This window comes from Falco cherrug, chromosome 2 (assembly GCF_023634085.1).
Source record: "Falco cherrug isolate bFalChe1 chromosome 2, bFalChe1.pri, whole genome shotgun sequence".
NCBI classification, from domain to species: domain Eukaryota; kingdom Metazoa; phylum Chordata; class Aves; order Falconiformes; family Falconidae; genus Falco; species Falco cherrug.
This window is the reverse complement of record NC_073698.1, coordinates 108365604-108437692: the sequence shown is the minus strand read 5'-3', so window position 1 is coordinate 108437692 and position 72089 is coordinate 108365604.

The window sequence follows — 72089 nt, the reverse complement described above, 5'->3', positions numbered from 1 at the left end:
ACTTTTAGGGTACAAATATGAGTGAGGGGAGGAGAAAACAGTTTCTGGTGAAAAGGGCAGCATGATCACTACTCTGGCTAAGCAGCAAGCTGTATTTGCTTTTATATTCCCAAGGGAGCTACTGAAGTTATGATTGCTCTAGCTTTCATTCATCTTTGTTAGGAGCTTGTATTTCCTTTTCTCGATCCCAGGCAGGCTCTTTTGGGGGTGTTGCTGTTTGGAGTGTGAGGACAGGGTGTATCTCCTCCAGCATGGCTGGTCATGGGCAGCAGTGGCCAGGAACGGTGCGGCACCTGCTGCCTGGCTTATTGCTGCTTCACTGGCTGTCCATACTGGAGTGGGCTCATAAACCAGAGCCCTTACTTACAACCTCACTTGAAATATGTAACAAAAATAAACCTTAAGCTCACAAGAGAGAGGTTTTGCTTAGCTTACTTCATAATCTCTTGATTTTATTTCTGATTAAGTCTTAATTGTTGGTAGGTATTATTAAACTTAATCCGCTCAATTTGCCTTAAGTACAAAAAAGCCATGGCTTCCTTGAATGGTAATTTGCAGCATTTTACTTCAGCTAGTAGAAGCCCCAGAAAGAAATTCATCTTCTTTTTACTGCATGCATAAATATGAATTTCAAAGGAGATGACTTTGGTATTCAATTTAAATTTCTACATAAACTAAAAATTGCTGTTTCTAGGGACTGTCTGTTGAAGAAATAGCTCTTCCACATGCCTTTTTAAAAGGCAAAACAGTACCGAACATTTTTTTTGCATAAAGCACCTTCAAAGGTATACTCAAAAAATGCTTGTTCCAAATAAATCCCCCTAGAAGGATAAAAGGCAGATCCTGCTGGGTTGCTGAGAGATAGAAATGAACATTAGCACCCATTTTTCACTCTTCGTGTCATTGATCATGTTCTTAAATGCAGGCAGAGAATAAAGGAAAACCCAAACCAATCAAAAAAACCCCAAACAGTTGCACATTCTAAATTTTAACTAAAGTTTTTGAAAACAAGATTCATAACTTATAACTCATAACTTACTCTATGAAACAGTACCCTCAGAGATTTGCTTCAAACTACTGAAGACAGAAGTCAGCAAAACAGCAAGTACTGTGCTAATCAAATGAAAAGGGTATTTAACAATAAATAATGGAGAAGAGATTTAATCAGATGCAGAAAGGTTGAACGTTTAAAAGACAGTTCAGTGCACATGAATGTATTATTGTAACTCCATTGAGTTGGTAACACACAGCTCTATGTATCGTAAAATATAAGAAATATAAAAAAACAAGGAAATCAATATTTGCCTGTGTGCCTCACTTATGATTACTAATGAGCACCAAGATGAAAGACAAATTGAGATATATTTGATTATTTTTTTCTTCTGTGTCTATGTATTTTATGGAATATTAGGAATGAGAAAACGCTGCCAAAGGGTCAAAAGAGAAAATGATGAGGAAGTATCTTACGGAATCTAAAGAAAACTTTCTTTTAGGAAAACACCTTAATCATTAGGGGACTGAAAGAACAAAGAAATGAAGAAATGAACCAGGATCCTGTACTGAGAAAACACAAAATGAATTCTGAAAATTAAACTTTAGAGCTGTGTTTCAGATATGTCTGCTACTTGTTCTGGGTCTCATAAGCAGCATTCTGAAGTGGAAAGTAAGCCAAACCTTCAAAATAGAAAATAAGCACTGAGTTTTACAAACCATAAAGTCTGCAGAGTAATGTTGTCACAAAAAATCCTAATGCAATCAAAAAACTTCATGCAGGTGCAAGAAGCCAGTCACATACTCCAGAGCTGAGGGTCTCAATCTCAGAGTTTTAAATTTGTCTTCATAGAATATGTTTTCATGTCTGCATTCATATACACATTGAAGCAAAGACAGCTTCTCTGAAGTTAGGAAATGTTTTAGTCAACGTCTGTATACACATAGCTTTTGTTTTACAATCAAGTACTATATTTTCATGTCACTGGAGAGGATGGATTCCCTGAACATAAATTTGGAATATGTAGCTGTTGCACTGCTCAGCTGGTCTTACACAGTAACTCTTGGAAAAGTTGAGAGATGTCTTAATACATGAAGATGAGGTCCGGGTTTGGAAACACAAACATGAACTTTCTGTACAGAATAGGAAAACACCTGTAATTTTCCCCATCTGGAATTGTGAAAATAGATGACTCAATCTGAGTGGCATAGGTAAACTTTTTTTTTGTTTTCCTCAAAACATAAAAAATAGGTAAGATTTATGCAACCTTATACTTTGAAAAAAAAGTTACATAAAAATAAAGCTGAAATTTTGGAAGGAAACTGGTGTGACAGTGATGCTTTTTTTTTTTTTATATTCCTCCCATGATGCCCAGAGCAACCCAGCATGGAGGACCAGGATGTAACATCGCAATTTTAAGGAGAAGAAAGCAACTCTTGGCAAGGCAGGCTTGCCTCAGTACTCTATCTCTGTCCAAGTGAATGGATGAAGAAGGAAGAGAATGGGTGAATAAAAGAATTTTTAGCAGCCAGCTTGAGCATTTTTTACATCAGAAATTTTGTCCAGAAAAGAGATCCATTTCCCGAGTCCTCTGAATATTGCACTCCTTTGAAGACACATGGAAGAGTGGCCAAAGGCCACAGAAGTACAGCCAGGTATTTGTCATGTTCTGATATGAACTGTGGATTCTAGCACAAGGTTTCTGATGAAAAACAAATGGATATATTTGTAGTTTGTAGGGGAAAACCTATAACTTTGCTAAAGTAGGTATGAGCATTAGTTTTTATAAAAGAAAATGATCAGACAGAAATCTGCTCTGGTTTCACTCCTTCAGGATGAAGAGAAGAAAAGTTACAATTTTCAAAATTACCAAGAAAAACTTGTATCAAAGAAATAAAGACAGTAACCAAAGGTTTTTCAGATGACATTTCAAATAAAAACCGGATTGACAAAACTGATATGATAATTATAGGAGCTAGGGTTGAAGACATGATGTGGAGGGATATTTACCTCAAGGAGGACATTCCTTATTGTGACATAATGACAAATTACACAGAAACTATGAAAACTACAAGAAGGGTCATCTTGGCTAGGCAGAAGGATCAAGGTCATCTCCCTCAGGCTGCTGCTTCCTCCTCCTCCAGATTTTCTGAATGACGGTATGGAAGGGACAGTAGAAATATTCTCCTTAGGTTATTTGCACATGTGCCACCTCAGTCTACAGCACCAGCTTCCAAGAGTGCTCCAGACAACTTGCCCAAGCCTTTGGCCCAGAGGACATTCAGCAGAAGAGTATCTATTAACTGCATGTAACTTTATTCAGCACATCTGCTAAACTTTAGCCTCAATGAGCCTCTGCTGATCAAATTGACATTGTTCAAGCTTTAGCTTATCAAAGGCTGCTGTTATTTTCCCCATGGCACAAGCCGGGATAACACAACAGTGATGTATTTGCAATCAGAGCTAGCCCTTAGTCTGAAGTAACAGACTTCAGCCACTCATGTTACAGCATGTTTCACAGTTGCATCATTGCATAGCATTTGTGAAATTTTAGTTTTCTGATTATTGAAGTATGTTTGATTGAATTCTACCAAACAAATTGCCAAAGGCAGATACTTTAGGAAAGCTTAGCCTGGACATTTAAGCCTTAGTTATGTAAATGTAATTAAAAACATGAGGGGAGACTGTCTCCATTAGTGGCATTCCACAGGATGAACAGAAGTAAAAGATTGATCCCTGTACCCCAGCTGAGAATCACTATCATACTGAAGTAACTGTCACTTTTTTTGTACTGTAACAGGCAGATTTTAAAATCACAGACTCACACAGCCTGGCTGAGGCTAAAGGCACCTCTGGAGACCAGCTACAGCAGGTTGCTCAGGGCCATGTCTCCTTGGGTTTCGAGTGTTCCCAAGAATGGAGACTCCACAGCCTCTGTGGGCCACATATTCCAGTATTAAATCACACTCACAGTAAAAAAGTATTTTCTTAAATTTTAATGGCATTACCTGTATTTCAGTTTGCCCCTGTTGCCTCTTGGCCTGCCAACAGACACCAGGAGGAGGAGCCTGGCTCTGTCTTCTCTGTGCCCTGCCATCAGGGAGCCATCTGTACGCATGGAGCCGCTGCACGCAGCGACAAAGCCAGCAGCAGAGGGCTCAAGTTCAATCAAAGGACATTCTGATCAGATATTATAGATAAGAAATATTCATAATGAGAGTAGAAGATGCTGGGACCAGTATCCAGAGCAGCTGCAGAGTCTCCGTTTACATTTACTTATGAAACCAGTGGAGAAGGCCTTGAGCAAACCTGGCCTTGGCCTGCTTCAAGCAGGGTTCGGACCAGGTGACCTCCAGAGGCCCTGTCCATCCTCATTTATTATGTGATTCTCAATCTATTTTAAGCATAGAAAGTATGAATTTAGAACATATGTCTGAAATATGACAAGTGGACAAGAACAAAGTGACATTTATTTTCTAATATTTCATTTAAGCATAATCCTGTTTCTGGATTATCATGTTAAGATTTGGATTACACTCTTTTGTCAAAATGTTCTAGCTGTCCAGATTTTTTCCTTCTAGAGGACTACTGTAAAAGCCACATGAACTACTAGTTTAGCTAATGTTTCCTTCTTAGTTTTTCTTTCACCCACACACCCTTTTATCTCTCTCTCTTTTTTTTTTTTTTTTTTAAGTAATGATGGCAATGCTTTTGATGATACAATCCTAAAGGTACATTGATTCCCTGGGTGGTCATTTCAGCCATGCAAAGAATTTTAACTAGACTAATTTATCACAGGATAACATGGTCTCTTATCCTTTGTTCCTCATTGTGTGTGACTGGGCCTCTCTTCAAAAATTGTTTATCAGGCACAAAGTAGATAATTGTTCCAGTGAATCAGAACTGTCTGTATTTTGATGTTTTGACAAGCTGTTTTAATGTTACTGTCATACATGTCTTGTATAATTACAAGATCTTTTCAAAGCAAGGATATTTATGTATTGATTATTTCACTCTTGTGTGCCACTGTCAATTTCTGTAATTTATTGTGGCATATGTGTTTCTGTTACTCACTTACATGGACCTCAAAATATCTGGGGGCAGGCAAAACATGGAAACATTTCTGTGAAAATAATATTCTGGTTTTATTCTAACTCACTCCTATTTCATACAACTTCACAATGGTACAATACTTTCTTTCAGCGCTTAAGGAAAATTTCCAAGAATGACTCATTGACTAAAATGCCACAGCAAAGAACCCTAGTCATCAAATCTGAATATAAAATATTAACTTCTGTGTCCCTAAGGCAAAAAATTTAAAAATGATCCTGAAAAGCAGAACTCTGTACTACATACAGCCACAAATCAACACAGACCATTACTGTGTCTGAATTCTCTTCATCATTTTACCCACTTGTGGCATTTAATCTATCCAGTCCTGGTTAGGAGGAAATGCAGCGAGCTCTGCAATTCCATGAAGAACAGGAAAGACATGGCAGCTGCATGAGGAATCTTCATTCCTGTCTCGCAAGTCTGCAAATGTTTTTATATTTTACTAGCCATTAATTAGGACAAGCCTTCACTTCAGATGAGTCCACTAGCCTGACTTTGCATGTGGTAAAGAAATGGGACAGAAGTGTCCCTTGTGATTACTTCTTGCTCTCCAAGCTGCCAACAGAAACAGACCATGGGGCAGTGAGCATGGCTAGTTACTTGAAAAATAACAGTAAAGAGAGTTAGTGAGCAACTGCACACTTTTGTATTCACCTGGCTAAGTAAACCAGTATTAACTTTTATTGTTTACTAAGTATTTTTGTCTGGTTTCCTATAAGCAAACAAGATGCACGTATCTCCACTGCATCTCAAAATCACCTGTCCATCTGACTCAGCAAAATTTGAGAAAGGAATAGGAAGTTCAGAAGACAGCCACTAAAATTAGCAGCTGGTTAGAGGCACTATCAAAGGCAAGGAGACTTCAGTCCTCGTGTATTTCCTTTGGTTTTGAAAAAGACATTTCATATTATTGAAAAAATAACCACGGCAGCGCCCATAGACAGTAGGGCAGTATTTATATTTCATAATGGGGTGAGAATGCTAAATAATATTAGTAACCTGTAATACTCACCATTCATGATGAGAAGCCTGTGGCTAAGTATATCTGATTTTGACTAAAGTGAACAAGGGATAGAGAATGTTTCATGTCTAAGTCATCGTCCATGTTTAGAAAAGAACATTCTCAACTTATTCTCCCATTAATACGCAAATTCCCCAGAATTTGCATATTAATGGAGAGAGACATTATTCTGGTGACTGTATGGTAAATAATAACATGCATTTTATAACACATCTATCTCTGAGGATCCTAAAGCAATTTAAAAGCATCTTCAGACTCAACTTATTGCTATGCAAAAAGAACAAAAAATTATGTTGACCCATGGACATCCTCCTGCTCTCAGTTTCTTAGTCCTGTTTTTCCTCATAGTAGCATTATACTTTATCCAGTGTACTTCAGTGTTTTATTCCTTAAAATTATATAAGACCCTACTCAGCTTAGTAATACTGAGTCTGAGCTTTATAAATTAGGAAATAAGTTGCTCAGATCTGATTGAAGATCAGCAGGCTTCTGTGGGATTTACTAAACTGGGAATCGGTACTGGAAGAAACTGATCAGAGAGGAATGTGGGTGAGCCTCCAGGTAGACACTGAGCATGGCGGCAGGGAAAGCTGGTAGAATAAATTCAGAAACAATCAAACAACTATTTGGAAACAAACAGGATGAAGAATGCTAGGACCACATATGTATCTGCCAAAGATGGAGGGGAAGTGGTGGTGAATGGGATCAGGACACTTGAAAAAGCGATGTTCTGAAAAAAGCCAAGACAAATAACTTTCTCAGCTCTGCGTGTGTGTGTAAGAGTCAAAGTGGTTGCAGCTAATTCTGAAGACCCGTACTGGAAAAAAAGAAAATTAATGCAAATATCTAAAATCTGGTCTGTGTCTGTAAGCCTGAGCTTGAGAACGGCATGAGTCTAAATTTGTAACTTTATTATGAACAGAAGATAGAAGGACAAAATTGGATTACTCTTTTAAAGTATATTGAAGTACAAGGAATTACATCTCGTACATTCTGAGAGACACTCTTCAGTTACCTCATTTATTCATTCTTGCTAGTTCATGACATCCCCCTTCCTGCTTGGCTATCTGGGGACCTGTTCAGATTTCACATTGAAGGATCAATTCACACAGCAATGAAATACCACTGCCTCTTGGGGGGAGGACAACATCTGTTAATAAGCACCCAGAAACACTACACAACAGTTTATAGCATCAAATGCAGAACAATTATGAATTTAATTAGAATCAGAGTGGGATTTTAATGAGAAAGAATGCAATTATGCATGATGAAAATGTAGGGCTAGATTCCTTTATATTCACTCTGAGTTCCCTTACTACCTAAGTATTTCCAAGAATTTTACTACCAGCAAGGGGGTATAACCTGTCCCTGAACAGTTAAGGACCCAGCTCTCCTTTACCAGTAAAGAACTGTGTCCTCAGCTTCTTTGTGCTACCAGCATGTTACAGAGGTAGTTCATTAAGCAGCTGCAAAATCAAACACCATCAGCTGAACTGATCTTTCACATTTGTTTTCATCTAATCTTGAAAATACCTATTCTTCACATGTTCAGTTGAATAGGCTACATCTCATCAGCAAAATGGTACATGGGTTTGGATCCAAAATAATACATGGCTTTGGCCTGGAACCTAACTAACAGTCTGAACTGACATAGATTGGCAAGACCTTGAAGCGCTTATGTCACAGGTCTACAGAAGAGAGAGGTTTAATGCCTGTACACAAAGTAATAATAACTGGCTGGAAGAGAGGGGGATAAATAAATTGTTGTTTTCTTCTACAGTAATATTCTACAGTTCTTCTACAGTTCTTCAATAGCCTGCTTAACCGCTTGTGAATAATTATCAACCACTGTAATATGACAATTATTTTTAAAGTTGATAAAAGAGAAATTATAGTATTGTTGTATTGATATATATTTATTTTTTTCATTGCAAGTTGGCATTAAAGTCTAATTGGAAATGTGTGACTGAGATATTTTTATATCAGCCACTGTACAAGGACATAAAAGAGAAAAAGTCTATGATACTTTAATGGCATTTTCCCACAGGGAGAAGGTCTCTGTCCTACCAGATGCTAAATCTTGGGGAACCTGAGTTACTTTCCTCCTTCAGAAATGCACCTTCAATGTATAGGATCTACTTGTTAGAATAAACCTCCCAGCATGAGGAAGAGTAGTAGGAAAATATAATATATTGAACTTGAAAAAAACCTGTAAAGTCAATTATTGTTTTTTAAAAAATTATTAAAGGCAAAGCTAAGTAACAAGGCTAATAAAATTATATTGCATCACAGTGGCCGTTTTCTCTCCTTAATGTTTTTTGAGGCACAAACTCACAATAACCAATGTGTTTCCATGTAGGACAAAAAAAGGCTGTTAAATGTTTGAAACAGTGTATTGGCATACATATCCCAGAAGCTGAGAGGCAACTGCATAACCGTTGCCTCTAGCTGCAGGAACGTATGCCAATTACAAAAGAGAATTGATGATTACTACTTCTCCTCCCCCTTGGAAAAAAGGATGAACTAGCCAAAGGGCAACAATAGGAATATTTTAAAGCAACACTTTCCTCTCACACCGGTAATTTAATCTGTACTACTCCAACACACCAATGTAACACTAAAATATAATTTTGTGGCAGTGGAAATGGCTAAATGCACTTTAATGCACATTTTTTCATAGTTGTCATAGATTCTATGTTAAAATTCATACTGGGTATTTGGAAAAAATCATAAACTGTAAAAAAATGAGCACAGACAACTGTTCATCACTATAATATTTGCCTGTCACTGGGCAAAAGTGAAATTTGCATAATGGTATCCACAGTTTTCTCTATGATGTTAAGCTTTTCAGTTTTTCTTTCCCAGGCTATAAGAAGCTTTGCCTGGAATGAGATTTTCCTTGTTTTTTCTTAAATTCATTCTGGCTATGGTCAAGGGGCAAATTCAATATTATCACTGTCTCATACACAATTGCTGTAAGAGTTCATGTAAAAAACGTTAAACAATAAAAAAAGACAATAAAGACTGTCAGCCTTTTCAACTACTGGGTGTTTTGATCCTTATTGCGATAACAAATATATATAAACAAATGTAGATTGTCTTTTCACATTTTCACAAATGGTTGCAGAGTTATTTCATCATGTCCCAGAAATCTGATCATGTTTGGCTGAGTCCTCTGGAGTTAAGTCAAATTTTCTATTTAGTATCATATAAAAATAGACATATGTCCAAGCAATCTGATGATAAGATATATGTTTGATAAAAAAGTGAATAAAATGTGCGAGGAAGTCTCTTCTAGCTCTTAGGTAAAGCTGGACTGTACAGTGTGATTTTTGTTGCTTTGCTGGTATACCTGTCAAACTAAATTTTGTTTCTATCTGATGTTTCCCAAAATCTCTCACAGCATATTGATCTAGCTGCTTCTCCTCTACCTAAAAGATATAGAATACTCATACTAACTTACACAAAAGCTAGTAATGCCTTGACCCTATCCAGCGTAAGCAGAAATATGAGATATTCATTTGTGATGTTGAGCAATATAGACCTTACCTAGCTGCTGTGCTTTTTCTTTTTTTTTAACACTCACTGATAAAGATACAGATACATTCTTACTGAGTAATTAATACTTTTTTTTAGATCACTAAATGTAATATTGCAAAACAAAACCCACAAACCTACATGGGTTTTTTTCTGAAGGAAAAAACCAACAAAACCACATTTTAAAGAATTTAGCATCAAGTAGTTTCTGGCAAAAGATGAATTAATGTTAGACCAATTTGGCAGACTGCAGACATTAATTTTCTGTGTTAGCTTATCCACATGGCTTCAATTTTTGTCCTGTCTACATGTAAGCTGGGATGGATAAAATAAGATCATTCACCTCATTCAAATCAGTTCTCACTTTATACATGTGAGAAAGCCAATGATTATAGCTTTTGTTGAGATTCAATCTAAATTCTCCTAGTCCTACACTGTTCCTTTGAATTTTAGGGTAGTCATCAAGGTCTGGAAGATACAATGCAGGATCTCCTCTTCTTCCTTCCTAAGTGGGGCTAGGAAAAGCAGCTCCAGAATGCTCATACCTAAATGTCGCCTCCTGAGATTTCCAGGACAATTTTACAGATTCAGTAAATTGAGGAAATTGACTGATGACCTTAGGTATACACAAGCTTTCAGACTTTCAAGATTTTTTCATCACAGGTCTCAAAGGATCCTTGCCTGGAGAGAGCACAGGCAGGGTAGTCAACCTTAAAAAGTAAGGGGAGAGCAAGGGAGAATTATTTGCGATGCTGAAGAAATACTCTTTGGAATGCTAGGGAAGGCTACTGAAACCTCCAATATATTATTACAGTAAGATGAGGGTGATGAAAGAGAGGGATAAAATGTCTTTAGAATAGAAAATAACTACAGTGATTTCAAACATGTAAAATACTACTTTTGGTGGTAAGGAAAAAATAACAAAAGAACCTGTACACTGTACATTGGCAAGCTCCCTAAAGTCACTTGCTTCTGAACATTCAAACACTATGCTTATTCACAATACCAGATAGCAATCATCAAAAAATAAAGACTAAGGAAAAACAAAAGGAAAGAATGTTGGCACTAAGATGCTCTCCAAGTGTGAGAGCTGCAGCTAATAAAATGGAGCACTTGGATTAAGTTTTTTTATTAAGGCCTCTGTTGCTGCTTTTGAAAATGAAGTGAAATCAAAGCCAGAAGATTTGTTATGGGTCAGCAAGAAGGAAGGAAAGGAGGTGGGAGTAGGGCTAAGTGCCAAGAACATCTTTAAATGCACGATTCTCTTTCTAAGAACATGGGATATTAACACAAGAGAAAGAAAGCATGGCTTAAACAACATAACATTCTTAGAGGAAATCCTACAAACACATATAATTATATATTTGATTTAGTTCTCCAAGCTGCAATTTTAGTAGTTTTATTATTGTAAAGCACAATACATCATCAGATACTTTCCACGTTATAGTCATGTAATGTCTCCAAATTATAGTCTGCAAGCCAGAACTGGGGATTTGGTCTAAGTAACAGAGTGGTAACGGCAGGAAGTGTTGTGATGGATGTCAAGTGTTACAAGGTTCATTTTGCTGAACTAGACAGCATAAAGAGAAATGTTGTTACAGTTCTAAAACTTTCATCTGTCTACCTCCTACTGTTTGGATGTGAACAACCCTTTGAATTTTATGATAATAATAGGATCTAAATTTTTTCTTTCTTCCTTTGCTTTCCTCCCTTCCTCTCCCCCCTCTCTATTTTTTTCTTTAATTGTAACAAAGCCTGGGTACCAGCTGGCTGGCAGGTTGCCTTTCTAAGAAATGAGGAAAAGTTGGCCAAAGATTCAAAAGACCTGGTGGGATGCTTTAATAAGCTGAGCTTGGGTCTCCAGTTACCTTTCAGACTCCTTAGGCTCAAAAATGACTAGACATGGAAGATAAGGAAGTGCTCTTGATGTTGCCAGTGAAGCCATGGCAAGTACCTAGGTCTTTGCCAGTGAACAAAGAGGTTCTAAAATTGAAAGGGTCAAATCCTTACTAGATTTGTTCTGCAAGTCAGAGGAGTTATCTGGGAGAAAAATTAGCTCCAGATGGTTTTCTTTATTAAAGAAAAAAGTCCTCAGCTGCACTGGATACTCAAGCAAATGTAAGGCTCAGAAGTTATAGGATGCCAAGTAAAACCAAAGAAAAACAAAATGCTTGTTTAAGAGAGGAGATAATATTTCTAATTGTTATTATAGCTCTGTGTCTTTTATTAGTAGTTTCTGACTATGTCATACTACTCTTAAAGTTAGTATTTGGCTGCAGGCTGATTCAAGAACACACCTCAGTCTCCCTAAATAACGTACAAACCATGTATTAATAACTCTGAAATGTAACCATGTTTATAAGAGGAGAGCAGGAGACACAGGATTACTTGACTGAGAACAAGTTGCCTTTGATAATGGCCAAGGACAGAGATATAAGCTACCACATGCTCACCCAGGAAGTCATGAGACCTTTAGAGAAAAGGTAATGAGCTAGTGTCATTTCTCTCACGTCACAGAGATCTCTTACGCAGAAGTAGTAAATGAGCACAAATATATAAGAAAAAGCTTCTCTTCAAAATCATATCATGGCTTCTGAGGACAAAAGTAATGTAGGAAGGAGAAGCTTGCTTTGGCCAGAAGCAGGAGGCTGCAACTACGGATGAGATTTCTACTAACCCATTTAGATGTTGTGTTTCCCTTCTCCCTCTTTCATAAAAATTAGGTACCAATCTAAAATGTTTCCGACTCAAATGCAGAAACAGAATTCTTCCATACCCACTCACCCTCCACACCCCCCAAACTGCTGAATCCAGCAAAGTGGCAGCTGAAGAAAGATATTGAATGAGACACCTGGAAAAGAAAGATGAAGAAAACTGCCCTGGAAATAGAATCCCAGTTTTAACATATTAAGTAAAGACAAACAACTTGAGTCCTTTCTGCTCACTGCAGCAGGAATATCACACCAGGCACTAATGATTGCGTTGCAGTGTAAGGGAATGTCTCTGGGATCTGGCGTTTCAAGTGTCAGCTACGGCACCACAGACATTTGGGCTTTGACCTCAAAACATAAAATTAGTAGTACAAGTGCTGTATTTGAAATGTTCCCTGTGAAACAAAGCAAAAGGCAAACATTTATATACATGACTTTTCACCAGTTAATATCCCATCATATAATTTCCTTTCTCAACATTGGCCTGAAAAGGTATGAACTAACTTCGATATGTTACCAGTGGAAGGTTGAGAGTAAGATCAGCGACGAGTTCAGAACCTCTAGGCGCATCAGGCTAGGAAGGATGAGGAATATACATTCTGTAGCAGCTTCTCACAAGTGAAATATGTTGGGTGCAGCTGTGAGGTTTTGGCAGCAGGGAGGTTGCAGGGGTGACCTCTGTGGGAAGGGGTGAGGGATTGCCCCGTGCCAGACACAGATGGTTCCAGCCAGCTCTGCAACAGGCTCACAGGACACAGCTGAGATCATCAGCAGTGCTGCTGGCACCTCCAGGAAAAAGTATTTAAGAAAGGGTGGCAAAAGTAGAGGAGGAAACAGAGGGACTAGCCAGGTAGAGGGTTAGGAGGTGTCCCCTATCCCTGAAGGCTGGCAAATAAGCCATACTGAAGCGGGTAGTTCCCTGTAGGAACTGTGACTTTTGGATGAGAGCATGCTAGAGCAGGCATACCCCATAGGGACTGCAGTCTGCCAAGGGTCCATACCAGGTCACAGGAAAAGAGTGAGAAATGAGGAGTGGTGGAGGGGAAATCCTTGCATGCTGATCTGGATCTCCTGGACTGCTTGTAACCCCACTGGAGCGGCTGAGAGTGATCAGTGGTGTTAAGGAGGTGAAGCAGACAGAGGTGCCTGGAGTGAAGTGGAGACGGGAAAGGAATTTAGAGTGAAGTTGAGCCTGTGGAAGTGGGAGAAAGGTGTTTGTTGGTTTTGTTTCCCAATACCTGAATCAGTAAGTAAATACTTATGGCAAAAAAATTTAAGTTAAGCTCCCCAAGTGAAGTCAGTTTTGCCTGCTGCAGTACTTCATAGATGATTTCCCAGCCTTTATTTTGACCCATGAGTTTTCTTGCTCTCATTTCTCCTATTTTTTCCCATCTCCCACTGGGAAGGGAGGGACTGGTTGTGTGGGTGCTTAGCTGCTAGCTGGGGCATGCCCACACACCCAAAATAACTGATGTAGTTGTGCTGCAGGCCAAAATATCAGCTGATTGACTCATCCGTAAGTTGAATTGAACTGACTTAATTTTTCTTGTAAGAAGGCATCTTAACTGCTCTAGCAACTTGCCCTTACAGGAGGAGAAAGCAGAAATGTATTTAATAGTAAGGGAGTTTTTCACGTAGTTACATTAAGTCTTTGTTGTCACCTATTAATTCAGTGCCATTATTTTCAAAAATCTTCTTATACTACTCCACACAGAAATCCCAGCTAGCTTGCTTTATCCTTTTGCTGTCATTGTGAGAGACTGAGTTTGAATAATATGGCTTTTTCATTACAATCAAGCATTTCATTTGGTTTCATCCTGCTGAAAAGCTAAACACCTGTGTTTCTGGCCATTAAAATGACTGCCACAGATTCAGCACTTCAAAACTGCGAAGTGGAATTCAAGCAGAGATAAAGAGGAAGACAAGGAATAAGCACTGTTCAAACCACAGTCATCTTCAAAAGCTTGCAAGTATGGGGGGAAAAAACATGTCAGTAACTTCAAACCTAGCTTGACAGTCTGTAAATTTTAGAAAGGAGTATGTAAAAAGGAAAGAGCCATGGGTAAAGTGTGAACTGAACAAAGCAATTGAAGTGGCAATAACTGATTTTAGTCTTGGGGGTGGGTATCACTAAATGGGTCTTTCAGATTCTTTGCCAGTCTACAAACTCCCAAGGAAGTCAATCTCCTGGCAAAAAGCGTCTTCAAATCTTCTTCTTGTATCGCTGGGTGGAAATCTGGGTAAACATACTCATTTTTTAAAAGCAGTACTTTGTTCAATGAGAACAAGAGAAATGAAAACAGCTGTTTTGAGAATATCTGCCGCGTTCTGATGGATTAAGCTATGCAGGAAAATATTATGATCTGCTTAAATGTTTTCTGGAATTTCTGACCTCGTTACAGACAGCAAACTCGCCAATCACACTGAAAATTTTCTGTGTTGAATTTACAGTCTTTTGATTTTAGTACATATTGTTGTAGCCTGTGCGGTTTGAATAATATTTTACATTCTTCCTATTTGGTGCTCTATCACAAGTTCTGCTCTTAGGACACCAACTAATCTTATTATGCACAGTTTGTTGACATCAAATGGAGTCAGTTTCACTGGGTTCCCAGACAGCAGTAATTCAATGAAAATACATGACGCCTCTTCAAATTACAAATCCAACCCCAGAGTGTTCAGAACAAAGAAGATAAATAATGAGGATCCAAACAGCTTATGATTGTCCATTTCAAATTGTTATTCACGAGTAGGAGAGATTAGAAGACAGTCTGCCTATATATGGGGAAAACCAGGAGAATGCCAGGTAGATGCCAGAAGCGTGGAGGCTTCCCGTCCTGTGCTGCACTCGGGGATTCTGGATACCTCTGTGTGTAGTTGATGGTCAGTAGCCTCACTGCTGAGGGTGAGGGTTGTTCGTGGGTCACAAATTATGTAAGAAAAAAGAAATCTGAGTACCTTTGACCAAAAAAGGACTATAAAAAGAGCTGACAGAGGGAACTGCAAAAAAGAGAGAAAAGTCAACAGGGGCCTGGAATGTGATGCAATATTCTTACTTAAATTAGCGGTTTGTGGTCCAGTGTCCCAACAGAACTACATCCACCAAACCAATCCTTTTATTTGCCATGTTTGCTTGTTTGAGAAAGAGATACAAATACCTATCCCTCAACACTCAGCCCCCTATGCGCCACATAGCAGAATCAAATGAAAATTTCAAGAAAGAAAGAAAAAGGGCAGGGCTGGCTCAGATCATTTACACCACACTGCTGGAGAAGAATGCCTAAAATTTTGGAGGACTGCGTGGGAAGCTGCTTTTAAAACCAGTTCAAGAATGTCCAAGTTCCCAAGAAGTAAATTTCTTTTGCAGCTTTAGCACAGTTAAGTGTTTGTCACTACGTGTTTGGGTGAGATCTGAATTGTCCAACCTAAAAGTTAAAAGATCTATATCCCAACACTAATATCATGGGCTTTGCAGACTAAGAGCTCAATCTGTTTGACATAGCAGTGAAAATATTCATCAAACTAGCTCAGATTACAGTCTGTCAAGTTTTCTAAACCAAGAAACTGCATTTGTGCTCCATTACTAAACACATCTATTTTTATTAAACCTGAAATCCTGTAGGCACTGGCAGCAGTGGTATATGAAGTTTTAAAAGCAGCTCAGAGATTATGTCTTATCAGGGAAGCAACACTCAAAAACCCAGGGAATTTTAACTTAGAATGCCACAATTTTATTCTAACAACACAGCTGAGACACCAAACCTTCATTTTATATACAAAAATCATGTTACTAAGTTCCATATTTTTCATTTTCAAGGATAAATTATAAAAATATATGAATTTAGAACCAAAACCATATTTTGAGAAGATTTTCCATTATTTTATTGGAAAACAAAGGAAATTCAACTGAGACTCCACAAATATCTGTCCAGCTTTATTCTATCTTTTCCTTTACTGTTGAGAGATTTGTGATTATCCCTAGGTCACAAGCACTCTGGATAACTGAAATCAATAAAGTGGAATTCAGTAATAGCAAATGAACCAAATACTACTTTTAGGAAAGACAAAGTTAAATGCACAAATGCAAAGGATGTTGAATGGGAGCAGAGAGCATTTTTGCAGAAAAAAAGTCTGGACAAATAGCAGATCTACTAGGAATCCACAATGTAATGTTTTTGGGGAAAAAAATACAGATCTTGTGTCAGGACATATTGATAGGAATGGTTTTGGGAAGAGGCACAGGTAGTGATTCCATTGGTGAGACCTCAGTAAGAGAACTGTGTTCAGTTTCCACAGTTACCCTAGGCAAACTGGGCGTAGTCCAGAGAACAGCAATAAAAATGATAAAATGTTTCAAAAACATGACGTACAAAGAAGCTGAAAGATTCGATTTTATTACTCTAGGAAACAGTATATTTTGAGGGAAAATATAACAGTCTTGAATCCACTAAGATTTTTCTCCATATTCACCAGGGTATTGGAAGCAATTGGCTTGGTCTACAGCACAAGTAAGAAAATTTCTTAGCTGTAAAAGACAATTATGTCCATGAAAGGTGTGTCAAGGAAGGGTGTCAGGTGTCTTTGAAGAGGTTGGGAACAAAAGTCAGTGTCAATGTGAACATATGAGACATCAGCACTGCTACTGACTGGCCTAACTGATGGCTGAATCCTTGATTGTTGAATAACTAGTTTTGCTTTCCTTAGATTCTCTAATGGATAGATGGGTTGGGGGGGGGGGGGGGGTGGGGGGGAGTTGTTTGTTTGGGTTTTTGTTTTTTGTTTGGGTGTTGGGGTTTTTGGGTTTTTTTTGTTGTTGTTGTTTTTGCTTTTTTTTCCCACTGGTCTCATCAATTTTTTTGCTGAGCTGGTAGAAAGGATGATGAGATTACCTGGATGCTGGCCTCTGAGGCTGCGTTGTGCTTGGAGAGGATGCAGCTGCTGCTTCAGTGTCCAGCCCTGAGCTTTGTTACAGCACAAATGCAAAGCAATTCCACTCTACTGCTCACAGCTGCAAGCTGACCAAAACTCAACTCTTGTAATACTAAGTAATTGGCTGTGAACTCAGATGAGGAAGTGGCTTGTTCACAAGGGTTTGATTCTGGCAAAACCACCTTCCTGCTTCTCCAGATTTTCTTTTTTATTTTTTTCTGGGGGAAATTCATTAAAACCGCTGAAATATTTAAAAGCCTCCTGGAAATGTTTAACTAAAAATCAAAACCCTTAAAGTAAAAAAAATGAATCAACCCAACAAAATATGAAGCATGTGTTGGGATTCAGGTGTGATTTCCTTTCTTTAGAAAGGTAAAAATGTTGTTGGCATGCACACTAACAAATCACAAGTAAATTGCTGTTAATAACGAAATGCTCTGCAAAAGTACGATGGTCCCAGTAAGTGTCGGAACACATCTGCTCTATTTAAAAATTAACCATATCATTAAAGTTATATTACTAGTTAATTTCTGAAAATGTTTAGTTATTAGAGAGATATCTTTCCAGCTTCCTTATTAGAGAGATATTTTTCCAGCTTCCAGGGAAGAATTAGAAATAGGGTGCTTCTGTGTTTAAATCTTGCTCTGCCAAGCAATTTAAAGTTTTAAGAAGCATGTATTTTAAGTTATTTGGGAGATATAATAGCTTTGATTATAACACTATAAAGTCAATGAACCTTGTGTCATGGCAGGTTTTACCCAATCTTGTGAAGTGTCTTGAAACAGAATTCTCCCCCCGCCTCCCCCTGCCCCCCCCCCCCCCCCCCCCCCCACTTTCTAAGGGAGCTGAGAGTAAGGGAAAGCTGCCACTTGTGACAGCAGCAAATCTGGCCCAGAGTGTTTCTTGAGAAGAGTCTTGCATTTGGTTTCACCCTCCTCCACATCATGTGTCTCTCTAGCTCTGGCACTAGCGGAGTGTAACAAGCAGTTTTTAAGTTAGAAATTATTAACACAGGCAGAATAACCTGACTTTAGCCTTATTACCTGTTCTTAAATGCTTGCAGACTTAAGTTACATGAGGTTTCAGTTTGTTATAGCTGCCTGTAGTTTAATTTGAGTGATTCTCAAATCTGTAATGACAGAAGCCAGAAGCATTAGAGGCAAGCACTTACGGGGGTTTCTATGAGCTTTGCTTTATGATTGCCTATAAACATTCCTCTAATAGCTCTCCAATCAACAACACTTTTTTTTTTTTTTTTTCCAAGGGACTTGCATATCAGCAGATGCAGGATGATAGTTATATAGAGTCAGAGCAGCCTTAATTCAAGTAAATCAAGCCCTTTCAGAGTCAGCCAGGTATTGCAGTAAAATTTTACTTGGCTATCTGTACAAATACATTCAAACAGTTAATTGTTTAATTTAATGCACATAGTAAACAGATATTACTTGCAACTGACAGCACCAGGTGGACTGAACATTTCTCATTCAAACCAGACATACAGCATGAAACTGAAATGCAGAAATAAATGTAAGGGAAGAGATAGTGTGCACTAAAAAAAAAAAAGTTTCTTAATTATGCGATGTCCACTTTCTGTAACAGATTGTCCTCCTAATTCATCCTAGCTTAATCAACCTGCCAGCTTGCTTTGGAAACAAACCAGCAGCTGCACACCCAGAGTTCTGCTTATCTGGCATACAGGTGCCCTTGTCTGCATATTTTAGTTATCCTGTGGTTCATTCGGGTGTCAGAGGGTGCGCACTGGAGGAATATAAAAAAATCCTCATTGCAGAGAAAGAAAATATTCTTTCTGTTGTCAAGAATGACTGCAGCTTCAGGTCAAATGAGTAGGGGTTGTTTTAAACTATTCACCTTTGTGAATAATGAAGTGACCCTCGTGACAAGCTCCTGAAAGCATCCAACCCCGTCATGCAGCAGGTACTACACTGGCTGGGATGTTGCATTTTGAGGTACAGTGAAAGAAGAAAACCAGGTTCTGTGGCTGTGTTTGAAGGAGGAGGCAACAGCCCCTTCGAAGCATCACCAAAATGAATAGGGAGACTGAGACACGCATGTTAGTATGGATGATCCATAAACTAGTAACCACAAGAAAACCATGGCTTAGATAATAAGGATAATTCCTAGCTAAGCAGAAGAGCAGTAACTATTTACCATAAATGCTATAGAAACTAATCCTACCTGGAAACAGCTAAATTTTCATGAGATGAAACATTTTTAATTACTCAGAACCTCATTTGACCACAATGGCGCATTAGCCCAATGCGCAGAAACAGATCAGCAGATGTTTAATTTCCAGGATGCAGTTGCATTACAGATGTAAATCTCATATATCCATAAGAGAAGAAAACAAATGGTTGACTTATTTGAGATAATAATCTTAGATTCACATGATCTCACCTAGAAACCAAAATTATCTCTAAATTAGAGACTTAAACAGGTCATCTTTTGAGATACAGCTGGAAAACAAATTTTAATTTTGTCTTGCTAAAAGTGACTAGCATGTGTTGTAAGAGTTCCTACGAAGATGTTTTGGTTTAGCATATATTAGAGGTGGTTTAATGAAATCTACTCTCCTTTATTTTTCCTAGTTGTGTTTTGAAAGACATGGTTATCTTTCTTTTCAGTCCAATAAAATTATAAGTACTTGAAGAACAAAAAAATAATTTAAAAATAATTATCATAAAATAAAAGGTTCTTATTAAAAATCAATGATCAAATATTCCTTGAAGTATGATAATCAGTTAAATTCATAGATTTCAAAAGCATAAAATTAAACTATAATTTGATAGTCATTCACACGTTTGACAAAAATTTCTAGTTCAATTCAGATAAATATAAATTTAGAAGGGAGTATTTTACATTTTCAAGTTCCTAATAAATAGAACTTCTAATGGAAGATATCTGATACTTGGATCTACCTTTTCAGAACTTAATTGAGTGCTTTGCTGCAGCAAATGCAATTTGCATTGGCTGAACAGGTTGTTAAACCCACAGCCAACTAACCGCTTGTTAACATGTCACCAGCCTCCCATACTCGTCACTGTGCTTCCAGCCTTCTCCAGGAGTTTCCGAGCACAGGCAGAGGCTGAGGCTGCTTTGCTCCTTCCCAGCCATGCTCTCATCATGAGCAGCAGCTGCCTACACCAGGAGGGGTATTAAGATGCATGGGCACTTTCTGGACAGTCTTGAGTAGGAACCACAGGTGACACAGGGAGGAAAACTTTTGTGTTCAGTTCAAAATCTTTCCATACTTTCTTGCAACAGAGCATTGCCATTAGAAAACAGACAACTGGGGGCAGAATTTGAATTTGAGGATTTTGAATGATAAAGATTATTCTTTTTTTATGTGTTTGCTTGAATGAGCTCTTCCAAGTAGGAGTGGGACTCTCACTAGGACCTCTCTACACTTCTACAATACAGATAAAATAATAACACAGACACTATGAAAATGACGAAAATCAATAATTCAACTTCTTGAACTTTTCAGGTGGCTTAGATGGTTGCTCTTATTCCTGGGTTCAGACAGCCGATATTTTGCCCAGAAATTCTCTACATACCTGTTGCCTGTCCATGTCCCATGGTCCCCAGACTGGGAGACATCTCCTACTGTAGCACACTGTATAAATAAGCAAAGAGCTACTGCCCTGTGTGAGAGCTTCCCTTACTCCTGAAAGAAGTCCCTGAGGACTGAATTAAAAAGCTTTAGTAAAGATTTACTTAGATGAGATGGATTAGCTATGCAACATAAACTGAGGGAGTAGAAATGGGTATAGCAAAGAATACTGCTTGGTGAACAACGTCCTTTCAAGAAGTAGCATATCTCTAAAACAGCAAAAAAGCAGAAATGAATTGCAATAGGAAATTGAAGGAAAGCAAAGGGAAAAAAGAAGGGCAGGACATCAATTTTGAATGGATTTTTCAACTATTTGGAGACTAATAGAGAAAAATATCAAAACAGCTTGAATCATACAAAGCTGATGTCCTGGAAAGATGTCCATCTAGATGAGGACTTCTGCTATAAAGTCAGAATATTTAACTTTGAACAGCATAGTAGAGAATGAGGTCAACTTGGCATGTCCAGTAGCAATCTGTCTTGTATGCAGAGACTGCAGTTTGGAAGAAGCTACTCTGAACACACTTCAGTTTAGGACTCATCTCTAACCCACTTGTTTCTAATACAAGACCCAAACTGCCTTATTTCATTTTTAATCCAAACCAGAGAGCTGTTCAACCAGTACAAGGAGAGCTAGGAAAAAGTCTGATTTATATTCCGGTTTTCCTGCATACCTGCCAATGTGGTTATAAAATATTCACATGCGCATACACACATGTACAGATATCTACTGTTTATACACAGACATATGGTCTCTGTGTCTGTGCAGCTGTGCACACATATACACATCTCTCAGGAATACTGTATGTGTCTAACAATGGCTGTGCAGTTTTAGTTTCTTAGTTACATTGAAAGCTATTTCTTACTTATTTAAAATTGAGACTGTAACTATGGAGAAAGAGTAGGTTTACTGCATATGCAATTTAATTGTAAGCAATATAGAGGGAATGCAGAAAACTGCTTTGATTTTTATTTCTTTTAGGGTTTTGGGTAATGGGGCAAAATGCTATTTAAACAGAACCAATACGCTAAAGATGGCTTCTACCCCTTCAGAGTGCACAACCATGCCCACAGATCTTACCCTCTCACATGGTGGGATAAACTTAAGAGAAAATGTAAGTTCCTTTCTAGTTAAAACCAATCTCTCCTCTGTAAATATAGATTTGTTTTAACAAAGGCTTCTTTCAATAATACAAATAATGATAAAAATAATGGAGTTGCCAATGTTGACTTAGTTCAATATCTAGGACAAGTATCCCCTCAGGTAAAGCCGGTGAGCATCCTGAAGTCAGCTACTACATTATTAATTTCATCACTCAGAATGCTTTATTCCATTTATTACCCATGTCAGCATGCAGCCCACCTTCGCACCTCAAAGTGGTGATCTAGTATCAAGTATTCTCTGATAGTGTTTAAGTGCAAGGGATTTAGTTTGCTTTACTTAGCCTGTCAGAGTCTCCTACATGATTTCCCATCCTCAGCTGCATACATGGAATGAAAACCCTTCCATATGGCTTGGAGAATAAACTGTTATCTTGTAATTTCCCAATATGCTGCTTGAGAATATCTTGTTTTAAAGTTGTAGTTTCTAAAGAAGTTTTTAAAAAGAAAACTGACATAGAAGGGCTCTCATTTTCTGGGGCAACATCCTTCCTTGCTGTGCTGAGGATATAGCATCAAACTGAAACTGAACATGGCCTGAGAAGGGGTGATCTGTTTCTTAAGTTTCTATCTAGTTAGCTTTTTCTGATACAGACCAAGAGACGTTTCTTATCTGAACCTTAAGGAAGGCACATGTTTTGCATTGGTCATGAGTTCCAGTAGGGCTGTGTGAATCTTTATAGTTATCCATTAACAGAAATAAATCCATCCTTTAGGGGAAGATTTAGTAGATGAGCCACCCTACACAGCATTTGCTCCCAGTCTCATGCCAGAAGACATGTTGCTCAATTCCCCTCCGTGCAGCTCTGTTCCTGAGAGACAGGGCAAGTGCATCAGGCTAGCAAGATTATTGGCAATCTCCTTCCTTGTGATAACATTGATGAATCACCATCCAACAGTTTTGGTGGCATTTATAAAAGAGTTTTAATGACAGGGAATCACTAGCAGCAGAAACAGCCACTAGTGCATCCGTTCTCTTCCTTTGTTCTGCTTGACTCCAGGCTTTCCACATGACATATTTTAGAAACAGCACTTCAGTGGGAAGCACAAAGGGGTGGCAACTGACAGTGATTATTTTGTGGTACTCATTAAATTCATAGCCATAAAGGAAGTGGTGATACATTGAGATGTTTTCAAAGAAAGTATGTGGACACAGAGTCCTGCAAAACACACAGAAAGAAATGATTGGCCAAAGAAGAGTGAATTTGGTTTAGTAAATTCATATACAACTTGCAGGCAAAGCTTTTGCTCCCTAAATCTTCAAGAACAAAATTTCTGGACATTATCCTGCTTCAACAAATGAAAGGTTTAAGAAAATCCCAGCAGGGAATGTGCTTATCTTGGTCTTTTTTTTGCAGAAAGTTAGTATACCTAATATGCATCCTGTGCAGGCTTAAAGTTGGTAATTTTATTTTTTTTTTAAAATGAGAGTTTGTCAAATCTGTGATAGTGGTAAAGACAATGAAATTAAAATAGGTTTGCAAGTATTTCATTCAACACTCAAAGCAGAATATTTTATTACAATTTTGATTATGTTTCAAGGTTTAAAAGACTGTTAAAATATGCTAATTGAGACATTCAGAATGACAAAAGTTTCAAATGGGAAATCTCCTCTTTCTCTGAAAACTACTTAGAGTAAAGCACTATTTGGTTTCTCCTGATGTGGGTTTAGTTAGTTAATATCAAATGCCAAATTAAATGTCAATAATCCTTAAGGAGCCTATCTTAGTCACACTTTTTTAATCAAGGTTTTCCATATGATCTTAAGGTCCATTTGTTCCCAGAATATAATGAGAATTGTACAAATCTCATGCATTTCCAGGCAGAGTTCATTATAGGGGTTTCATTTATGCTTATTTAAGCTACATTTTAATTCCTTCATATGAAGATTTTGGTTCCAAGAAAGTGTATAGAAGAAATAAAGGACTGTATAAGTTAAAGGATGTTCAGTTGTAGCTTTCAGAAAAACAAACAAAACCCTAATAACACCCACACTACCACCACCCCAAAAAAACCCCAATCAACAATACCTATTTGAAAATATTTTCTAGAAAAATGGCAGAAAGGCAATTGCAGGTTTTATTGTGTAAAATGTGAATCAATTAATGATCAATGTTTGAAGCAGAATATCCCTATTGGATGATGATTCATTAGTGTTATCTCAGGAAAAGAGGTTATTGATAATTTGATACTGCGTATCCACTATTGTAATCATTATTGTCAGAAAGTCTATTAAAGGTCATGGATCTAAAATTAAGTATGCCATAAAAAAAACACACCCCCCAAAAAAAAACCAAACAAAAAAAACCCAAAATTGAGCCAGGGACAAGAACAGGCATTCTTGCACTTAAGAATCACACTAAAATGCATTCTATCAATTAATTTTGATAAGATATTATTTGATAAAATAAAGATACAGTCTTTAGTGAATCGTTTCTCATTTAAAATAAACTGGAGGTGGAAGTCTGAATATTAAAACCCCCACAACTGACTGGGTTTTTGTCCTGCTGTACATGAATGTGCCCTCAAAATTTTTTTCTCCTACAGATTATGCTGGAGTACTCAACAAGGTAATACACTAGGATTTTTTTCTCTTTTAGTTTTGAAGCACTCCAGTTTTTTGATAGCTCCAGTTATTTTTCTCAATATTTTGCTCATAAGAACTGCATGGGTAAATGGCATCTCAGAGCCAGCACCGTGAAAAGAGATGCTGTTGTCAGTACAGGGGAAGGGTCTGTACACCACATTCCAGGCCGCATGAAGGAGAATTTCACCCTAAGGACCAGCTAGCTGTACCAGATTTGAGCCTGGCTGCTACAAGTGCATGCCAAATCACACTGTAACTTTATGCAGTAACCTTAGCCTGGGCCAGCAGGCTATTAGCAGGAATGCAACACTCCCAGAAGCATGTTGGCAGGTACTAATTCAAAAACCCTACTGATACGGGGCACATGTACCACATACATGTCTGTCTTGTAACTTTTAAAACTGGACTATATAACTGAATAGAAATATGCCATTTGCTTTTGGATAATCTCAAGGAAAGTATTGAGATGTTGGGCATTGCTCAAATGCTCCCATAAATTATTTTGTAAGGGTCACAGTTCCCATATACCTTGTTTAATCTAAAACACTTGCACTGAACTTCAACTAGGTTGAAGGCAAAACCAAAAAGAAGGTATTATAACGTTCTTCTAAACAAAATAAAACACAGAAACAATGCAATTATGATGCTCTTTCAGTGTCTATCAAGACAGAGATGACAAAGGAAAGAAAACCATGTTTAATTCCAGCCTAAAACCCAGAAGGTCACCCTTTTCATCTTTATATTCCAGCCATTAGCCCATATAACTTATTTAACCTATATAGTTTGTGACTCAAACTCATAGCATACTCTTTCCCCCAAGCTGAACTCACAGAGGACAACATTTTCTACCAAAACTGCTACAACAGGTTTTATGCACCCTTCCTTCATGGGATTCCCCATGGTTTCCTCTCAGGTCTGAATCTTGCATTCTCCTCTCCACTATTCCCCTGTTTCCTGATCTCTCTCTTTTAACATTCAGGAAGAGGTCTGAGCTCTCTCACCTCGCTCTTTCGGAAAAGTGTGGATGACCAGAGAGAAGGAGGAACCGTACACTGAGCCAGGCTTGGCCAGGCTGTGACCTGCTTGCCAGTTCTGAGGCTGAGGGACTGGCTGAAGAGGTGACACAGTGCTGACGTTTCCAAACCAGGCATTTTCACATCACAGCCCTAAGCTTCTACATAAGCATATAAAAATTACAGATGTTACACAGTCATGTGGCTGGCGTCAAAGACGGCAGCTGTTGTCTGAGTGCAGACGAGGTGGTAAGCAAGTCACTTAGGGCGTTAATGTGTTTGTGCATAAACTAATTCAGTCTTTGAAGGGAACCGTGACAAGTTTTAACCATAGAAGAGGCTTAAACACAAAAATTCAAACAAGATCTAGTGTATTTCATCACACAATGCTGTCAAAAGTATTACAGCACCCTGGCCATCTTCTGTTTGGGGAGATAAAGTACCTGAAGTACTCGGCAAAAGCCAGTAGCAAAGGTAATGGGATTTGTTGGTACAGGGGCAGAAGAAACGCAGGGAGATTCAAGCACATGCTGAAGGAAGAGCTGTAGATGTAGAATGGGGAAAACAGTATTTTTCCTTTTAGTAGCAGCAATCTATGACATCAAGTCCAGGTGACTGCAATCACGTCTTAGGAGCTGACAGGGCATTATTAGCTTGTATGACTGTACTGCAGTCATCAGATGTTACTGTTTGGGCAACTGTTATTAACATCCATTTGTCTAAGGAGCTACAGGTTATGACATTATTAGGAATTTTCCATTTAAACCCTACAGAGTCAGTTTTGCAGAGTTCTATTGTGCTACTAGGTGATGGTGACAGGAGCCAAGCTGAGCCCCACAGACACTGTGGATCTCGGGGGAGTTGCAAACGCACAGAGCATCATGTTCAGCTGAGGCTGGACCTAAATGTATAAATCATGTAATGTTCAAAAGGTTTTTTCTCCTACTAATGTGTTTTAGAAGCACTTTGGAAACTAGGTTACCTACTCTGCTGCTGTTTTCTCCCACTTCAGTGGCACAAAGGTTATTGTTCTTCAACAGGATGGCTGCCTCCAGTGCTGACTTGGGAATGCCAACTGTAATTAAAGACTTGGAAAAACCAATGCCTTTAATAGCTTATTCAGGCTGACAAGTGTTGTTTTACCTTGGGAATGTCTATGAGCCTAATAGGTGTAGTTTTCTGTTTGGCTTTCCCTTGCTGTATCATTTTATATTAGCTTTCTTATTGCAGGTTTTTGAGACCAACGTTTAAGATATGCACTTGGTAATCTTGTGTTGAAATCATAATAAAATGTCACACTAATTTATTCACTGGGAACATTTTGCTAGCTTCTTGTATTAATTCCCTTCAAAGCTAATTTAGATGCTTGTTGTCTGTATATTCCACATCTGTCTGTATTAATAATTGTGCAAGTGTCTGAACAAATTAAGACATCTTACAGCATTTAAACATACCAAAGATCTTACATTTTCCATGAAAGTGGAGAGGTTGTACAATAATTTATGAACGTTTTCCCATTAATCTCTGAATTGTTTTGGCAGCTGATGCCTAAAAGCAGCAGCTACCTGGCAAGGACATAATATCTGTCAGACCATGAAGGGTGCCTGCAGTTGTTAGAGAGATAAATGGGAATGCTGAAATAGAGTTAAGCCCAGAGAAGGAAGCTCATCTTCAGGCAGACTTGCCAAGCCTGTTTCATTATAGCTTATAGCTTTCATTGTCGCTTAGTGAATGCCGTTAAGTATTCTGTCAAAATAAACTTACTTTTCCAGATGAGTAGCACTGCAAAAGCCTAAGGTGTCACTGCTAATACTTGAACTTGTTTACTGTTTCTTTGCATAAAAAATACAGGTGCTATAATAAAAAGTCTGTCTTCTTAAAATGTATTTTCTGATCTAAAACATCTAGGGGCTTTTTTTAAGTTGTACCTTTTCTGTCCAACCATCATGAAAAGCCATATTATTTCTTAAGGTGTGTCATATATAAAGCATCATCTTTTTCATGTATTTTGATGGCAGAAAAGTATGGGTCTTTTAAGTTCCTATGGTTCTGAAAATGTTACTTTACAGAATCATAATTCATACTCATCACTGGGAACACATAACCTGGAATGTCTTTCTGCAACTTGAATTTTTATATACCTAGAAAAAATAATTATAGTGTCTACATTTCTTTGAGAAGAAAAGCTGAAAATTAAAATCAGAAGACTGTCTTCAAAATATAATTTCAAATTTTTGTACCTACTTTTAAAAAATGCATTATTTTTTGTTTTCTATATGTTTACTTAAAGTATGTGCTATTGTCAAGCCAGAAGACCAATGCAAGTTTATAGCATAATTAGAAAAAAAGTCATTGGTTGAAATAAATAATATTAAAACTTAAAGGATTTTTTAAAAAATACTTTCTTACAAAGAAAGAGGAAAAATTGAAACCGAAATCATGACAGTTTAAAATTGTGGGTTTCGGGGGTTTTTTTTTGCCTTTTTAACAAATTATTAAAATTTGACATTAATAAAGGAAAAGTTCCATAGCTGTGTATTGCACTTGTGATGAGAACTGACTTGAAGACCTTCAGTTCTAATTCTACAGAAGACAACATAGCACCTCCAAAGCTTCAAAACATTTGCATGCAAGATTTTGTATCCTGCTGGATAGATTTACTTTGCCTGAACTTTATTCAGGCCTAATTGGAACTAAGGAAGTATGTTTTCTGCTTCCAGTGTTATTTTTCTCTGATCATATCATAATGATTTATATTCAAGGGAAAATAAGACCACAACTTCTACTCACATGAATCTTTGCATATGCCACTGTGCACATTTAAAACCATGTTTTTCCAATCATAGCTAACTGAGCTTTAGTTTTAATATAATACACTGAGAACAGCTGCCTTAAAAGATTCCCTTCCTATACTCACATATTTACAATCCATACGCTTAATTGGATTTCACTTAATAGTATTAATGGACTTAGTTACTAAACATTTGTGGATCATGTAACTGTTATTTCATTATATACTAAACAAGCTTAGTTGTAAACCTCAGATCTTTAATCCAAGATCAACACTTCCAGCTCCACAGAGGTGTTATTTGCATAACTTTCTGGTAGGATCAACCTGAGAGCTGACTACAGACCTAACCGTCCTTTGCCTTTAATTATTCTCCTTCCTCACTTCCAAGGGACTTCAGATGCCTTTTAGTTAACCACAAGTCTGCAAACATCTAATTGCTCGCTGCACATTCACCAGCAAAATCTAATAGGCAAGTCCAGTATTGCCTTTTCTCTAATACATATTTGCAACAGTAATGTGGCCTTTCGAACTGACAAATAGGCATAATAAAATCACCAGCAGAGAATGAACTAGTTGACCTAAGAGATCTTTCTCATCTCTAATTTCTATGGGAAAAAAATACAAAAAGTATATTAACCTCATCTACAATGTTCTTTGTCAAATAATGATCCTGTTATAAGGTCATTACAGAAAATATTGTGATACATTGCAATACAGCTTACGAAATTATACAATAAGCTCTTTGTATTTGCAAGTTATATTGAACAGTACACTGTATGGAAGTATTTGTATTTAAACAGTTCACTCAGGAAGGCTCTGTGAACATACTAAGTGCTTTGAAAGCCATTAAAAAAATCACTCCCATTATATACCATGTAGTAACTTCAGACCTATCAAAATCAAGCACAGGCTTTTTCCCAAAGTGATTGTAAACAAAAGTACAGAATACTACTGAAGCTTATTTTAGTCAATGTTTTTGGGATTAAAAAAAAAGAACCCTAAATGGATCAAACAATGGTCCTTAAAAGAAAAATTAAAAAAAAGCAATCATTGAATTGAGAGGAAATTGGGCCAAAATTGATCTGGATAGCCAAATTTATTATTACATGCAGTGAATGCACAATGAAATGTGATTAGAGCAAGTGTGCCGTCGGTCCCTTTTGCAAGATCAAGCACAGAACAGTGCAGCTTTGATGAAAGGAATCGATAACATTGAAAGCAAAATTGGAGGGCTGTCAAATCATCTTAATTCCTATTTTCTGAATGAGTGGAGTGAGATCGCTTGATGCACATGCTAATAATGAAATTAGTGTGCTTTTGACTCCATACAGAGTCAAGCTTCTATAAAACAAATAATATTGCTAAAAAGAACAGAAACCCAACCCACACAAAGCAGAGGTACCAAAAACCACCTATGTTTCACTTTGAGTTCTGTAATTTACAGAGATGTATTTCTCTTAATACATTAGTGTAGGCATTAGGATATGTAAGCTACAATTTCACATCTCTTAATAGACATGCTGACTAGCAATCTTTGTTTTCCCCTGACTGGAAAGAATCCACTGAACAGGCACACGTACATACATGCACAACACACAGAGCAAGTATCCATGTTCGAGTCTCTTTGAAATCCATAACTCAGAAGTGAATAGTAGGGATTTCCTTCGAGATATTTCTCTCAAAATTTCCTCAGAAAGGGTTAAGATTGGATTCATCATCAACTTAAGCCAACCTAAAACTGAATTGCCCTCAACTCTTGCCTCTCTGCCTCCCTCTCATGTTTCTCCTCAACCTCCTTCATGCACAGCAAGTCAGCTGTCCATGTCACCAAAAACTGTGGAGGCGAGGCAACGGGAAGTAAAAGTAATATAGCAATGTGTCGCCTACCACACCTAAAGAAAAACTCAAGACACACTCATAAATCTACAAATTATTCAGTAGAAACCTGAGTTCTGTTTTGATTGTATTGTTTTAGTAGCTTTTTGGTGCCTCTCCTAGCAGATGTTTGGCTTCATATCATGTACGTGCAGGACCCTCCTGAAGATCAGTGTGGGGAAGCTCAGAGCATTGGAATGTCTCAGCAGCTACAGGCTAATGAAGTTCAAACTTCCCTCTGACACTGTTAGAGGCATATCTGAAATAACATGCTTCCCTTTCCAGCTTTGACTAGTGCTATATTTTCACTAGTATAAACTTCAAGAAATGTATTCTTTAAGTATAAGAAATCAGCTGTGGTTGCACCACAGAAACTGTCAGGGCAAAACCAAAGACAGAGCATCTCGTCAGGGGGTCTCTGCTTCTCGATTTGCCTCAGAACAGGAGCACCAGAACTGCCACCCAGCACTAACACAGCATTATCACGCACCCTGAAACAAGCAAACAAACAAATCACAGTGTTACAAGGGCACAGCAGTAAAGGATGTTTTGTAGGTACTCTATACAAAAAGGCAGTAAGTAAACTAATGGTTCAGAACAGTTAAATAATACTAAAGCACTTTTGTAACAGCTGAGTACAGGAGTATGATGGATCCAGCAATGTCATGCTCTATTCTCAAGCCACATGTTGAAGAATGTGAGGCCAAAAGTAATTATTACTCTATCACAGCTGACTAATCTAGAAGAAAACTCATACTGCCCTTGGTAAGCAGGTTCAAAACAGGAGGCTTTTTTAAATAGTTCATAAGATAGCAAAAGGATCTTTTATGTACAACTGCAGAAGCCAATATGGACTTTGAATTCTCCTTTTTGAAAAACTACAGGTTTTGTTTTCTCCTTTACAAGTGAGTTGCTTTCAAATCTAAGATCTTTGTTAACTTTACTTGTTTTATATTTTTGCTATTTCTTTTACTGCTCGTTATGTGAGCTTGTGGGGAACATAGTGCTTAACTTACACAAAATTTCTCTTCATCAGGAAACTGACTTTTGTAGATTTAAAAAAAAAAAAATCCTAAATAATCTTTCTACCCATATGATAGTGGAAGTAAGGTATCAGAGCACTAAGCATAATAACAGTCCATCACAGGTGGACAAGGCTGTCAATGTTAAGTTTTTCTCATATTGAATCCAGTAAATGGACAAACAGTATTGCAATTTATGAGACAACGTTGCTGTACTGCAAATCTGGAAAGTTATAAAAAACATATGGAGCACCTTCAGCTTTAAAATTCAGTCTTGGCCACCAGCATGATGTCCTTGATGTTTACAGTGATCCAGGCACTTGCTTTTAATTTGTGGTTCCTCTGTAATGACTGCTGGGTATAGTTAATAATATACGGCATTAGCCTAAAAGTCTGTTAGCTGACTGAACATGTGTTTGGATTTTTAGGCTGTCAGGAAGCAAAGTGATTTACTTATTTATTTGGTTTTAAACAAGAGAGAGAATCAAGTGGCCTCACATTTGTTGCATTTAAAGTACAGCAATGCATTTGTGACCTGTCCACCTGCTTCCACGTGGGCATCTAGTGAGAATACTGACTTGTCAACTACCACGCTTCCAGGACACACTTTGTATTTATTTTCATACATAAAAGATATTATTCTGTATAGTATTAGGCATTTGCATTCCCACTCATCCAAGCCCTTCCATAATAGTGTTATCAAATAGTGATGACACATATATAAACCTGTACCAAAAGGTTCTCCATTCCACTTGTGGTTTGTACAGAAGCATTTTTTTTTTTCTCTCTCTCTTTTCAGTAGGTGTGCTTGATGACAATACAGTGCAAATTGTTTCTCCAAAGATTTGGGGTGATAGGGCTTCAAGCCTGAGCTATTAATAATCATCATTGATAACACAGGGTCCATGAGTATATGTGAAACCCCCAACCAACTTCCAAACTACCAGCATCTGGGGTTTTTTAGCCTCTTCATGAATGAAGTCATTCAATCCAGAAGTTATACAGGTCTTGCTTAGCTAGGAAAACATTTCCTGCGCCATGATGGGTAAAAAACCCCTACGTAATCCTAACAATACCTTGGGTAAAGAGTTTTGGTAATTGAATCTACCCAATGGATCAGACCTTAAACCTGCTAGAAAGCTCACACAATGAGAAAATAACATCCTTCCTGCTTTCTGCTGGCCATATCAAATATACCTGGTGAGCTATCTAAAACACAACAGCACTGTTTGGATAACCTCTGGTTGCTGAAGAACTATGCACACTGCTCTTGCAAATCAACAAATGGGTGTGACTCCCTATAGCACAATGTGTAAGAATTTATCATGATCATTAACTAAGATCTGTTAGGCTACTGTGTCCCTTATTAATACCACTTTTAATTTATGTGTCTATTATCAGTAGCAAAAGCTTTTTTTTACCATAAGGTTCTACAAACACTTAGACATGTGAGGAGACAGGTTTTAACTGCCACGATGTTCTTCTGCTCCCTTCAGTTAAAAATTACTTTTGTCAGTATTGTCATTACTTGCATTAGACCCATGAAATCCTTCAGTGTCTTCACTAATGAAATTATAAAGTACTTCTCTAAACTCTAGTTTTAAAGTGTTTCACAGTGAAAGTGATGGGTGGAATAATTTCTGTTGTATGAAGTCAAATTTTAATCTTGTGGTCAAACCTTTTTAGAGTCAAATTGCATCTCTCGCAACAGCAGAAGTGAACAGTTGCCTTTTATTAACCACCGACAGTATGGAAGTAGTACATCCTTTAAGGATTGGCACGTTTACTGCAACAGAGTGATACTGATGCCTGTAGAAGCAGTGATAGTCAAAATACAGATCTCAACACACATGCAAGATAATCATATTAATGCTTACATATCGGCAATGACAAATGCAAACATTTCCTCTAACTAGCTCATTAGATGTAGCTTGGGCTTAGTAAAAGGGAAATCTGTAAAAGTGTGAAAATCAAAAGATCCAGGTAACATAGAAGTTGTAGAACCATCCAATTTAACAGTATTTGGCTGTTCTGCTGATGTATCAGAAATAGAATAGTATAAATTTTTGTGAGCTCACTGTATTCTCATCCTGCAGAACAAGCAGCTCTGGGAAAGTAACCTCAGGTTCCGATTGTTTACATGGAGCATTGTTAGAGCCCTGGGGAAAATGTTCATTTTCCTCAGCTAGCTTGCAAAAGGATCTCAGTGAAGTCTGCAGTAATTTGCATCATCCCATGCTCTCTGATGGCAGAGTTTCAGTCTGACCTCATAGCCTTTACAATATCATAATTTTTCATGGTTTGAACCATGTGCTTACATGGCTTCAGCAACGCCCAAAATACTCTGATTGATCTTTTTTTTTATTTTTTCCCTGCCTTGCTGATTCAGCCGAGTCTGACTAGCTGTGAGGATAACCGTCTGTAATACCATGCCTGACTGAAGGAGTAAACCCTCTCCAAAGATTGAAGAAACTGTTTCATCTGAGTTCTGATACCTAATAAATTCTTCTGCTGTATTTTCAAACTTATGTGTGACAACTGATTCTTTTAAAGCAGCTACTTATTATTTTGTTAATTCGCAGGTTTTTTAGTCATTTCACCAGTTTGCCATACAGGTGAAACTGGTGCCATTCAGTTACGTTTACCTTAATCCCCCTGCTGTGGTTTAACCCCGGCTGGTAATAAAGTACCGCGCAGCCGCTTGCTCACTTCCCCCTCACCCAGAGGGACAGGGAGGAGAGCTGCAAAGGAATGTAAACCTCAAGGGTTGAGATAAGAATGATTTAATAATTGAAACAGAATAAAAAGGAAAGAACAACAATAACAATTATGACAAATCAGTTATAATGAAAAGGGGAAGGGAAAGAGGAACATCCAGAGGGAAAGGAAGAAAGGAACATGCGGTGCACAATGCAGCTGCTCATCGCCCACCGACCGATGCCCAGCCAGTCCCCGGGCAATGACCTGCCCGCCCTGGCCAACCCCCCCGGCTGACATACCAGGCATGATGGCCCATGGTACGGAATGCCTCTTTGGCCAGTTCGGGCCAGCTGCCCTGGCAGCGTCCCCTCCCAATTCCTTGTGCCCCTCCAGCCTTTTCGCTAGCAAGGCCTGAGGAACTGAAAGGTCTCACATCAAAGCCCAAACACAGCACTGCACTAGCTCCTAAGAAGGTAATTAAGTCTAGCCTAGCTGAAACCACGACACCCCCAAAAGTTCTACTGAACTGGGAACAAACCATCATTGCATACCAGCATGGGGAATGATACCAAACTCATGCTAGTGTTCAGTTGCAGGAAGTCTTTCCTCCCCTCATAAAACTCATTAATTATGAACACAGACTTTTGAAAAATATTTATTCCCAAAGTTAAAAGAGAAACCTTAGGCTCATTCAAGGTTTGCAAAATGATGCAGGTGAGTCCAATCTTGGAAGAAACACTCTAATTGCCAGTCAAGTGCACACAGATAGGAAATTAATGCTCGGAGGGCCCAGGGACAGAGGAGTAGGAAGGGCAGAGTACGGCAGCAGCTGCGGGCACAACAAAACCAACTCCTAGTTTCTAATTCCCTCTTTCTTTCAGAGCATCTGAACAACACTTTCAGCTATCCAATGCCAGTAACAGACCATAGTGTGTGGTGTGTTAAGAAATTGATGAAGTTTGCAGTCCTGAGGGATATGGGTCAGATGAAGAGTAAATAAAGTCAGGGTCCTGAATTTTAGGAAAGCAAACTTCCAGCTGTTCAAGAAGTTTGTCAACAGGACCCCCTGGGGAACTGCCCTCAGGAACAAGGGAACAGAACCGAGCTGGCAGATCTTTAAAGACGCTTTCCATAGAGCACAAGATCTGTCAATCTCCCTGTGTAAAAAATCGGGAAAGGGAGGCAAGAGAATGGCATAGATAGGTCAAGAACTGCTGGTTAAACTAATGAGTAAGAAGGAAATGCACAGGTAGTGGAAGCAGGGACAGCTATCCCGGGAAGACTATAAGGATGTTGCTTGGATGTGTAGGGATGGGGTCAGGAAGGACAAGGCATGGATGAAGCTAAACTTGCAACAGGTGCAAAGAATAACGAAGGCTTCTACAAGCGTGTCATCCAGAAAAGGCAGGTCAAAAAAAGATACCCACCCCACCCCCTCCCCAATAAGCAAGACTGGAAAACTGGTAACAACAGATGAGAAGAAGGTTGAAGTACTCAACAACCTTTTTGTCTCAGTCTTGCAATGTCTGGCAATCTCTCCTCCCACACCTCTCAAGTGAATGGACCACAAAACAGGGACTGGAGAGGCAAAGTCCTTCCTACTGTAAGAAAAGATCAGGTCTGTGACCACCTGAGGCACTTAAGCATACATAAGTCTATGAGATCTGACAAGACGCATCCCAGAGTCATGAGGGAATTTGCTGATGTAGTTGTGAAGCCATTCTCCATGATATTTGAAAAGTCATGACAGTCAGACAAAGTCCTTGGTGACTGGAAAAATGAAAACATTGCATGCAGTTTAAAAGAGGTTAGAAAGGAGGATACTGGGAACTCTGGACCTGTCAGCCTCACCTCTGTGCCTGGGAAGATCAGGCAAAAGATCCCCTCCTAGAAGCTATGCTAAGGCACATGGAGTATAGGAAGGTGATTCAAGACAGCCAACACAGCTTCACCAAGAGCAGGTTCTGTCTGACCAATCTAGTGGCCTTCTGTGATGGAGTGACTACATCAGTGGACAAGGGAAGAGCTACAGTCATCTATCTGGACTTCTGTAAGGCCTTTGACACAGTCCCCTACAACATCTTTCTCTCTAAATTGGAGAGAGATTGATTTGGTGGGTGGGCTGTTTGATGTGTGAGGAAATGGTTGGATGGTCACATCCAGATGGTAGTGGTCAATGGCTCAATGTCCAGATAGAGATTAGTGGCAAGTGGTGTCCCTCAGGGGTCCATGTTGGGACCAGTACTGTTTAATATCTTCATCAATGACATAGACAGTGAGATTGAGTGCACCCTCAGCAAGTTTGCAGACCACACCAAGCTCAGTGGTGTGGTTGACACACCTGAGAGATGGGATGCCATCCTGAGGGACCTGGACAAGCCTAAGAAATGGGCCCATGTGAACCTCATGAGGTTCAAGGACAAGTGCAAGGTCCTGCACCTGGGTCGGGGCAAACTCTGGTATCAATACAGGCTGGGGGATGAAGGGATTGAGAGCAGCCCTGCCAAGAAGGACTTAAAGGTACTGGTGGATGAAAAGCTGTACATGACCCAGCAACGCGCACTCACAGCCCAGAAATCCAGCTGTACCCTGGGCTGCATCAAAAGAAATGTGGCCAGCAGGTCAAGGGAGGTGCTTCTGTCCCTCTACTTTGGTCTGATCTGGAGCCCTTGGCATAGGAAAGGCATGGGCCTGTTGGAGTGGGTCCAGAGGAGGGGCACAAAACTGATTAGAGGGATTGAACATCTCTCCATGTGGAAAGGCTGAGACAGTTGGGGTTGTTCAGCCTGGAGAAGAGAAGGCTCTGGGGAGACCTTATTGCAGCCTTTTGGTACTTTAAGGGGGCCTATAAGAAAGATGGGAGCAAACTTTTTAGCAGGGCTGGTTGCAATTGAAAAAGGGACAATGGTTTTAAAGTGAAAGAGGGTAGATTTATATTAGATATAAGGAAGAAATTTCTTACAAAGAGGGTGGTGAAACACTAGAAGAGGTTGCCCAGAGAGGTGTGAGGTGCCCCATCCTTGGAAACATTCAAGGTCAGGTTGGACGGGGCTCTGAGCAACCTGATTTAGTGGAAGATGTCCCTGCTCACTGCAGGAGGGTGGCACTACATGACCTTTGAAGGCCCCTTCCAATTCAAACTATTCTACAATTCTAAAAAAACCTATAGCAGGCCTTTTAAATATCTCCACTAACTTGGACACATTTTGCATAAGCCATTATACCAATCCTTTGCCTTGGTTCTTATGTACAGCTGGTAAACACAGTTTTTAAGGTATCATTATCCCACATGGCATATAAGAAAAGTAATGCATAGCTTGTCATGCAAGCTTGTCAAGTGACTTGTTGGGAAACAGCTAGTGGCAAACTGAGAATGCTCTTTATTCACATCTTCATCACCTTAGTTCTCAATTCAGTAATTCACTCATTAAAACAGCTTCATTAACTGAAAACATTGCCTTCTTAATGTCTCCTGTCATGACTTGTGCTCTGAGAGTCCAGGAACAGGCTGCTTTGTCCCATCTGCATTGCTGTAAAACCTAAGGAGTATTCAGAAATTGATGCAACGTATCCAAACTAACACTTTGGCTGAAACATGAGCATGCTAAAAGCAGTTGCAATAACCATAAACTGGAATATTGGTATGGAATAAATCACAGTGGTTTCATTTAAGGTTTTAGCATTTCAAAAGGGGGAGCTGATAATCAAACTCACACAAATCCAAGTATTTATGCAAAAAAATACAGAAATGCAGAATTTTGAAAGATCTATGGGTCAGAGGTTTTTGCTATTTTATTTCCTATTTCCTTTCACTGGAATAAGCACACATTACCAAAAACCAGCTTACCCTGGTAAAATTGTAATTTTACCTAATCTAAATGATCCATGGAACTCTCAACAAGAAGAAAGAAAAATCTCAAATGCATACACATTTTGCATTCCTTTAGTCAATATTCTGAATTGCTTTGATTACCACACCTGTCTGATGTCTCGCCAAGCTTTGCTCCATTGCTGAAGTTTATTGTTACACAGATTTTATGTAGGTGTAACAGTGACAACATCAAAAGTTAAAATGGCCACTTACACTGTCATCCTAAGAGACAGCTAATATTATGGTTTTCTGATAACAATGGCTGTGTGTGGTTAAAAGGCCCTTACCCAAAATAAACTGAAACGATTCTGACTTTCTTTTATAGTCATTCTTCAGTAGCATGCTCCTGAAAGAATATAACTCTTTAAATGAGATCATTGGTAATGCATACAACTGCAAATATTATTCTATGAGTTTCCTTTGCTTCATCTATAGGACAAAGATCTAGGATCTGTCTGATTGGACTTCCTTGGTAATTTTATGAAAGATTTGAATTACGTGAAGTACAGTGGCAGAAGAAAACTAATTTGAAGCAACTGAAGAAACGGACTTGGCATTCATTGTCAAGTAAAGATCTAACTTCATGAAATGAGAGTACTAAAAATATGCTGTGGTTTTCATTCTTGCACTCATTTAAGGCAGATATTATGGAAATCTTGACAGCCATTGTAATTTCATTACCTACAGTTTCATGTGTGTGAGCCAGCTGCCTTGCTATTTAGGTTAAGCTTTCACAACTGAAAAAGCAGCTATTCACATATAATAATATTTATTTTCAATGTTCTTTTTCCTTTGTTTATCATCATTTTTCTTTCCTGCCTGCTCTTAGCCTCACTGGTTGCACTTGGGATTAGAAAGTTAGGGATGTCTTAGGATAGAGATTGTATTTATATCTAGTGAGTTTGGGCAATAATAAATCTGACAGCTTAATGATGCTGTGATGCAGTTTCAGTAGACCTATTCTTTGGTTTTCCGGTATTAGCCAAGTCAAGCTAATAAATGTTCTTCACAAAACCAAGAGCTCTTTGTCTGCACTAGCACCCTCACCTAAAGTAGTTTATAACTTAATGCTATTGTTAATTGGTGAATTCTAAAATATGTTAGGACAAGTTTAAATAGGAGGCATTAATCGGGATTTGTCCCATATGGGAGTTGTCTTGGGACCGCATGAACAGACAGACAAATGTAAGGGCTTCTCTCCCATTCAAAACGTGACCTCTCTGGGCTTATTTGGGCTCTTGATATAACAGGCACTGAACTAGCTAATTAGCTTGGCACTGTTTCAGACAGCTGGATTAGAGTCAGTGAAAAAGTGCAGCAGAAGGCACCTCTTGGCATAGGTCCCTGTAACTCATCCCACCAGCTTGGAAATCCAGTGGAGGAGAGGGGTCCACCAGGCTGGGGCTGGAGGCTCCTTCTGAGTCTGGAGAAACCAGGCCATTTGTCAAAGCCATGTTTAACTATACTTGCTTATACAGCAAGCACAGAGCAATATATCTAACATAAATAAGTCACAGGACCAGGCCAAGCTACTGTGTTATTCCCCTGTGTGCAAATACTATATCACTCTTTGCAGAAAAGAAGAAATTTCACAAACCAAAAGCTACATTACATACAATCCATGGACAGAGTTGCAACTCATACCCTTTTAACTAGGACTCTCAGCAGCTATACTAGCTCTATACCGCCAAGCATGAATTCTGTATGGATGTGCTTTAAATTACCTGCAAGATATGCCTAACTGCTCATGCTCCTGAAGTGATCCAGGAGCCATCGTTACAGGGGAATGTTTCAAGACATGGGGAATACAGTACTCGGTAACGCACCCACATGAGGTGTCTCTACATCAGATAAGAACAAATAAGAACAATGTCCACAAAATGGTTTGGTGATTAAAAGAAATACAATTTTCAGCCACCATAGTCCCTTGGCTGACTTCATTGTTTTGTGTTACCTCACAGGGACAAAATTTGAGAAAGTACCTTTTAAACAATGGTGTAAATTTAATTTCAGCTACCCCTTCAGTTAAGCAGCAGTTACATGCAGTATCCTTGTGTGGTTTACAAGATTTTTATTCACTTAAAGCATTCGTGAATGGTATTGGAGAAGTATAATACATATCAACAGAGCAGGAAGGAGGTTGTTTAGCTATTTCATATGACTTGATCTACTTTAACATGCTCATGTTCGTATATTCTTTCTAATAAACCCTGAGCAGCTTTCTGTTTCCTTTTTCTCTTTCACACTCCTCCCACTCTATACACGCTCCTTTGAAAAATGATATTAGTATGGGAGAATGTATTTGCAGATTTTGTGGATACAATGGCAAAAACACTGAATACTGCATTCCTACATTGATGAACATGGGTTTTAGCCTAACTTTGCTATCATATGGTCTCTGAAATACATCAAGAGATTTAAAACATTCATCCTGGACTACAACCAGGCAGGCTTGCATTGCTCCCTATCCACATTACATTCTGTATGATGTGAAGGCATTTACAGAGCTTTCTTTTCTGCTCTCATTACAGTCTTTGCCACTAAGAATGAAGTATCCAAATTTTAATGCCTCATATATTTTGTCAGCTGTAGTGGTGTGCTATACTATTTTGACCTTTTTGATTGGCTTGCCATTTCAGTTCTTCCTATTTACAGCTTCATTAACCTGTGGGGGAGAGGTGGGCCAGTCACCCTATCAACGGATGGTGTATGGAAAAGGTCAGCGTAGTCCAGTGTATTTACAATCCCTTCACAACCACATACAAGTTGAAGATGTAGAGTTTCCCATTTGGGACAGCAAAGTTGCAGCCATAGGAAAAATGAAGTGACATGAATTCAGTCAAAATTCCAGACATTAGGAAAATGAAAGGAAACAGAAAAAAACTTTCTGACTCAATTTCAAAGAAATACTACATTTGTCAACTTGCAGTTCTTGGCAGAAAACATTTGATCTCATCTAGGTGACACTATCCAGATCAGTGAAATCTACAATTATTACTATTTTGAATTAGTCTTGAAGTCAAGTTTAAAGAACAGTTCATTGCCTGTTTAATATAATCCTGGGAAGAAAGAATGGAAACTGAACGACCTCTTTTGTACAGAGAGCTTTTTTAAACAGGAAATACCGCAAGTCTGGCAACATTCTTTTCTATAGACTTCACTAAACATCATCTTCCATACGAGAAAACATCAGTAATAGTTATGTAATTAGTGCCATTTTAAGATAAATAATTCAAAACTGGTTCATAAAACAAAATTCTGTTTAGACCAAAGAGAGATAGGATAAAATTTAGACTAAACATGGAGTCTGATAGCAGAGGGCCACTGTGCTATAGGAGGCTCTATCTTTCAGATAAGAAGAAAAACGAAACTAATGGCCACATATGATCACTGAGGTTGTTTAGGCATGTTAATCTGAGTGACCTGGCCAGATTCCAGCTTCTGTAATTACAGGTCTCTCTGTGTACCTAATTTTCCCTAAACCTAATCGTTTTGGGGGGTGGGGGGGGGGTGGGGGGGGGGTGTGGGGACAGGGGGAAGCATAGCCTCCTTTACTAAGTACCTGGACATTCCTACATGAAGCCGAACAGCATTTTTGTGGTGTAAAGACTGGGAAATAATTTTACATGCAGAGATTTCATCACCAGTTATGAAACTACTTGAGAAAGTAACTTACAGTGCAGAAATTTTAAAAAGTAAGACTCCTCCATGTTCATATCAATGAATAAATAATACCAGCTCCAATTAGTATTTAGTCTGTCTTTCTTGCAGAGATTACTTCTCTGTCCAGAATTAAATATAACAAAAATAATTGATTCATTAAAGAAATGGATGAAACAAGAAATAATTCATTCAGCTCTTCAGGTTTATAAGGTCGACATTGTGTATGGTTTTATTTCTCCTATCCATTTTAACCCTTTTGGCACACCTTCTTCATTCTTCTTAGCTTCCCACAATCACCACGGGTACATGTCCAACGGCTGTTGCCATTTATTTATCTTTTATTTTTTATTCAAATTATAGTAGTATTTAGGAAACTAATTTCCAGCCATGTTATACATGCATATAATGTAAGACTGTAAGATCTAAGGAGCAGAGATATAAACACAGACATTTTAATCGCCAAAGCAAATAGACTAAAATACCTCCTTAGAGTTACACAGGATGCTTGTGGCAAAGGCGGAAAATAGTGCGGGTCTCCTGAACGCCCATGCAGAATGAATAAAACAGCAGTACCAGTCATAACAGCCCTGCTAATGCTTCAATGTCTAATCAAGAGACAATTTTAAGCTCAAAAATAAAAGCATAATAATTGAAATGGTTAAAAAATGGCAGAGTGGTAAGTACAGATAAAGCATGAATTAAGTCAGACAATTATTGCAACTTGAAATGTTCTACACCTGTTCCACTGCCCTTAGTAGCTACATTCAGAGCATATACATGTGATTTCATGCACCTTAAAAACTCAGTGAGAGAATTAAAATGCTTCTATTTCTTTTCCTGTTAAACATATTAAGACTATTAAGGTCCCACCCATTTTGATGTTGTTTAATACACTTCTAAGATGTTGATTATCTCCTCCTTTTCTCAGAAAAAACAATCCACACTTCCATGAAGAAGTTTCATTTATGTTGACTGCAAAAGACCGTGCATGTGAAGAAGTAGAGCACAATAAAAATTGACTGATCTTAGGAGAGTGAGATTATCAATGCACAGCATAAATAAACAAAATCTTAGAATGTATTGGCATATCCTTTATATATACATATATACACACACACCAGGATTTGGCATATCCCTCACATATATGTATACACACCAGGATGTGAATAAAAATCTTGTCATTGCATCCTTTCAATGTGTTAGTCACGCAAAATGGTTTTAAGAAGTGTAATACTAAGTGGACATTCTCACTTTATTTACCACAAAATTAAATCACAAAGTTAATTAGCTCCTATTGCTAATCAGAGGGATCTGCTCCAAAGAAATACTCTGACATATTGGTAACTTGGTAATGTGTTAAATTTCTGTAGGCCAGTAATTTTTCTTGGCTTCCTTTACATAAACATCCAATAGTAAAAAAAGTAAATCAACACAGTTTTATTGAAGTCTGTGTTGATTTAAACCATCTGAAATTCTGGCTCAGTACTGAGAAGAGATTATTTGTTATTGCAAGCAAAGCATACATAAAATCTAGGATATTTTATCTTTAGAGGCTTGGCTGGAAATGTTGTTCTTGGGTACATGAAGAAAACTGAAGACAAACAGTTTGAACATGGCAAAAAATTTCCTCAGATTTTATGACCTCTGAAGAAAAAAGGCTGATTGATTTACATAACTTAATTCTACACCCATGGTTTTATTTGTGTTGTTGCTTATTGTTGCTTATCAAGCATGATCTCTTCCATTATATACTAAGCCAAATCCTTCCTCAATCAATTTCTTTAATGTATTAGCAGATGCAATCATAATTAAGATTTCTTTGATTCCCTTGATCATTATCTTCATTGAGTCCTAGAAATGTCTTGGATAGATTGGAGACTTCTGAACCTACCCAGCTGTCTGGACTCCAAATAGTAGTCAGTAACAGTGGACTTACAGGAAAAGCCAAGAAAAAAATTAATCAAAACAAATCAAACCAACAGGAATTCTAATTGTTAATAAAAACAAAGATTTGCTCTGCTCAGAATAAAAGGAGGTAGCCAATTGCAGAGGACACCACAGGGTTCGTAGAATCATAGAATTGTTTAGGCTGGAAGAGATGTCTGAGATCGTCAAGTCCAACCATTAACCCAGGACTGCCAAGTCCATCACGAAACCATGTCCCTGAGCACCGCATCTATGTATTTTTTAAACACCTCCAGGGATGGTGATTCTACCACCTTTCTGGGCAGCCTGGTCCAGTGCTTGACCACCCTTTCAGTGAAGACGTTCTTCCTAATATCCAATCTAAACATCCTTGACGCAACATCAGGCTGTTTCTTCTTGTCCTGTCACTTGTTATCTGGGAGAAGAGACTGACACCCACCTGCCTACAGCCTCCTTTCAGGCAGCTGTAGAGAGCAATAAGGTTCCCCTTTGAGTCTCTTCCTCTCCAGACTAAACAACCCCAGTTCCCTCAGCTGCTCCTCGTAAGAATTTTGCTCCAGACCCTTCCCCAGCTTCATTGCCCTTCTCTGGACACGCTACAGCACCTCTATGTCCCTCTTGAAGTAGGGGGCCCAAAACTGAGCACAGGATTTGAGGTGCAGCCTCACCAGAGCTGAGTACAGGGGGACGACCACTTCCCTAGTCCTGCTGGCCACATTGTTTTGGATACAATCCAGGCTGCTGTTGGCCTCCTTGGCCCCCTGGGCACACTGCTCATGTTCAGCCGGCTGCCAACCAGCACCCCCAGGCCCTTTCCCACCAAGCAGCTTTCCAGCCTGTCCAGATCCCTCTTCAGATCCTTCCTACCCTCCAGCAGATCAACACTCCCGCCCAGCTCGGTGTCATCTGCGAACTTACTAAGGGTGCACTCAATCCAGTCATCCAGATCGTTGATAAAGATATTAAATGTAACTGGCCCCAGTACTGAGCCCTGAGGAACACCACTTATGACTGGTTGCCAGTTGGGTGTAACTCCATTTACAATTCTGAACACTTTGACTAGCTGTACATGTTGTTCGTTATTTTTTGTAGGGTAAAGATCAAGTTTAAAAAAAAAAAAACCAAAACAAAAAGTGCAAACCCAAAATATTTCCAGGAGAATAAAATGAATGAGTACTGGAAAATAGCATGTGTTTCCACTTCTGGGCTCCTCAGTTCAGGAGAAACAGAGAACTAATAAAGAGGATCCAGTGGAGGGCTACAAAGATGATGAGGGGACCGGAGCATCTCCCTGGTGAGAAAAGGCTGAGAGAGCTGGGACTGTTCAGCCTGGAGAAAGATGGAGAGGGGATCTTAGCAATGTCTACAAATACCTTAAGGGTAAGTGTTAAGAGAATGGGGCCAGACTCTTCTTAGCAATGCCCAGATACAAGACAAGGGGCAATGGGCACTAACTGCAAGACAGGAAGTTCCATCTGCACATGAGGAAGAACGTCTTTACTCTGAGGGTGACAGAGCCCTGGCACAGGCTGCCCAGAGAGGCTGTGGAGTCTCCTTCTCTGGAGACATTCAAAACCCACCTGGACGTGATACTGTGCAACCTGCTTTAGGTAACCCTGCTTTAGTAGGGGGTTGGACTAGATGGTCTCCAAAGGTCCCTTCCAACCCTGACTGTTCTGTGATTCTGTGAGGTAGGAATACAGTTCCATCCTGGTACCTTTTACCCATTTGATACAAGAACAGATTTTACAAAGATGAAAAGTGAGTCTTCTTATTTTTATGTAGCATACATACAAGAAAAGGGACGCAAATATTTTTCCACACATTATTATTTTTATAAGAATAAAGATAGTTGAACTGGGTCTTGATTTAAATTAATATTGCAATAGCTACTGTTGGCAAAATCCCTGTTCTGACTACATCAACAAAGACCTTGCTACCTGACAGCAGCACTTCCATATCTTTATGCCCATAGTAACTTGTTGAGTCTGAGGAACCATGTGCCACAAAGCAAAATTCTGTTGAGATTCTTTGGTCACAGTTTGGGTTGAAAGGGGGACACATTCCTATCCACATACTCTCATCCCTCGGCCAGTGAAGGGTAAGTGCTTTAGCATCATGGGACTCAATGTTTTCTTAGAACTCATTTGTTGACACTTATATTACAAGGAAAATGGGCTGGAAATGATACTTCCAGACAGATACGTGTATAGTTATTATACAGTTAGTTACATATTTTATATTTGTATATAGTTAATTATAGATATGTGTATAAATAAATATATGTATATACAGATACACATTTTATCTTCAGTTACTCTGAAAGAGTTAGAGACTCCTAAGTGAAACACCTAGATAGAATTATTTCACTTAATTGAATGTCACATTTTTTCAGGAAGTTCCAGTTTAGAAGGTAGGATTTTCAGGTCTAAGAAATCCTTTAGAATAAAAGCGAACAAAAATACTGCCACTGCTCTTCCTCCTTCCCTTCCCGTTCCACAGTTCCAAAATTATCCAGTAAGACCTGAGATCTATAATGTAAGTCAAACAATTTAAAATATGCGCTTGACAAGCCACAGGTATAGGAAACCAAAGCTTAAGCTCCTCTGCTCCCTTTTTCTTCATGGTATGTCACTCCATCACATGTGTATGGACTAGAGTCAATAAGTTTATTCCACTTTGCCATCTACCAGAAAAGGCACAATGTAGCCTACAGGCTGCTGGTGATAGATCCCACCAATCTGAAATACAGAAGACGAGGTTCACATTCATCCTTCAAGTTAGTTTCTTCACCTGAATGTGACTTACCGAACGCAGTATTCTCCATTGCCTTCTTCCCTACACCATCCCTTGGAGTTGCTGAGACGCAAATAAATGCTAAATACTGCTGTGTATCTAAATGCTTTAGTAAGACTAAAACTTTTATAAAATGGTTTGCGATGTAGGCAAATCACAGCTGCTGAGGGGAGGGATGTTTGGCACAACTTGCAGTGCTTCTGAGGACATCAGGGAGTGTATGAGGTACTTGGGTACCTTCAACAGACAATTTTTGCTGTTACTTGTTCATTCTGATGAAAGACTACTTCTACCAAAAGACAGTTTATGATATTTATGAATAAATAAAATATTCCATAAATAGCCAGTTACTTACTAAGGATAAAAAGATTTCTTCCTGGCCCATGCAGGTAACTGAATGAAGTCATGAAGCATGGGTTCCATTAAATGATTATATCAGTTTAAAATGAATCTTCCTTCACTTTTTATGAGCATCCCAGAAGCAAGGGCAGGAACACTGTTCACTTAGTGGGCCATGAATAATGCAAATGAACATGGGCCTTCAGATGTCAAAGTTGTGAAGAACAGCGTACAGAAACCATTACCACATAAATGGACTTTTTTACTATACATACATGGACATGAGAGATAATTAAAAAATACACTATTAAAGCTGACTTGGTAAGAAGCAGTCATTTGACCATTTGAATCAGGCCAGATCTTAAAACCCATTTCACCTGCTTAATTATAAAGTTGTCCATCCCTGATATGTTTTTAATAAAAGGTAAACTATACAAGTATTTTTCCAGAATGATAGGCTGCATTCTGTTTGCAAATGCCTATAGTTAGTTGATGTCACTATTGTGACATCAGCATGATTTTTTTTCCTGTTCAGATGAATAGTTTGGTTTACTAAAGTAATCAACTGCATATCAGACAAAAAAGAACTTTCAAAGTAAAAAATCTATTTAAGTTCAGTCAAAAAAAAGCCCACCTTACTTATTAAAAGAGCAAAGGTTTCCTTTAAGTACAGCTATATATTGCTAGGGCAATGTTAATATTTGCTAAAATAACAATTTCTTTCATAGAGAAGCACCAGAAACTATCTGTATTTACCACTTCATTCTCTCCCATTGCCAACTGTGCTATCTCTCATATTCTGCACTCTATATTTCGCCAGAGTTTTTCTATCCAGGAGCTAAAGTAAGGAATACAAACACAAGCAGTAAAATGGTGAGAGATTTAGTCTTTGATACAGATCGGTAAGCACTGTCACGGAGCAACCATTTCCCTAGAAATGTGTAAGTAGACAGGTATCTGCAGTCTTTTCCCCTCCTTTCCTCTTAAGAAGTGCAGATGTGAATTGAGATTTTGAAAAATGCCAACGGAAAGAGTACATTGCACCTATGAACTGGGAAAGACAACATCTATGTATGTTTACCCACTGGTGAGACTGCCCACATGTCCATGGGCTTATGCATCTATGCATGTACACACAGATGTTACAAAGTAGCTACAGAATAACTTAACAAAAAGAAGGTAAACCTAAACCCTCTAAAAATTATGTATGAAAGGTACACGGAGCAACTGAGGAGATGAAGACTGTGATAGACATAAGGCTTGCCTACAGCAGCAAGCAGGGTGGCCAGTAGAGAGGTTTTATGTCACACAGCAGTTGTTGCTAATATAGACACCATAGGCATTTCAGGGCATTTTTGCTAAGATGAACTCTAGTCTGGTCCTGTGGACCTTTTGGGACTCCTGAAAGGAGCCCAGAGTCCAGGTGCTCCAAGCCTGCTTTGCCAAGCAAGCTGAGAGACAGTAATCAAGGCAATGGGGAGATTTTTTTCCAATGGAAGCCTCTGCTGTGAGCTAACACACTCCTGCATTTGCACAGCATTGTGTTGGGGGTTGTGCATCAAAGAGAAATAATAGCAAATGCTCTTCTCTTTTCCACAGTGATGATGGAATTAGTTTACAGGTTTCTCAAACAGTCATTGCCCCATTCTTTCAATTTCAATCACATATATTTAGTTGAAATAATGCCTACAAAATACAATTTACACCTACCACACCGTAGAGCACTGAAGTAACGCTTTTTCCTTTGATGAAGAGTTGAGTGCAACCTGAGTGCAGTGGTTCAGTAGGTGAGCTTTTGGAGAGGCAACAGAAGTAGAACACATTAGTATCACTTAGAAAAACATTAGATGTTTTAGGGCCATTTTTTCATACAATCCACAGCAAACTACAATACTGTGGGAGTTTTTAGCTGAAACATTTCACTAGTTCATTTCTTGGAAAGGGATTTTATTTGAAGGAATGAAACATAACCATGGCTTAAACTGTTTGTCTCTAGGCCAAGGAATGATCTCTGTGCTGAATGGGCACAGCACTTTACATAGTCGATGATTAAATGAAAATGGCAGCATTTCAACAAAAGCAACATTAACTGCTTATAGCAAAAGCAGAAGTCATGTGAGGGAAGTGCAGATCATGCCGGATCATGGTAGGGATTCCCAGAAGATGAAAAGCATTTTGCTCATGCTTCCTCTCTATCACAGAGATGAAGTGAGAGATCATTTAGCCTCTGTGTTTTCCCACTTTCATATTAGTTTTGGTCTGCATCTCTTATTGATTTTGTTGTTTCTTGCTTTCTCTTTTTATACACATCTCCTGGAAACGGCAGATGTTATTTGGGATTTGGTAAAACATAGCTGTTCCCAGCATTAATAATAGCACGCCTGAAGCAGCCAAGTTATTGTTAGATAGTATTTTTATATCAAAATATTATAAAAAGTGCACCTCTGCAGGATTTCACTGGGAGATCACACGATAGTCGTGGTTTCCGTTGTATTTCACTGTACATTTGTATGTCCATTTGAACCTGAAAATCAAATCAAGTTTTAGAGAAACAAGAGAGTAAATATCTGCATGAAACTGCAAAAGCTGCACATGAAAGGCAGCATGAATTTGTATCACTTGTATTCACAAGTACATTCATGTGAATTCTGTCACACAGAGGACAGAATGGTGGCATAACACCCAAAATCATAGGAAAAACATTGTGTCATAACTTTGATACAAAAAGTGCATTTCATTTCATTTTAGAACTTTTTTGGGCTTAAAACAGAGTATTTTTCTGGATAATGCTCCACAGATAAATTTTCAAGCTGAAGTTATCCATCAAATAATTGAGATTTACCAAAAAAATTTGGAAAGACAGCAGCAAAGAGTGTGGAAAAACCTCTCCACAGTTCTATCGTTCTCCAAGGAAAGAAAGTCTAATTGTGAGACATTCGCCACCACTTCCCTCACAGTCAGCAAAACTTGTCTCTCAAGCAAAGCAGCAAATCTGGGAGTCAGCAGCAGAACTCACTTTCGTATTCATATTAATGTTGTCTTGGAATAAATTCAATTGCAACATCAAATTTCTCTCCTTTACTCTTTGATAGCTGAATGAAAACATGCTGAGATCTAGGCTTCATACAAAACTTTATGAAAGGCAAAGAAATAAAGATAATCATCTGAGAATTAATAGACGTCCCCAATGATGCTTTACAAAGGCAAATAATGACTAAACCACTTATTTATGTGCAGTTTGTGATTTTACAATGGAAACAAATGTGAACTTATAGAAAAAAAGATTATGATGGAGCAATAAACTGACAGGGAGATTTTTTTCAGTGTAATCATGCTGTACACAATGGGGAGATATTATACGCCCAGATTACATAGTTATTTCTAGTGCCTCCTGCCCCACCAAGTGGACTAATAGTGTTATATTTTATCATAAATTTGTATATTCTTTTTCTTTCAGGACTAAATGAAGTGTATGTTCCCATAGCAACAAAAGCTAATTCTTTCCAAATTTAGGTCTGAGCCTTTAGCACTGAATTCCATGGAAGCTTACTTTCATATGAATCTTTGAAATGTGCTATTATACAGGCAGTTTTTATCTGCAAAGCTCAAAGATGGAGAGGGGGAAAATCACTAATCTACACATGGAAAAATATGCACATCCACAAATGTACCATAAACTTCAATTTCTTAATCCTTTACATCCTCTGAAAAAATCTGTTTAACATGTCTTCTCCTGCTTTTTGCAAAATTTTTGTTCCAGAACATAACAAGGGTTCTTAGACAGTTTACAGTTTTCTAACAGAGAGTCTTGCAAAATGTCATATATGGTGAGGTCTAGCCTAACAATAAGAACAGATATTAGGAATACTTTATTTAGACAAGCAATTAAATACTGTTTCATCACATTAAATTCATAGGACCAGAGAAAGCTTCCAAGGACAAGAGCAACAGGACTAAAAGAAATGCCAAATCACACTCAAAAACCAAGGAAAAACTTACTATAATAAGCCTAGGATGGGGAATGTTCCAGGTATAGAAAAACTATCATCAATTGAATTCATTAAGAACTTTAACCATTAATTCATGTCTCCTTTTTAAAAAGGTACAGCCCACATCACCTCCACCCCCCCCAAAGTGAGTCGGATTTCTTTCCCTTGTAGGCGAAGTTGATCCTTTACTCTTCTCATAAGAATGCCATCTCATGGTTTCTCCTTTCCCACCAAAGTTTTTCTTCCATTTTTTCAGACTAAATTACCTCTTTATTACAAATTACTGAATGCTTCGCCGCATTTATATTGTTCTATTATAAAATTTTAAAATAGCTCAGAAAAAGGATAAAGCATATGCTTAAAAGTAACCTTAATTTAGAACTACACAAACAATGTATGTAGTGAACAATTTATCTTTGTAGAAGTTGAAAGGAAGGTTAAACCATACTAAGTCCCAATTTTTTGGCTATAGGGGGTCTCATTAATTTTCCATCACCAAGCAATTTTCACTGCATACATAAGAGATAAAGTCTTATCATCTCACTCTTGTATTTGAGTTTTATGATACATCAATATAACAGAGCATTTATATTAAAGTATGATTTCCCAGAAAAAGCATCTCCTATATACCATTTAGATTGTAATGGAAGTCCTCCCCAGGGACACCCAAAATCACTGAATTTCTATCTAATGACCTCTGTTCATTGATATTTGAAATGTTATTGACACTGGAAAGCATCAAAGTATTTTTCAAATTATACATTCAAATATGTATTCAAATAGAAGATGAAAGTATCTGCTAAATATTCTGGTGTCAGTGCAATTGTCCACATTAACAGAGTGGACATTAACACATGAATGACCAGTAACTTGGAAATTGCTTTAGTTTACTTTTATTGAGATTTTACTCTGGTTTTGCTTAGTTTGGCCCAACTGAGGAAGCAACAGGTCTGGTAAGAACACAAAAACTGCAGAACAGCAGCAGATACAGTGACATACATAGCTTCATGCAACCAGGAAAAGACAAAATAGCACAGTCCACCAGAGAAAACCACTAACAGCAGGTTGCTTCGCATAATTCTCTGAAATCACAAATTTATTTTTTCTTCCTTTTTAGGAGGAAGAGGAGGACATCCCATGTCGATGTACTTTGTCTACAAAGATGGTATTCTTCAACAAGGCGTAAGATCTGAGCATATTTACTGAACTGCAGTCCAAATGGCCAGTGTCCTGAGACTTTCCACAGCCACAAGAAAAGTGTGTAATGCAAACCGTTTATTGCAGTTCTGTAGAAGCAAAACTTACTCCTTTAAGATGTTTGTATATTACGTACCTCATACCCTAAAAAGAACATACTGACTGAAGGCTCACCCTGTTAAAAATAGAGGTGTTTAGAAACACAGCTTTAGATTACAAAAATACGAATTTAATTTTTCTTTTACTCTTTCCTGCTCTTTCTCAAGATATGAAAGTTTTCATCTTCCTCATTATAAGAGTACTGCATTCAACTGACAGCTGCTAAAAATGTACATCATTCATGCCCTCACAGTCTGAAAAATTAGTACTGATAGGCCCAGTCCTGGTCTCAAACATCTAGATAAATCCCACCATTAATCACATAGCAAGGCCTCAGTGGTTTTTTACAAGGTATTCCTCAATATATGCTTGCATTTCACAGACCGGTATGTGTATATATGCAACATAAACCTGGAAGACATCCAGCATGTTTTCCAGGGTTATTTGATTTTTTAAGTCAGGCTCCCAGAATTATGCAATAACACCAGGAATGGCCATTGCAAAGCATCAGCTGCTTTGGCTCATGCTACTATAATCTTTCTTACACACCACAAGGCAGAAAATCCTGAAATAGGGGCTGTTATATACTGGAAGTATTTTGAAGAGTTTGCAATTTTTTAAGACCTTAAAATCGGTATAATCCAAACTATTTCCCTGGTTATATTTCAGCTCCTCTGTGCTGATTAAACCTTCCAGACAAACCATATAGTATTGCAGAGATATACTGCTGAAGCCTTTCAGATTTTTACTCCCTTTTCAACATTCAGTCCTGAATTATGCATTTAATGCGAACTCAGAAACTCTTTAAATATCTCATCATCTTTTATTTAGAGATAGCTTAACGTGAAAAGTCCTGTTAGGAGGATTTGTTTTACATTTTTAAAAAGCAATATTTCCTTTACAGCCAAGCCTTAAGTGGTCTTACTTAAAAGTAGTCTTAGCTTCTTTCAGGAAATTTTATTGAATTTGCACTTGTAGTGGTAAAAGCTATTTCTAAATGTCTAAATCAGTAGCAAAACATTTTGTTCATCTGTGTTTGCTCCAATGTCAATAATTCTTCAAGCTCAAAAACAGAAAATATCCCACCCAAACCCCAACAATGCACATAAACATTTATTTCTATGGATTTCTCTTCCTTTCTATATACAATGTTTCCAGAGATGATCAATATGGCAATTTCCTGCCAACCCAGAAGGCTAATTACCACTCATTTTCAGAGACTGTCAAGGCAGAAGTATTAAAGTGTTCTGAAAATAAGTCACAGACACTCATTAAAGAGCCCTGGAATATGTTTCTCTGCCTTTTTCTTTGGAAAATAGGCACATTATTACAGTTTATATGAAAAAGTCAGGTGGTAGCACCAGTGAAATTCAAGTCACTGTGATGCAAAGGCAGTGACTCAGTATTTGGCTGAAAGGGGATGTCATATCAACTTGAATATTTGTCTGTGTGTGTGTGTGTGTGTATTTGTAACTAACTTCCCTTAGCTTGAAGTGAGTAGTTTTGCAGTGGATTTCTGTGGCAGGGCAGATGTCCCTCCAATGCATATGTCCAGGCTATCCCTTCCCACACTACTTGTTAGGAGCTTGCATTTACCTATGCAACTATTGCACAGTGTCTCATCATATTGAATAAAAATAAAACTGTTCATCATTTCTGCAGTAAAATCATTCTGAATGCATGTTCATCACATCATCCTCTCAAATAAAATGGTCTGTGCTAATCTGTGGATTTTTAAAAGAAATCTCTGCCACCTGTACAAGCCTGCATGTGCTAGAAACACTTCATGGCTGGAGTAACATCCAAGACCAGATTTTTCTGGCCTTCATTGTTGCAGCATCCTTAAGAGAAGGGGTTGTCCCCTAACAGCAACTGCTTAGCATTTAGCTAAATATGTGTTGTTTACGCCGTCCTTGAAAGAAAAAGGTAGGTTGTCCCATGGAAGAAAGAATGTGCTTTACAGAAAGGATTTGGCAAGGAACAGGCAAGGAGGAGGCTGGCATGGCAAAGGAAGGGGAAAAAAAAGTAAAACAACCTTTGTGGAGGAAAGAAGTAAAAGATTTTAATATGTCATTATAAAAAAATAAAAATAAAAATAAAACCAAAAAAAAACCCCAAACAATAAAAAAACACCACAACAAACCCTGTATCACAGAATCCATGATTTTTTGGCATTGTGTTGTAAACTCACAAGGAAGAAGTTTTTTAGCTTTTCCTTGAGGATCACACATGAAAGATGAAAGATGATTTAGCAGACACATTACCAGCAGCTAAGAACTTTAGTGAATCTTAGATTCTTATAGAGCTTCTTGTGGCACACAAGTTTGCTTTGTGTTACGTATGCCATCACGGAGGCCTATGATCTGCTGGGTTAAGTGTATTACAGGCTTTCACAGCACACCCACAGATGCCGATTGCGCTGTTATAGGAGATATTTGCTGCAGTGCTGCTGGAGAGATGTCAGCAGGTTTAGACAGTGCTCAGGCACAGTCTATGTCCACTGGGCATATTTTAGGGAGCAAAACAGAAATTACATTTCCAGAAAAAAGTATAACATCCAACATCAGAAATATACGTAGCTTTCCTACAGGACTCCCTTATATTGCTCAGATGTGTTGCCCATTGCAAGACAACAAAATGAAAGGCAAGGTTTGCTGAGATAAGCGAGGTGAGAGATTTCTGGCTTGAGAGTAGAACTTTGGGTCTTTCAGAGAAAATATTTGACAAATTTGCAGGATAAAAGTTTGAAGGAAAGCTCATGAGGGCCAATGGGGAAGAACACCATTACAGATTTTCTCCCAAGAGTGTTAAATTAAATTTTCCACTTCCATCTTGGTTTAATCCAGCATAGATCCTTGTTCTATGCAACATTTCGGAGGCTTCTCAACATAGTGGGAACAGCCACACAAATAAGATGGAAGTTTCATGTAACATTAACTATTTAAGACAGTATTATTGCTGTCAAAACATGTATTTATTAGAAATGGATAAGTGGAAATGAAATCCTCCCATTCTTCTCATTTTATCCATTTCATAATTTCTAATTAAATGGAGCCTGTATCTCCATTGCTCTGGCTTTTGGAATTAAAGAACTGCAGCTCCTATGATAAGCTCTCCCCTCATCTCAAAATCCAAACCATTTAAATTGCTTAATATACTTAAGTTATAATGCTTAAAATTGTAATTTAAAAATAGTAACAGAGCCTTTTTTTTGTAATAATGTGATCTGAAAATAAGCATACAACATGTTAGTGATTTTTTTCTGAACTGCTTGAAACTTAATCAGTCTTGTATATAATTTCAAGAGTCCATGAAGGTGTATAGCAAAAGCGGTGAGATTTATTGTGTATTTTTTAAATCATAGGGTAGATTTTACTAAGAAATAAAGTCTGCTCTTTGAATAACACTATATGCTAAATACATAGAGACAGCTGAGGGGAACATGAGAGATCAGCAGGTACTACAGAGAAATTCTTCTGACCCTATATCAAAGCAGTGCCATGCTCCACATCTTCACATCAAGAAGGTTAAAAAGCAAATATCTGAAAATAGCTCCAGCCTCAACAAGTGACCCCAAGTCACCTTCAAAGAGAATTTTTTGTAAGACTACCATAAGAAGCAGTTCCTGGAGAGCCTTTAAAAATATGGTCTCATCAACTTCAACATCTTCCTTTGAAAGACCAGTCTATGTACAACACTTAATTTCAAAGGATTTGCAGTTAGATTGAAATTTAGTAGGGTTCAATAGAGTATGCCTAGTCCAACATATAACAGGATTTTACTTCATTGTTTCTACTGAAAAAAAAATACAAAAAAGAGTTGCTATTGCTACGAAATTTTAAGAATTCCAAGCATGCTAATATCTTTGAAAGCAAAACAAGAATATTTTCTATAGTGAGATTTTAAAAATCACCATATAAATGTGAACTAATCATATGATAATGGAACAAGATGAAATACTGAATATTCTGAGTGACAGTGTTCTTATTAAGTAGGAAATATGACACGTCCATTAAATACCAAAATATCATACTGAGTATCCAGTACTTAAAGGAACTTTAAGGGTTTCTAAAGCATACACCAGGTGACTGCTTGTCCAAACAAAAAAGAAAATATATATAAACTTGAACTATCATTTTTTTTAGAATAATGTTCATCTGCTGTAAAATAATATGCTAATTTTTGAGCAACAGTTGCTTTTTCTAGAAAAGGGCTGAATTTAAATTAAAATTCTTAAATCCTATTAAAAAAAAATCATATGAGGGTCCCAGCACAAATAAAATTCTGGTTTAATACTTCCAGTTAGAAGTTTTACAGATTTAGGGTTTTTCATTGAGGCACGCTAAACCTGTTCACAGCAAAGGCCTTCCTATGGAACTCCATCACAAAGAGCTTCAGTCCCTGCATACGTCCAAGCAATCACTGCTTCACTATCTTTCACAGTTTTAGGGTCACAGTTTAGTGAGTATTTGGCAGTTGCTTAGCGTGTACTTTTATATGTTGAAATAAATCTAAAGTTCCAAAATGTGCCAGCAATACCAGTCACTTCCACAAAGATGAATATAAGACAAGCTAAACTGATCTTTGTATCAAACCACCTTGCACATCCATTTGCAGCCAGATAAAAAGTACAGAGCGGAGGAAGAATTACTGCGACACACCACACTCGTGATAGTGGCATAGGTGACGACACCTCAGACCTTCAATCCCAACACAGCACTGTACAGTTTGAGGTGTAGGGTCGATGGCAGTAGGACCTGCAAATTCTTACGGTAATAATCCTTTTTTTTTTTTTTTTGGTATTTTTGTGAGTGAAAGTAGGTTCAGTATACATCATTGGCCCCAGCTAGTCTCCTGAGTTTGGATACAGTGAACCACTTCTCAGTGTTACCAAACACATTGTCAGAACTTTAAAATACCCTTCTAAATCCACTGCCTTTCAGGTAAAGAGAGAAATGGAGAACATGACTAGAGCAGAGATCTACTGAATCCTGGTGAACTTGTTATGTTGTACTTGCTGGAAAACAAATTGTCCCAAAGATGAAACCATGTTCAACTGAATTGAGAAACATTTTTGAAAAAGACAGGGAAAAGAATTCTTAAAAAAAGAGCAATCCATGGCATAATTCTCCAGTAATTCAGAATATATATATATATTCCTATGTACACATAAGTGAGTATAAACTATAAAAATATAAGCCAATGATATCTATGGAAAGGTAAAGTTTAGCACCAGTCCTAACTCTCACAACAATTTTTTGCAATTAGAAGTTGCTATTCAGAAGTTATCTAGCCTAACCCAAGCCAAAAAAGGTCAGGATGGCAGGATTTTTGTCTAAAGTTACTCATGGTTTGCACCTGATCATCTGCTGTGGACAAGGTGATCCTATGAGTGGCTGCTGGAGAGAGTCCACACATCATTGCACCTCAGAGCACCAGCTAAGGATGCGACTGCCGGCCCCATAGAGCCAGTGTTGCCTGTTCATCACAGTGACCCCGGGTAAGCAGCAAGGCTCTCCAGATGCCCAGTTAATAAGGTTTATGTAAAATACAAATAATATAAAAATAAGGTTTATGTAATCCTGAAATACAAAACCACTGTGGATGAATCAATTATCAAACTAAATTTGATAGCTTTAAACACTTTATTACACTTTCCTTGTTTTCTTCTGCAGTAAGGGAAGAGGGAAAAAAAAACCCCAAAACCAAGAAAAAGAGATAACAAGACAGTGTGTTAAACATTCGGTACATTATCCATTTTTTTGTGTGTAAGAAGGTTCCCAAAAGCAAGGCTATGAAATAGGAAATATTTCTTGGCTGTTTTCTCCATGCTGAAAAATATCGAGTTTAGATTCAAAATACAACAGTTAAATTTGAAGTAAATTGATTTTTTTTGTGTGCTGTGCAGTAAAATTTGCCATTTGCCATAGAGTATAATAAAGACTTTTTCCTTCAGATTACAGTAAAAAGAAAAAAAGAAATCAGTAAAATATTTACTGTCAGTAAAAGTCTAGTGACAAATTAGTGTTATCATCTTATCCTTGTTAATTTAGCACAATAAAAACCCCTTTGCTTTAGTAGCAATACTTATTCCCAGTAAAAAATGGCATTATTTTAAACCATACATTTAAAATGTGTAACACACTTCTGGCAAACATATGGGCTCTGATTGTCAAACATATGCCATAAATTCATAGGCAGAGTCAGGGCAAATCATTTGACCTTCTTGTGGCTCAGACAATCCAGCTGTAAAATTAGATGAAAGCAGAACTGAAAAACAGATGCTGCTGCATCCAATTTGATCTTTCTTGAACAAACAACATCTTAAGAAAGCAGAATTAATGTCTTGTATGAACTGCAGTATTTTCTTTGATGCTTATTGGCATAATCTGTAAATTAAAATCCAAACCTGAAATTTTTTTCAGGCCTGCTGCAGGTATTATATCCCATTTCCTAATTTATGAATTCCTTACATGTTTCCAAAGACAGGAAGCAGCTACCTGGAGAATGGAGCCTACTGGCCTTTGGCAAGGAAGGTTTGCCTTGAGTGAGTTGGGTACCACTGTCTAAACCATCTGTCATATCCACTCTGGACCAGCAAGAGCTTAGAGGGACAGCCAGAGAGAAGGCCAGGCCAAAGCACATGACATATGCGCTGATTTAGTTTGTTTTCTAGGCAGTCAGCCACTTAGAAATTCCTCTTTCCTCTCATCAAGGCGTAGAGAAATCTACTTTTTGCTTCTATCTGGATTGCCAGTTTCTGCTGGGCTGCAGCGTGCTGGCAGCTGGTAATAGTGATGTACTGCAGTGTCCGATCCAGCAGGCTCTGCCTTCCCTCCTAGGAGGAATCAGTCACACCTCTGCTACCACGGGTGTGCATCACATGTGCTACATCGTGCAATAGCAGGAGGAGGAGCCCTTAAAAACCTTAAAACCAGGATTTGCTCTCAGGCAGGCAGGCAGAACGTGAGCAGCAGCAGTTGCAGACACCTGTGTGAGAACACAAGTTTCCACCTTGCTGGTTTTGGGCTTGCTAGGAAGTTTATATTGGGAAAGTATTTAAAAGTCCTGAAGGCAACTTCAAAAAGAAAGAAAACCCACCAGAATGCACACCCACAACTCAGGTCTGCTCACTTCTGCTTGAAGTTGGCAATATATGCTACCTCTATCAGCACAGCACTTAAGATTTCATTTCAAAGGTGAATGAGGCAAACATGTCTGAATTTGCACCTTTTCTGTTGACCTCACTTTTTGGAGACAGGGAAATTGTATGTTATTTTCAAGACCATGATTTGGAACAAGCAAATAAACAACCCCTCCTGAGAAGTTTCTTCTAAGGAAGAGTGAAATTAAAATGTGTTGCATGGGTTTTTTTCTATCCTGTACCATCTATCGACTACACAAAGTACTCAATGAATTCAGCCAGAGCTGGAAGCCGTATTTGCCTCATTCACTTTTCCAAACCAGAAACTATTGCCCATTTAGTAAATTAATTGCCTTCCCCTACCCCAGAGGTGGAGGGTGCTTGCTTTAGCCAAGCAAACATAAAACAGGTTCTGATATAGATATCTACAGGTTGCTGTAGATATTTCAGAGCACTAAGTGCAGCAGTATGGTGTCCTCACTGATGACGCCAGGTCTAGGACGTATTAAACACAACTGAACCAGAACACTAAAACATACTTCGATTTTTTTTTACAATGCTATTTGACTGTGCCAACAGGTGCAGCTCTTGTTAAAATTAATAAGACAATAATAGTTAGTGTACTATATATTTAGTGGCAGCAAAGAAAATATTTTCTTCCTAAATACATTAACCCTGTTTTAACCCTACAGGACTAAAGCTGATAGAAATACATTTCTCCTAGAAACACCTCCTCATAAACAGATCCAAAGGTATAAGAAAGAAGTTATTATATTAATTATCCTGTCATTCTAAAATTTAATTCATGTAGCAATATCCCATATCATGTCCTAAGGGCACATTATATTTTCAGATAAAGATATTTTATTATTATTTCAAAAAAGGCCCTTTATTTTAAAAAAAATTTGCACGAGTTCTTGTCTTTTTATCTGATTAGGTACTTTCATAGAACTAATCCATCACTTGATTATTAAGATAGCTTTTGCAATTGAACACTGCTTTGCCACGGAAGGTATGCATATTTTATATCTCTTGAAAACAGAGGTTAAAGAATAGTGTGAATTCCCTGGAAAGTCAGCTGCAAAGAGATGAAGCCAAATTCTTTGTTAATAAATGTCGCAGACCGATTAAAAAATAAAATAAAGGGAGATAAATCGCGAGTTATGCAACAGTAACCATTTCCTCTAGAAGAGCAAAGAAGACATTACATTTCACTGATAAGACTAAATACTATGCGTTTGTTCTTGCCTGTTTGGATTATACAAACACTCACAAATCAACTTTATCCACATAGGCATATGATGTTACAAAATCAGTTTTGATAAAACATGATCTTACACTAGATGTACAAAGATACTTCTTAGAGAATGAACAAACAAAAGCACGGCATTACTTGTTTTGCAAAGAAATAAGGCTGCCGGAGGTTCAAATAGGATTAAACCCAGCCTTAATTCCCTAACATTTTGACCATTGTTGACAGTTAATATTTGGATGTGTCCAGCTATCTGTGAATTTTAATTAAACATTAATCTTTCTGCTAAATGGAGTGGAACTTGATTTGATATTCCAACACAATCTTAAACTCTTAAACATCAGGTTAAATGTCTTCAGTAGTTCGAGGATTTCTCTAAGTAGAGAACAATAGAATTTCATTTCTTTGTGGCAATATTTTAGTATCAGGGACAGCTCATTCAAATGAGAGACTAGAGCAATGAAATTCTACTTCACATGATAGATATGGAGCTACCTCTTTTGTGCTGGATTCTTGGATTCCCAGTTCCAGCTCAGCCATTTCATTCTTGGTATCTTAGTTCAAACATTTATGTGGACACAGCTTGTTTGTGTCAGAGTCATTTCTGAGACACTATTTAAAGCCCTTTTCCAAAAGCATTACCGTTCTCATGTAAATGGTTTAAGGTCCAAAAAAGATCACCCAGTTAAGTTGTCTTTGGAGGGCCAAGAAACAGCTTGTAAGTTGACAAGCTGCCTAGAAAGAGGTCTGCCATGGCAAAACATGGACAAGCTTCACAGCGTATGTGGCCATACGGAACCAAGTGGAGCATTTGCCTACACATTTCTCCCCACGAGACATTACAAAACAGCTTCTGTGCAAGGCAGGGAATGCACCTTGCACTTGGGTCTTCTGGGGTAGGGTAGAAGACAGGCTAAAACCAGATGAAATTAATAAAGAGCAACATCCTTTCAAAAGTTTTAGCCTTTTTCTTCCTTCCTCCATGGTTAAGATCTGTTTTGTACCTGAGGCCTTACTCATAGCTCAATGACTGAATGTCTGAGAAGTTATTGTAGAGCAGCCCAGGGCCATCAGCTTCAGCTGCATCTCTGCTGTTGCTTTATCCACAAAAGCAGCAAAATCCATACAGAAAAAAACCTTGTGAAAACAGAAATCAAACTAAGGCTGCCGCGCTGAATGGAGTTCTGGATAATGTTTATTAGGAAGTGGTGGTCATCTGTAAAGCATGTCCAGCTACATCGCACTTCCATACTGGCAAAGGAGTGGGTTTGCAGCAAGGTGGGTGCAAGGAGCAGAACCAGGAAAATTCTGTCAGCACTAGTTCAGTGTAAAACACTAAGTGATTGTAGTTAATGCATTTCTTATTCCTGAAGAAGTTAACCAGTAAGCACACACAATAAAAATAAAAGTCCCCCAAATCAGGAATATGTCCAAGAATGTAAATGGCTTGAGAGTGCAAGCAAGTTACTGATTTCATAGTCTAAGGCAGGGAGCTTCAGCAGGCCTTGGGCATCCATATGGGAGAGAAGAACATACAGGAAAATGTACAGAGTAAGAAAACCATCAAAAGAATAATTTTTGATATTATGTGCAAGGTTCCTTTAGGGGCCTCTGGAAAACATCGGGCTGAGGAACAGAGAAAATTCAAACTCTTTACTTTCACATAACAAAACTGTGTTTTTACACATCCCTAGTTCTTTAGTCTCCCTGATAGCTTTTTAGGAACTTGTAAATTACTATTACTTAGGAAAGTTATTCTCTGAATATGTTACCGTACAATATTAAAATCATTTTTCCAGAATACGTTAGTGTACAATATTACAATCATTTTTCAGCCACCAAATCAAAAGGCAAAAAAAGCTGCAAACTGACTTTAATAGCTAACAGTTCATATCATTTTTGTTCACCTTTTACACAAAATTGAAGATGTGGCAAAAATAAATGCATACAAAGTTCAAAAATCTTTAATTCAAACTTATGGTTGATTTCAAATTATATGAATAATGAATAAAATACTAAAAAATGGTATCACTTCATAAAGTAAATGCAGATCAAAGCCATCCTACATTAATAAAATATTGAGCTACATAATACCCCTGAACTGAGCAGTCTTTTGTCGGGAAGATAAGTTAATTGGTATTCTGACCTTCCACTTTAAGCACTGACCTGAGGCTAACAGGAAGGAGGGTTGCTCTGGAAGTAAGTGTGCGACAAGATCTTAAAATTTTTATTGTCTCAAACAGTCATCTCCATTCTCAGTCAAATAGCCTGCAACAAAATCAAGCCTGTCCGCAGCTATCTAGTGCACCAAGTCAATGTCAAGGGCTTCTTTTATTATTTATATTTTATTGTTCTGTTTGGCTGATGTTTGTTTTGCTGAGACCTGGCTGATCTCACTGGAAGGTGTTCCATTTATCCAGACATGACAAAGTTCAAAGACTGCACCCTCGTGAGGGATGGTAATTAGTCAGTGGAGGAGAGTTTTCTGCCCAATCTATACCTCGGCCCATTCCAGTATGAACCTACAAGCATCATCTCCCCTTCCTCCATCCCCCATTAAATGTACTTGCGAAATGACACATACTGTGCACTCCAGAGATGGAAATGTTATCACAGCACAGGTCAGTAAACTATTGATGGGACTGAGCTATGTCTACTGATGTTCAGGGAAAGATGCACAGCACTTTCATCTGGCAAGGGGGTTATTTTGTATGCCAAACACAACTGTCTTCTCTGTGTTGTCTTTTTGGTTCACTTTACAATGCTTCAATGTCAAAGCTTCAGCAAACATGGGATCATACTGTACAGATATCTGAAGCACATGGGTTTTTTTAAGAAAAAAAAAAGAGAAGGGTTTTTTGTATGTTGCAATATTCTAAAAAAAGAACTTCTAGTTTGTCACTCCTTAAAGTGTCAGAGCCTTCATACTCCCATAAGTTCATCACTTATGCAAACGATGACTTGCAATGACCAGAGAGCCAAGTTTACTAATGTTCTAATTATGTCATTACAAATTAAATGTACAGTAATTTAAAATGCTTTGATAATGCCTGTAGGGTGACTGTTAGCAATGAGAGCAGTATCAGGTCAGACATTTGGGTCATGGTGTGTCAACCTTTCCTAACAAAGCTGGACTTCTTTCATCTGATTTTAGCCTTGTCATAACAGAAGTTTTAGATAACAAGTTCAATTTATTTGGGAGAGGAAAAAAAAAAATAATCAAAACCATTGAGAGCACCCATTGATTCTGTTTGAATATGTTCAGTGTACTGATCAACTATGGATAGAAACCACTTGAAACTCCAGACTTACAGAGTCCACCCCACCACTGCAACATAAGACAGGCTTGCAAGGAGATCCCCTCACGTCTTTATGGATGGACCAAAGGCCAGTTAAAATGGAAGCTCATATTCTTGCTAAAGTTGCTTTGACAGAGAAAGCAAAAATCACTCTGGCGTATTTCTGAGAAATGGGTCAACCCTGAATAACTCCTGCACACCAATGAATAATGCAATATGGGTAGTCATGGGACAACCTACATTATCCTTGTAGATATTTCAAAGCCCACCCACCATATGCCACAAGGAATTCTGTTCCTTACACAACCTTCTTTTCAGGGCAAACTGATTTTACCACCCGCCTCATCAACCGACTTTTCTGCAAATGGTACAGTCTGGACTTCTAAAATATGTACTATCTACAGCAGACATATCTTACATTTGTACACACGTGTTTGTAGGCACGTGTGCATGCATATGCATATAAAGGTAGACACACTGCATGCAAGCATTTTCTTACTATATACTTGTGATAAAAGCTAAAGAAAAAAATCATTTTATCACTTTATGACATATTTCCACTGATTAACGAAACTCAGCCTCTGAGGTTCCTTCACCTGTGTTGGCATCAAATTGATCAGGCACTCCAAAAAGAGGTTTTTGGGGTGAGGATTTTGCTCTGTGTAAAACTACGCATGGCTAGTGTTACTAGCTCTGCTAATGAAGAGATAGCAGCAGATGGTATTCTCCAGGCAGATGCAAGAGAGCTATGCCTCCTCAGCTAATAGAACATAAGCCAACTTCAGACCAGAAGTCCTGTGAAAATATAAGTGCAATTCTGAGCTTGAAATAATAAGCCTTCTGGATATTCAGAATTTTGGCTACACCAGGATTGCCACAGAACTTTTATAATGTACTGCCACTTCATCTGTGGCTAGAGCTGAGGTGGTGTCTACTTGCAGTCCCCCACATGGATATACATCATAAAGCTACAACCATGACAGCAAACAAAACAGTCCAGCACTAGAATGCAATGACAGACATTGCTGGCAATTCTCTTGACACAGGTTTGGCCTGTACCAACTAGTTTCATCCAGAAAATACTCAGGGATAATTCTGGGGACTATCATGGGTTAAGAACTGCTCTCACAGCAGGGAGAGTAGACTAAGCCATTCTGGGAGGATGGGGACAAGAGAGGAAAAGGAGAGAAATTAACTGTACAGAAAGAGCTGTTCTGTGCCTTTTATCTGCAGGGAGAAATGACAGGATTTTCTCCATCTACTTGCTGTAATAGACATAGCCTCTGAGGTCTACCTTCCCGAGTGACAAAGCACTTCAATGAAAGTATGAAGAATATGGAGATTCAGAACTATGACAATTTGCTTCCTTATAAAGGCAACATTTGAAACAGTTGAGCAAATACTTATATAACTATACCAAAAGAAATATTTTCCCAATATCACTTGTCAATATCATTACCATTTTATCAATATCATATTTTAGCAATATAATTTTCATTTATCAACTGACCTGGCAAATGGGGGAGGTCTCAGAAGAGCGGAGCTCTACATCTACAATAAGGATCTGGAAAACTACAGGCTTGTCAGCCTGACCTTGGTGCTGGGAAAGTTTATGGAGCAGATCATCCTGAGTGCCATCTCGTGGCACGTGCAGGACAACTGGGGGATCAGGCACAACCAGCATGCGTTCATGAAAGGCAGGAGATGCCTAGCAGGTGAAGGAAAGGCTGTGGATGTTTTCTGCCTGGAACTTAGGAAAGCCTTTGTCACCATCTCCCATAGCATTCCCCTGGAGAAATTGGCTACTCATGGCTTGGATGGGTGTACTCTTCGCTGCGTAAAACCTTGGCTAGACAGCCAAGCCCAAAGAGTGATGCTGAATGGAATTACATCCAGTTGGTAGCCGGTCACAACTGGCGTTCCTTAGGGCTCAGTACTGGGGCCAGTTACATTTGATATCTATCAATGATCTGGATGAGAGGGTTGAGTGCATCCTTAGTAAGTTTGCAGATGACACCAAGTTGTTGGGGAGTGTTGATCTGCTGGAGGGCAGGAGGCTCTGCAGAGGGATCTGGACAGGCTGGATCAAAGGGCTGAGGCCAGTTGTATGAGGTTCAACAAGGCTCAGTGCCGGGTCCCACACTGGGGTCACAGCAACCCCACGCAGGGCTACAGGCTTGGGGAGGAGTGGCTGGAAAGCCGCCTGGAGGAAAAGGACCTTGGGGTGCTGGTTGACAGCCGGCTGGGCATGAGCCAGCAGTGTGCCCAGGGGGCCAAGGAGGCCAACAGCAGCCTGGCTGGTATCCAAAACAATGTGGCCAGCAGGACTAGGGAAGTGGTCGTCCCCCTGTACTCAGCTCTGGTGAGGCTGCACCTCAAATCCTGTGCTCAGTTTTGGGCCCCTCACTGCAGGAAAGACCCTGAGGTGCTGTAGCATGTCCAGAGAAGGGCAATGAAGCTGGGGAAGGGTCTGGAGCAAAATTCTTATGAGGAGCAGCTGAGGGAACTGGGGTTGTTTAGTCTGGAGAGGAAGAGACTCAAAGGGGAACCTTATTGCTCTCTACAGCTGCCTGAAAGGAGGTTGTAGGCAGGTGGGTGTCAGTCTCTTCTCCCAGATAAGAAGTGACAGGACAAGAAGAAACAGCCTGATGTTGCGTCAAGGATGTTTAGCTTGGATATTAGGAAGAACGTCTTCACTGAAAGGGTGGTCAGGTGGTCAAATCATTGTCCATGGAAGTGTTCAAAGAACATGTAGAAGTTTTGCTTAGGGACATGGTTTAGTGATGGACTTGGCAGTCCTGGGTTATGAGTTGGACTTGATGATCTGAAAAGGTCTTTTCCAACCTAAATGATTCTATGATTCTAAACAAGAAGCAGATACATGAGAAAATTATAGGGTCTAGCTATTATTTTGCTCCTGGATCCCAAATATACCTCATTTTGATGCTCTGTTTCTGAACCTCACATCTTGGCTACTATCCTGTATAAGATGAGGCTTATAAAATGACCCTTATGGCTTACAAAAGCAATCAAGTTGGTTTATTGACTTTGAACAGATGGTTAAAAAAGACATCATGAAGACATTTAAATGCCCAAAAGGATATTGATTAAATGTAAACCAGATACTTTTGAAGTGTTCTGATAGCCCAGACTCCTTTTTTAGGGAACAGAGAGAAAATAAATTTCATCAGAGTATATCTCTCCTGGAAAGAGTGGGAAACATTCAACTCATTTCAAGTATAAGTAGGCAGTAATAATAACTTACATGATATGGGAAATTTGCTGACTTTATGAAATTTAATAATAGTAAATTTTCGTACTGCCAGATACCACCCTCTGAAATCTTGTGCTCCTATTCAGAACATAAATTCTTCTGCATGTGTAGTCAAAAAGACGACTAGATAGTGCAAAGAAAATTGTACAGATGAACTTTTGCAAAGAAAAGCTGATGAATATGTTGGAAGGCAGAGAAGCAGGTATTTTTCTTGTTTCAAAAGGGTTTTTCACAATTATGTTCTGTCTGTTCTCAACTTTTTTTAGCCTCATCTACTTCATTGGACTGTCTAAATCTCTTTTTCTAAGTAAATGTTTCTTATATATGGCTAACTTACATTTTAGAATAGGTATGTGTCTTTCCCTCAGAGTAACCGCAAATTCTTCCTCAAATTTATTATTTCTTTAATTTCATTAAAAAATTAAGAAAGAACATGTTATCAAAGTAATGCTAAGCACAAAGAGAGAGTTTTGTTCAGACACACTGACTGATATAAGGAATACATCACCTTTTGATGAAGAAGAGGGAGTTAAATGTGGTTTACAAAGGACTTCCCCCCCCCCCCCCCCAAAAAAAAAACCCAACAACAACAAAAAAAACAACAAACCCAAACCCAACAAAACAAAAAAGCCCCCAGAACAACAACAACAATATTGCAAAATCTCCCAAGGGGTGGGGCAGAAAGTTTCTGTATTCAGTCCTGGACCACAAATAATCTGAAGACTGCTTTGAAATGAACTATGCTCGATTTGCATCTTGGAATCATCTCCTATCCAACAACTGTAGGGTGTGTTATACATAGGGGAATCCCTATGATAAACAAGGTAATTTATCATGCTTTGTCTTCAAGCTACGTCTTTGATACACTTCCTCAAATAACTGCAAAGTAGACAGAGGCAATGAAGATACTGCTTGCACAGGTGAATTCCTTACAGGCTTGCAGGAAAGGGCCTTGGAGGCAGAGGGAAAGAATCACAACAATAAGTTACAGCTGTGTAACCAATATGCTGAAAGGAGTTTTGAACTTGCCGTAATTGTCCATAACTCGGTGTAATGTAATTATGATTGCTAAGAAAATTTCACTGACTTTTTTTTTTTTTGGTCCGAGTACTGTAAAATTGCATCTTGCATAGGGATCACCTCAAAATAATTTCAATGAATATTTGCTACCACACTGCCCTGTGCTTCTTGTTTCATATCAGTGTCCTGCACAGGGCTGCAAAAATGAGAATACAATTTATACACTTGCCATCTGTGCAGGGTATGACTATCATAAAAAATGCACAAACACCTTCTGGGGTGAGATCTCTTGGCAGTTATTACATAAGAGATACACATTTAAATGCACACTTTAATCTATATGGTTCTAATCCAGAACTGCTGGAAGTCAGTTAGGGAAGTAATCATGTATTTTGCCAGGCCCTTGTGTTTAGCTAAACTTTTGCCCTATCCAGTGATTTTGAGACTTTACTTCCACCCAGGCCATTCTGCTCACTCCCTATCTTTCATCAGTAATTATCAGGGCAAGGTGTTTAAAAAAAAAATAAGAAAACAAAACAGAACCCTCTGTAAATACGAGCCCCCAAAATGCCACCAACCACCACCACCCCAAAACCCCACAACCCCCCACATCCTAATAATAAGCAACAGAATACAAATACATATCAGCAATGATTACATTAATATTGAACATATTACATATCAGGGGGGAAGGGAGAAGAAGTCACTGTGCTGACTATCTGGTAAGCATAAAGTGGAGCTAACCAGAATTTATTTTTTTGTTTTTAAAGAGGACACCAAAATGCTGAGAATTTCCATACGTCACAGGGTGAAGATTTGCACTTTGGGGGGTAGATGTGAAGGGATGTGGTGAGGCAGCATACCTTGTACAACCTCCCAAACAAGGATCCTACAGCAAAGTATTTACTGTCCAGCCAGAGCACTGCTGCCTGACTGCGGTGGGGCTGCTCCAGTGTCAGAAAGTGGAGCGCCTTCTATAATTAACAGATAACTTTTCCTTGATAACATGCCAAGAAAATAATAACTTTGCTACAGCAAAATGTAAAAATCTGACAAAGGGAGGCATCTATCTGTTTCCACAAGTCCCATGGTGATTAGTTTGGCCCTAATTAACAGTAGCTTTCTAAAGTGAGAGATAATTGCTGGCACACATGATGTAGATTTCAATAGCTAAAATGAGCAATAACGAATATTCACTTTGAAGCTTGCCTGACAGAGTGCTTAGACTACAAAAAGTTAAAGTAGTACCTTGAATATAGCTGATAAATGAGATTCCTTTACTGTCCTCCACTTTCCATCAGTATTTAAGCACTATCACTTTTAATGCTTCAGGTCTGGAGCTTTGTCTCTTAAAGTCAGAGATTTATGGCGAGTGAGAAATGTCCATATTAAAAAGGTAAAAGGAGATCCAGATTATATCCTTTTCTGACCATTATAATTAATAGCTGGATCTTCAGTTGTAACTAATTGAACGGAGGTCAGTGCGTTGCCATGGTAATGTCCTAGCCAAGCAATTTTACCCATTTTCCAGTCTACTGCCCCTTTGCATAACTGCAAGTTATAAAATGTTTTAATTGCAAGATTTGCAAATGATGCAACATCTGGGCTACAGATTTACATAGAAAGGAAGAAGATTAATGGGATTATTAACATATCTGTGCAAACCCTTGAAGTGCTGAATATAATTACTGAACACCAGCATTTTCACTGATCATCTGTGTGACGTGTTGGAAATCCATACAACTGAGGAAGAAAGTTGCAGATGTGTATTTTTCCTCTTCTATGCCACTAGTAATTAGAAGTGTCATTCTACAGCTGCCTTGGAACAGTAGAGTAATATCGTTAGTCACTTTGCCAAACCAGCAATATAACTTTTTTACTTGTAGTACTGTTTTATTTCATAAAGTTAGAAAACAAGTCATGTTAGTGAACTCTTAAAATTCTGGTTACCAATGTTGACCTCATTATTCTGAAAACAGACATGAACAAATAGCAAGCAACCTGTCCTGCCCGGGCTGCGGGGGGGAGCTGCTCCCCCGGGGGCTCCATGGGCTGGGGGCACGGCCCGCCTGGCCGGGGGCTTCTCCAGGGGCTGCCGGGGGGTCTCTGCTGCGGCGCCTGGAGCCCCCCGGCCTCCTCCTGCCCCGGCCTGGGGGGCTGCGGGGCTGGGGCTCTCGCACGCTCTCAGGCCTCTCTGGCTGCTCTCGCTCTGGGTTTTGGGGTCCCCCCCCCTTAAACCCCCCCCGAGGCGCTGCCCCCGCGGCTGCCGGGCTCGGCCTCGGCCAGCGGCGGGTCCGTCCCAGAGCCGCTGCCACGGGCCCTGTGGGACATGGGGGCAGCTGCTGGCAGCTTCTCACAGGGGCCGCCCCTGCAGCCCCGCACCAACACCTTGCCACCCAACCAAATACACAATATATTGGTACTATACTTGCTTTAATTAAACCCATACAGTGCATTCTGCGCCCCTCCCCTCACCCCCCACCCCGCCCCCAAGACCTTGGTAACACAGCCAAACTATAATATTCAAAAAACCATCGCTGTTTATGTGAACAAGTACAATGTTCAGGAAGAGAAATTAGATGAAAATCAGATGAAACAAAATAATTTTATACAAATTAACTAATAAAGATGAATGCAAATTATAAGAGTAACTGTAAAAATAGCAATTAAAAAATTGCCAAAATATCCAGGGGCTCATTACTGTGATGCAAAGAATCCTGTGCATATGTAGCTGTGCTCAAATAATGATGGGCTGTGCAGTCATTAGAAGACCCATGATGGAAGAAACGTATGCCTTGTGAATAGACTCCACATAACCTGTCCTTTTTTTCAAGCTAAATTCTTTTATGTCCCCAATTAGTTGTGTAATTCAACACAAAGTCTAAATGCTGCTGCTGCAAGTAGATTATACAAGTCTTATTTATAATTTATATCAATGAAATAAGTGTTAATTTATATAAAAAAATATATATCTATCCCAAAAAACACAAATCCCAGTTTGAGTATCACCAGATAAGACACATCATCTTCCACCTCAAAAAAGCCAGCCAGGATACGTCCCAGCAGACGGGACAAACCAGGCACATGAGGGACAAAAACCCAAATCCCAACAACAACAACAAAACAGAAGAAACCCAACTCCAAGACAGTTTTTCACACTGCATCTCTGACGGTGGTACAGGAATGTGTTGCTTCTTACACAGAACCCAAAGCAAAACAGACCATAATTATATTGATGATTTATTATTTCACTAGACTTTGAAATCAACAACTAAAATCCTACTCAGAAGGCAAAAGTCCAGATCCTACCCCGATGTGTCCATTGCAAAATCAGAATCTCCTCACTGAGAAAGCAATGGACTGAGTACCTTCTACCTACCTCCGCCTCAGTGTGAGGATTTTTGCAGGTTCTCTATCCTATCTATCAAGTCAGACATTATTATGGGATCTAATAAATTGTATATAACCAAAAAGTTCCAATTTGAACTAAAAGTATAAGAAAGGGAAGGAAAGCAGAGAAATAATAATAATAATAAAAAAACCCTGCAGTATACAAAATATAGTCCTACAATCCTGTATTTTAAGTTTCTAATGCTTATTGAGACATCTAAAATTCATGCTTGTGGTAACTGAAGCTTGGCATCTAATAATTGGAGCACCAAAAGTTTCTTCCAGAAACTCTGGCAGAAGTGTGGTTTAAATACCTTTATCCAGTAGTCGTGTCGCCCCCAAAAAACTTTCTCTTCTCACCAAAACTGAAGTTTTCTCGTTATCCTTAGTTGAATTCAGTGTAGGTTGCTTTACCACTTTCAGTTAAATGAAAGAACTAACATGGGGATGGGGGTGGCGGAAATTATGTGTGCATGACACTGATGCTATTTAAATGGTACTTAAGTACTCAAGCATTTAGGTTTCTTATGATACTTTTGAAACTGTTTTAAAATTACATATAATAAATTAATCCTAATCTTATTTACCTAAGATTTTCTGGACAATATTATCTTTCACAGATGATTTTTTCATGTTCTCTTACACTGCTCTATTACAGGAATAATTACAAAAAAAAGAATGATTAATAAAATATCGCTATTCTCCCACTGGCATTTCTGGCCTCATCAAAAGTGTAATTTTTTTTTTT